The sequence below is a fragment of the Mustelus asterias genome, chromosome 18 (genome assembly GCF_964213995.1).
Source record: "Mustelus asterias chromosome 18, sMusAst1.hap1.1, whole genome shotgun sequence".
NCBI lineage: Eukaryota > Metazoa > Chordata > Chondrichthyes > Carcharhiniformes > Triakidae > Mustelus > Mustelus asterias.
Genome location: NC_135818.1, coordinates 37,363,364 through 37,435,452, shown reverse-complemented (window position 1 = coordinate 37,435,452; position 72,089 = coordinate 37,363,364). Strand labels below are relative to the sequence as shown.

Here is a 72,089-nt window from a genome sequence, read left to right as displayed (position 1 = left end):
TCCACCTCTAACTCCGTCCCCATTGGTCTTATCCCACACTGCCCTGCCCATCTTGGCCTTTACCGGGGAATGAAAATTCCATAGGATTAAGACATGGGCTTCCCTCAGCTCACGTAATTTATGCCAAAACTCTACCTTTCCACTATTTTCTTTAGGGCAGGGTGTTCACTAAGTAACATTTGTCTCTTATCAGTGGTGAAGGCAAGCACCATGGTGTCAGTATGGTCTCCACCATTACCTGCCGCCCTGGTTTGGTCATTGTCTGATATGGTGCCATGGGTGCGGGATCATAGGGCACCAGCTTTTTACAAACTTTATAAGGGAATGGATCTTCCCCATGTTCCCAGCTACTTCAGACCTTTGTGGCCTCATTGTCTAAATCCCAGTAATCACCTCGCTTCTTCTGAATTGTCTCCATGGCAGCCACGGGGTCAGAGGCCATGGAGTTTAGGGATTGTTTGTATTGCAAAAAGTATATCCGTTGCAAATAAAGGTTCAAAATTATGACAATGGCTTTGTCTACCTTGCTACTTTGAGCTTCCCACTATTTCTCACTGCGCTGTGAAGGTCGGTAGGATCCCTTCCTTGTTTTTGCATTTTCTCAATTAGCTTGTGATATTTTGGGACGATGTGGAGGGACATAATCCCTTCACCACCCCATTCTATTATGAACCTGAGTTCTACTCTTTTGGCATTTGATGCATGGCTCCGGATTCTCTGACCACATTCATGGCTGTGGTACTTCAACCTTTTTAAGGGCGTGGAATGCCCTGCCTGCAGCAGTAGTGGACTCACCAACATTAAGGGCATTTAAATGGTCATTGGATAAACATTTGGATGATATTGGAATAGTGTAGGTTAGATGAGCTTTAGATTGGTTTCATTGGTCGGCGCAACATCGAGGGCCGAAGGGCCTGTACTGCGCTGTAATGTTCTATGTTCTATGTTCTGGGCTCGTCCCACAGTTCACGGACCACTTTCGGTTCGAGGGAAACTTCATGACCATATATTTTGTTTCCTCCCACTTTTTCCTTTCTCTGCCCTACGCTTGGCTCAGACCTGCTCTTTTAACTGGCTGCTGATCTACAACAGTACTCAGTCAGGAGTATAATCAAAGATAAAACTAACATAATCCTGCCATCACAACAAACCTGAGCAGATCCCATCCTTGTCGCCAAAGCCTGATGCGGAATTCTGCCGCTATCCAGCAAATGTGTACTTCGCACCCTCGATAGACCAGACACAGCTTTCAGAGTTTTAAAAACAGCCTTTTATTTTATTCAAGCTATGGTGAGGAAGTCTGCCTTCCACAAGGTGAGGTACAGACTTCCCGAGTGGTACATGGCATGGGCAGATATGCTTTTGCTTATCTTACAGGTGATTTGCACATACCAATCACAAGTGTATATTTGTTCTGAAGTCACTGATATCAAATTACAACTAATAGTCTGATTAATTTATGAATATAGTTCACCAGTTACAGCCATTATATGCTTGTCTAATTATAATGATTAATCACAAAATGAAACACGCCTACGTGATTATATCATCCAAATATGACACCTGCTATTATGGCTGCCACTCTGTGGCTATCAGAGTTCTCATCCCTCCTGTCTTTTGATCAGCTTGTTTGTGCAGTCCACCTGTAAGAGTGAGAAAATATTCACAGCAGCTTCCCAGAGAACTCTGTGCTGAACTTAATTCACAGGGGAACTCTGCTGCATTCAATGATTTAGCCCTTTCACTGCCCACCAAGGCACAAGTCAGGAATATGCTGGAATATTCTTCACTTGTCTGGATGAGTGCAGCCACAACAATACACAAGAAGCTCATCACCATTCAAGACAAAGCAGCTCATTTGATTGGCACTGCATCCACCAACAAAAACATTAATTCTCTCCACCGCCAACGCACAGTGGCAGCAGTGTGCACCATCTACAAGATGCACCACAGCAACTCACCAAGGCTCCTTTGATAGCACCTTCCAAACCCATAACCTCTATAACCTGGAAGGACAAGAACAGCAAATGTGTGGAGACACCACCACCTGCAAGTCCCCCTCCAAGTCACTCACCATCCTGATGAAGAACTATATTGTCATTCCTTCACTGTTGCTGGGTGAGAATCCAAGAATGCCCTTCCTAACAGCACTGGGGTGTACCTACACCACATGTACCACACAGGTTCAAGAAGATGGCTCACCACCACCTTCAGAAGGACACTTAGGGATGGACAACAAATGCTGGCCTAGCCAGCAATGTCTACACTTATCCAGGCTGATTCCTGGGATGGCAGGTATGTCATATCAGGAGAGATTAAGTTGGTTCAGATTATATTCACTGGAGTTTAGAAGAGTGAGAGGGGATCACATAGAAACTAATAAAATTCTAACAGGGTTGACCGGGTACATTCAGAAAGAATATTCCCAATGGTGGGGGAATCCAGAATTAGGGGTCATAGTTTGAGGATAAGGGGTAAACCTTTTAGGACTGAGGCGAGGAGAAATTTCTTCACCCAGACGGTGATGAATGTGTGGAATTCACTACCACAGAAAGTAGTTGAGGCCAAAACGTTGTGTGATTTCAAGAAGAAAATAGATATAGCTCTTGGGGCTAAAGGGATCAAGGGATATGGCGGGAACGGGGGAATCAGGATATTGAATTTGATGAAAAGCCATGATCAAAATAAATGGTGCAGCAGGCTCGAAAGGCTGAATGGCCTACTCCTGCACTTAGTTTCTATGTTTTGATGTTTCACTGTCATTCAGACCGGGCCATTAAACTTACGATATGGCAGCTAGTGCCATAAAAAGGATATGTGTCCTCTCTTCCCTGACTTCATTCTGACAGATTTCCACAAGGAATGCTGTGTTGTGCATTTCTCTGAAAGCTGTGATCAGAGGACTCTGGAAGGAATATGTGGCTGTGTTGAGTCAGGAGAATTTTCAACACGGTGGCAATCTGCTCATCACTGTCGCTGCTGGAAGATCCGGACCAATATGTTCAATATGTTATATAAGCAACCTAGTTATATTCAAACCCTCAATCTCACCGCCTTCCATTCCCTCGCTACTCCTGTCATCTTGATCACTGACAAAGCAATTTCTTATAACTTTTCTTGTATCCCTCTTTGCCCACACTTCACTATTCCTTCAAATCCACTCCTTCCAAATCCAACCCATGAAAACCTATCCATTGCTTGTATTGTATTATTTTGCAAAGATCGGTGACCACCAAGTACATTAATGAATGAACCATTTATTAGGGTAAATAACTATGTACAGAAAGTGATATAACAGCTACCGCACTCCACAATTCCAGACTCCTAACTCAACCCAGGATTTGCGTGCATCGTCCCGATTGGCTGAACAGGTCACATGACCCTCCAAGAGCTTGCCTTTTAAAGGAGCACGCCACCACATCACTCCCCCTTTAAGTTCCCGATTAACACATTTCAATAACAATTGAAATGTTTACAATATTATACAACAAATGCATCTCAAACATAGTCCTTTACAAGGTAACTCAGTCTGGGAACTTCCTGACCCTTTGGGAGCATTGTAATTCATTAGCCGGTGCCCTGGCAGCAGAGGTAACTTCGGTTTGAACCTCAATGGGTTGACTCTTGATTTGTGAAGGTGCGTCAATGCAGATAACCTCTCCAATTCTCACTGGGAAAATACTTGGCTCTTCCTTAGGGTAGCTTGCTGCTGCATTAGGTCCATCCGGAGCAATCTCACTGACTAGGAACGGACTGCCCCACTGGATCTGAGTGCGATTCTCTCCTTCTCAAATGGTCCAGGTGTTTCTTTACCCTTTTGCCTTGGGGAACTATTTCATATGACACTGGACCTGTTCTGGCCACCACCGTTCCAGGGAACTAATTTGGACCAGCACCAAAATTCTTTACATGTACCAAGTCGCTCCCTCAAATGCCCTCTCCGTTTTTCTCGAGTCGTGATGCTTCTTCCGTGCATTCTGTTTTACCTCCACACCCCCTGCCAAATTCAGAAATACGTGATCCAACCTTGTTCTAATATGTCTGCCCAGTAGTAACTCAGCCGGTGTAACCCCTGTGGTGACATGCGCTGTTGTTCTGTAGGCGATCAGGAAACGGGTCAGTTAGGTTTGTAGAGAGGCTGATGAATGTTACTTCATGGCGGTTTGGAATGTTTGGATGGCTCTCTCAGCCAGTCCATTTGAAGCAGGGTGGTAGGATGCAGTTCAAATATGATGAGCCGTTGGTTCTCATGAAACACTGGAACTCATTACTAGCGAAAGCAGTCTCATTATCAGATGCTAGCACCTTGGGCAACCCTTGGGTGGCAAACATCTGTCGCAATCTCTTGACTGTTGTTGTTGAGGTTGTGGACAGTGCAGAAGGATCCAACCCATTGAGTCTGCACCAACTCTCTGAAAGAGCATCCAACCCAGGTCCACTCCACCCAATCCCCGTAAACCCATGCATTTACCATGGCCAATCCACCTAACCTGCACACCTTTGGAGTGTGGGAGGAAACCGGAGCATCTGAGGAAACCCACGCAGAAACGGTGTCCCTGGCACTGCAAGACAGCAATGCTGACCACTGTACCACGGCACTGCCCTTAATTTCATGTATGTTCAGCCATTTGGAGTGCGCATCTATTATGAGCAAAACATGGTGCCCATGAATGGGTCAGTGAGATTGACATGTAGTCACACCCATGGTTGATCTGATCATTCCCAAGGTTGCATTAGGGCCTCAGATGGCAACTTTTGCTGCATTTGAATCTCAATGTCAGTATCTATCCCAGGCCACCACTCACAACTATGTGAGCGCATTTTCATCTTTGTCAAGCCAGGGTGGTCACAAGTAACTCTTGTAACAATAACTTTCTAGTGGGAGTGGGAACGACCACCCTGGCTCCCTATAATAATATGCCGTCCTCACAACTGAACTTGTCTTTTTTTACCAGCGCTTAACTTGAGATATTTCTGTGATCAAAACTTGACCTGTCATGCCGCCAACACAGGCAATGTATCGAGAAAATGTAAGGCAAGAATAATTTCCTGTGACACTGGCTGTGGCGGTATACTTTTGGGTAGGGGAGAAAGGATTAAAGCGTCCACATTTTAAATGTGTGCACCTGGCTTATGTTGAAAAGTATACTCATAGGCTGCTAGCAATACAGCCCAGTGTTGGATCCACGCTGAAGCTATGGAAGGGATGGGCTTATCCTCCTTAAATAGGCCCAATAGGGGTTTGTGGTCAGTAACTATGATGAAATGCCCTCCATATACATGCTGATGGAACTTCTTCACTCCAAGGATACCCCTTTTTCTTGATTTGGCGTGGCCTCAGAATCCATGTAGATATTTGCTTTTAGGCCCTGTATCTTGCCTAACTCATCTTGAACACATCTTGATTATTTTTAAGACATTATGGAAATTTCAATTGCTGATTTTGAAGATTTCCAGCCAATTTAATCTAATTTGGCGGAGTCATTCTCAGCTGATCAAACTTGGCCCTTGACCCCTACTACTATTAGAGGCAGGTGAGCTGACTGACGCTGGTAGCTTTGTTCTTCCTAGAATCCTTACAGCTTCCCCTGTATATGTTGCTAGCCTGGTCGTCTTGCTCCTTAACTTTAGGGGCTGAACCCTGTTTTGTAAATAATGATAGGTTGTTCTCCTACAACTGTAGCAGAGGCACCTGTGTCCACCTCCATTCTGAATGGCTGACTGTTTACCTTCAACACAATTGTAAATGCAGCCATGTTGTCCACCTTAATGTTGTTTAACCTATATATTTCAGAATTGTTTTCGGGGTTATTCTCAACACTGTGTATTGAAGTCAGAATTTATTTTTTTGCTGGCCCCCAGTAGGCATTTGCTCCTAATGTGCTTCCTCTTATGGCAGGAATAATATGTAGCTTCCCTGAATTTACATCTCTCTTGGCGGTGGTCTCCCCAACACTGATAGCATTCTTCATAGCTCCTGGTCTGTGGACCAAATTCCCTTTATCTCTGCACTCTCTTTTTTTCTGAGCCTCTTTGCTCATTATTTTCTGCACCCTCATCCTTGTTGCCTCGACTACCAGCGGCTTCCCACCAAACTTGGTGGACCACACCTGCTTGCATGCTCTGCAGCTCTATTGCACCCCCCCCCCCCCCCCCACCCTGCTTCAGCATTTTCTATAACCTCGATAACCTCTAATATCTTCTTTAATGTAATCTCTATCTCTGCTAATAATTACTTTTGAATAATAATGTTGTTAACACCACAGACAAGTCTTTCTCTCAACAAGTCATTGAGTGTAGACCCGAACTAGCACTGTTCAGTCAGTTGTTTTAGGTATGCCACGAATGCAGCTAACAACTCCCCTGGGGCTCATTTCATCGAATTACATTTGTATTGCTGCATTATCATCAAGAGCTTTTGGGGGATAATGTCTCTTGACTAATTCCACAAGCTTCTTGAAGTTTTGACATTGGGGGTGTCTGGGGAAGTCAGACTCCTTCTCAAGCTATAGTTTGGGGCCTCACAGGTTATTAATAGGATTACACGCTGCTTCTCTTCCCTCCCTGATAAAAAAAAGTAGAGACATTCAACATTTTGCACCCACTGCTCCATGATAGGGGTGAATGGGTCTAGTTTCCCAGAAAGGGGCATTTTGATAGTCACAGATTGCTGAATGAGTTTGCTTCAGAAAGGCTTCCACATGAGGTCTGCTCTCCCCATTTCTGCATCAGTAGAAAGGTACTCTGATTGGTCATTGTTGTCAGATATAGTGGGCGAAATTTTCCCAAAAAAGTACTAAGAGTGGAACTTTCCCATCCCACCCGTCGCAGGAATTGTAGCGAGTGGGATGGAATATTCGGCGGACCAGTGAAAGATCTGTTGACCTAAGGCGGAAGTTTCTGGTCTTGGGGCACACAGCCAGAAAATCCTGCCGAATGTGTCATTTCGGGCGAGATACCGGAGTGATTCACATGGGACATACAGGCTCGAATCAGGTCGCAATTTTGCACACTTCATCATTTTGTGGGAGGGGATTCGTTTTGCACCAGTTCAGAGAGGGGCAGGGCCTAAACACACCAGCAAGCCCAGCTTCCCAGACATCGGGCGCTGTTTGTAAAGGGTGTCCTGATCTCACAGAGAAATGAAAGACCCCCTCCTGCCCCCCTAATGCAAGGATGTTTCCCCAGTCCCTCCGCAGCAAAGATCGCCAGCATCAGGGCATTGGGGCCCTCCCAATGGGTCCCCCTTCATGACCCCCTACACACCCTCCTCCAAACCCCCCTTTCCAGATCCCCCTTCATGACTGCCACACAGGCCCCACCCCATTCAGTCCCTATCCCCTTGGCATTGGCTCCAGCACCCTGGTGCTGCTACCTGGCACATTGGCAGTGACCACTTGACTGTCACAGTGGTCACTGCCAGGTTGGCACTGCCAAATGGGCAATTCACAGCCATGTCCCTGGCCACCCAGGGGTTTCAATGGTTTCCAAGCACCCCCTAGCCCCCCCACCCCGGTGTGCCCATCATGCTTGGTGGGGACCAGCGGTGATTCTCACTGGGTTCTTGCTGCACACGAGAGTCGAGAATCGCGGGAGCTGGGAGAATCCGGCCTCAAATGGACTAAGCATATCTAAATGCTAATTAAATATGCTAATCTGGCTCCTGACTTTACTGTGTGAGAACCAGATTATGTTGGGCACAGAGGACGGGAAGATTGCGAGGGGGTTTCGCACTGGCGCTGAACGCACAAAAACCCTCCTTCACGATTGTCCGGCCTACTCTGCTCGAACACGATCCTCGTCGGGCATGACATGGCTGGAAAATCACGGTCAGTATCTTGCAAAGATGGGCGACCACCAAGTAGATCAATGAATGAACAGTGTACAGAGTGATATAAAGGCTAATGTACTCCAAGACTCCAGACTCCTAACTGATAAGGAAAACCTATGCTCAGCTCTAGAATTAGCACTCTCCGGCCCGATTGGCTGAACGGGTCACGTGACTCTCCAAGGCCACATGTACTCTCTAACTACCAGCTGTTGGGATTTTCACAGTAACTTCATTGCAGTGTTAATTTAAGCCTACTTGTGACAATAATAAATAAACTTTAGCCTTTGGACCTATTGTCAAGGATATAGAGTTTGGCAATCTTGGCACACAGCCAGCCTAGTCCAAGGGAGCCAATCTCATCATACCTGGCATATAACTGACTTACCTTCATTTCAGACAAGCACTCAAATTGTCTGACGAATTTAATGGTGGCCTAAATTCCTTCCTGAATTGGTGCCTGCAGTCGCTCAACTTAATTGTCATTATTACACCCATTTTGTGCCTTAAAACAGATGCAACAATGTTAAATTTATACTCCAGAGTTACCTTAAAATAACTATCGGGGACAAACATTGGGCAACAGTAACTGTCCATGCACAAAACATTTCTACAATATTCTAAAAGCCTTATTATAAAAACATAGGAACAGGAGTAGGCAATTTAGCACCTCAAGCCTTTTAAACCAATCCGTCAGATCATGGATCATCTGCACCTCAAATCCATTTCTCGCCCTTCGATCCGTGCCCTATTATACACTTGATAAGTTCATCCTTTCCACCAGCCATCCTGATATTTAATTAATTTTCTAATTCCTCATTCCCAGTGTTGTCACCTTCATTAAGCTCTGCATGTTATGTAAATTATCTCAGCAATCAGTAAGCATTGCTCATCCTTTCCTATCACTTATCTCATCAGTAATGACAAAACAAGAATTTCATACAATTAGAAATCTGTCTTATTCCTGGGGATTTCATGCTATCATTCTGACATGTTGGCTGTTTATATTCATATCTGTGCTGTCTGCAAACTTAAACATGGAACAGTAGGCAAGCATTTAATCCCTAGAATAGTGGGAGCATATGTTCAGGGATGAGGTCTGGCAACCTTAATGTAAGAGTTTTGTCTCTTTGGGAACTGTTAACACATAATTATAGTTCACGGCTTCAAATTCAGAAAGAAGCAGCGAAATAAGTAGCATCAAGTGCAATTTCATATCACATCTCTGATAAGATTGGTAGTTTGTCACTAACAGTTTAATGGTTTTGAACCAATTATTTTGAGCTGCCAATGAAATTCTGACTCAATGCTGATGAAATAGGTAAAAGCGCCCTCGGATGAATCATCCAGTGATTAAATGGAGTTAATCATATGCATGAAGGAGCCTAAGTCTGTATATAAGTTTATCTTTTATTTCACATTGCCTGGAAACAGGCCACATGTTCAGATAGATTTGCAGTCTCAGTTAGAAAAGATCTTTAAAAATTAGATTAGAAAATTTTAAAGAAACTTTCCAGACTGTTCAAACCTCAGAACCCCGTCATGTTGGCAATAATCAGGTCATCCTAGTCCACCTTCTGTTAGCCAGAGTGTAACAGCAGTTTTAAACCAGGAAACCCCCCTTCACTATGTCATTGACTTTTGTGCTTTCAGTTCCACTTGGCAGGTGATCACAGAAAGATCTTAAAACAAAGGATCCCCGAGGGAAGAATTTTAAAGAAAGCAGTGGAACTTCCTCAGCTTATATGCTGAAATCGTGAAGAAGTTCACACTCATTATCAGCATGCCTAAATTCATTAAATAAGCACTTTCATAAAATAAATGCACATTTTTGGTTTACTTTGATGTTGTTCCTTTTTTCCCCTTTGTTTTCTGACAAGCTGCCCCAACATCATCTGGCTAAAAATGCTAAAGACAAGAAGAAATCCCAGAAGGGACTTGAAACAAACCCTCAAATGTATTTTGCAATTTGATATAATGTGAGGGAAAGTCTGATATCCAGAGGATGTCCCAGGCGTTTTGTGATGATTTTTAACAATATAAATGTTTAGTAAGCAATAAAATAAACTAGAAGTACCATTAACTAAGACAATAGCTACACTAACTTCACCCTGTTCCAAACAACCTTACATTCACTATCTTTAAAGATAATTCTCCATAACGTTCCACACCATCTTATAAATTTTAAAAGCTATTTAAAAATCCAGTAACAATTGCCTCTCTGGGTAGCTAAATCTCTTTGGGGTTTGCTTCTGAGGTAAAATCAACAACTGGCTTTTCAAGACAGGCTTTCTTCATAGACACTGCTTGCTGGGAGTTAAACAACTATTCCTGCTCTGACTGATGTCTAAAGCAGCCACCTACACAGGTTTGATCATCTCCTGATATACAGATTTTCCTTTTTGATTTCCCTTATCTGAACTAATCTAATCAGAAGTCAAAATTAATTACTTTCATTTCATGAGTTTAGTTTTTAATAGTGGAAACACAAAGTTCACACCTTGTCTTCCCCTTTGAATTTCTAACTTCTTATTCAAAACCCTTTATGTTCTGTTCCCCTTTATTGCCAGCTTGCCTTTGGTAAGCATCTGTTTACAGTGTTGCTAGGCTCATCGACCTATCAAAAGCACGAGTTCCATTCGCATAGTCAAACGGTCCCTACCTTACGCAGCTTATATTTTCCCACAGTTTTAAAACATACAACCAGCAAAAAAATTCTAATTCATTGGACTTCCCTGATATTTTCATGTTGTCACTATTTTCCCAGAAAATTTAGATCAAAGTTAAGGTTGGTTCTTCATTGCGTGGTCCAGAGCAAAACTGGTGAAACTGCTCCACTGTAGCAGGCAAGCCTTGGGCCTAAAGCCTTGGTCATTCAGAAGAGAACAGGTATGCATGAATACTACAATGACCCAGTTTGGAAAGGATCAGAGCCAATGCAGAGCAACTATTTCAGCCAGAGAGGGGGTTGTGTATCTAAAACTGTCATCATGATTTCAGGGCAAAAATCAACTGTGAATCCTGTTCTTGATTACTGTTAATGAACCATGCTGGAAGGCATGTTTATGAATGTTAAAGACATATCCCATTATTAACCTGTGTTGATTTTGAATCTACAGTATTCCCACACCACAGAACTAAACATGAGAGCATTGGTGAATTAATGAAATGTCTCATATTCTGCTGTTGCATTGCTATATTATATAGTTATATCATAATCATGTCATTTTCATGCATTACCATACTTCTGAGTTGACAAGAAAAACAACAAAATTCTGCCAAGAAAATAAAGTACAGTATATGGACAAAGTGTCAGATATAAAACCTTGCAGTATTGATTTGGTGCATTGGATAGCAAGCAAGAGAAAAGGAAAAAATAATAAAACTGAATAGAAGGCTTTCCATTTTAATAACATAAAATAAAATAATGGATCTAGTCACTTTAGTGAGTATTGTGAATGTCAGCAATACAAGTTAATAGATCATGTAGCTTTAACTGAATGGCTATGACCTGGAATCATAGAATCATAGAATCCCTACAGTGCAGAAGGAACCATTCAGCCCATCGAATCTGCACCAACAACAATCCCACCTAGGTCCTATCCCCGTAGCCCCACATATTTACCCCGTTAATCCCTCTAACCTATGCATCCCGGGACATTAAGGGGCAATTTAGAATGGTCAATGCACCTAACCCGCACATCTTTGGAGTGTGGGAGGAAACCGGAGCACCCGGAGGAAATCCACACAGACGCAGGGGGAATATGCAAACTCCACACAAGACAGTGGCCCAAGCTGGAAATCGAACCCAGGTCCCTGGAGCTGTGAGGCAACAGTGCTAACCACTGTGCCACCATGCCGCCCTGTACAATATATGAGGTTTATCTAAATTGGCTAACATAGCGGCATTATTTATACCAACTTGCAATTCTATCATAAACTAATTAACAGACACATCAGAAATGTATACTTTCTATAGGATAAAAGAAAATGAGCATGTCCAGAATCCTAAATCCTGTCCATTTCCTTCCTACTTTTAGTCCCAATTAACAATTAACCCTGATTCTAAACTTTAATCGGCAAGATACCATAAATTTAACCCCCAATACACAACATATTCCTGTCACAAAACCCAGCTCCTCAGATTACAATCATGATTAATCCATTAATATTGTCACAGTATCCTATCTCACTCTGTTACCCCTCTTAATCATAGAATCATAGAATCGCTACAGTAAAGAAAAGGCCATTCGGCCCATCGAGTCTGCATCAAATCTCTGACAAAGTATCTTACCCAGGCCCACTCCCCTGCCCTATCCCCATAACACCACACATTCACCATGGCTAATCCAGATAACCTAGACATCTTGGGATACTAAGGGGCAATTTAGCATGGTCAATCCACCTAACCTACACATCTTTGGAATGTGAGAGGAAACCGGAGCACCTGGAGGAAACCCACGCAGACATGGAGAGAACGTGCAAACTCCACACAGTCACCCAAGGCCAGAATCGAACCCGGCAGCAGAATCTGAAAACGGATGTAGAATTAAGATCTACAGTGGCTTTAAACTGAACTATGCTTCAACTTGAATTCAGTGCTGACTATACTGCTACAATGGGCTCAGTTTTCACCTTTACCATCTGGGTCAGACCTTTCCCATGTAACCGTGCCTAAAGAGTGTCCATCTCTTCACATCCAGAGAATACAAAACTTAACTTTCCATCTTTTGTGATATTTAACATGAGAGACATGACAAATTGCGGAATTCTCATTAAGTAGGGTTTGTAGTCCCTTGCCAAGAATAACCATGGACTAGTCATAGAATCATAGGAATCATAGAAAACCTACAGTGCAGAAGGAGGCCATGCAGCCCCTCGAGTCTGCACTGACATTGTTTTGTTTTGTTTCTTAAAGACTGGATTAGTTGTAAGTATTCGCATTCCAACCATTATTCATGTAAATTGAGTCTGTGTCTTTATAAATTCTGTTTGTGAACAGAATTCCCACTCACCTGGAGAAGGGGCTTAGAGCCTCGAAAGCTTGTGTGGCTTTTGCTACCAAATAAACCTGTTGGACTTTAACCTGGTGTTGTTAAACTTCTTACTGTGTTTACCCCAGTCCAACGCCGGCATCTCCACATCCTGACATTTCCACCCAGGCCCTATCCCCGCAACCCCACATATTTACCCCGCTAATCCTTCTAACCTACACATCCAGGAACACTAAGGGGTAATTTAGCATGGCCAATGCACCGAACCCACACATCTTTGGATTTGGACTTTGGAAGTTCATGGCTGCCAATGCCCTGTTAGGGCATGAAGAGAGAGTGGGGGATCCAGAGATGGTGGTGATGGTGGAGGGGGTGCCGTGAGCCTGGTTTGAGTGGGAATAATTGGCTATGGTTGAGGAAAGAAGGAGAGAGAAGGAGAGAAAGGAGGGATGAATAACTGTGTTGGGGGTGAAGAGGAAGAAAGAGAGGGAAGGGCTAAATGGAGCAAGAGAGGATGGAGTGAGGAAAAACAGAAGGGGGGATGGTGAGGAGAGAGAGCAGAGGTGAAGTTGAAGGAGGGAAGAGAGTTAGAAGGAAGCAGCAGGGGGACATGCTGAAAGTGGAAGGTGGAAGAAGGAAATAGATTCAGAGGAAAACAACATATTGGGGGTGCTTCTCCCAGTCCACTGTGCTGCTCGAGCAGCGCAACAGGCCGGGAGATATCAGCGGGGGCCGTTTGGCGGGATTCTCGCTGGACGCCGCAGCCTCTGCGCATCTCCGTGGCTAAGATCAACAGAGTAATCAGTTACATGCCGGAAATCAGCGCCGAGCTGATTACCATGTGGAAATCACCATTTAGCTCTCAGTAGCAGGCCCAGGACTGAGGTCTCCAGGCCCGCTAGCATCCTCCATCACTGCCCCCACCCCACCATCAGTGGTTGACTCCAGCGGGATTTATTTCTGCTCCCCACTAATAGGGAACAGGCAGCCGGCACCACTGGAGGGAAGAGAGGTCATTGAGGCCCCCCTGGAGATCAGGGGTAAGGGAGCCCTTGGGCAGTGCCAGCCTGTCACTCTGGCACTGCCCAAGGGACAAACTGTACTGCTCAGGGTCACCTTGGCACTGCCCACTGGGCATCGGCCTGTGCCAAGGTGGCAGGGCCAGATGGGACGGAGTCTATTGGGGGGCGATCGGTGGGCCTGGGGAGTCCCGGTGCCACTCTGCGCTGGGATCTGTGGCAGAGGGAGGGAGGATGGTGATCGGGACTGGCCATCCGGGTCGGGGGGAGGAGTCCGGGACTGGTGATCAGGGGTAGGAGGTGTTGGGGCTGCCAGCGGGGGACATTGGGGCTTGCTTGGGAAGGTCCGTGGGGGACCAGCAATCGGGGGGTGTGCTGGGGGCATTGCACGGCCAGTGATGGGGGAGTTGCGGGGTTGGCCTGTGATCGGGAAGGCCAACAATCGGGAGGCCGGCAATGCGGGATCACTGCGCTGCTCTCGGCACTGACAGATCGGCACATGCGCAGTGGCCTGCTCAGTGCTATGCTGCTGGCCTCTCCAGCGGGAATAGGCCCCACTCACAAATTTTTAGAGGGAATCCTGCTGAGACACTCTGATGTAGAGTGTTGGAGATTCGTTCTGGAAATCGCGCTGAAAAACCAGTGAGATTTACTCCCATTTTCCTGCAAATTGGGGACTTAGAATTTTTTTGGGAGAATCCCGGCCATTGTCCTCAAATTGTTGCTCATTGCATGAAGGTGCTTCAAACGCAGCATTGATAAGGGACTTTGCTGGGCATTTCACACTGTCAGTGCTAACCCAATGGCGCAGATCATGCAGGTGGATTTTCATATTTTTCAAACAGCCTTTGCCATGGAGAGAGCCCAGAATAAGTTTTCAAAGCATCTTGTAACCCCCTCCAATGTATTATAGATATTCTCAATGGTTCTGGAGAATGTCCAAAACACAAAACTGGATTAAAAAATAAAATAATGTCACCTTGTGCAAAGCCACTGAAGTTACCGAGCACATATTCGCTAGGAAAAGGGGGGGGGGGGGGGGGGGGGGGGGGGAGGAGGGGAGGTGGGGGGGGGGGGCGGGGGTGCAGGGGGGAAGAGAGAGAGAGAGTGATGGAGAGAGTGTTTGAACGCTGAGAGTGGCAAAGAACGTCATAGAGTTATAGAGTCATAGAAGTTTACAGCATGGAAACAGGCCCTTTGGCCCAACTTGTCCATGCTGCCCTTTTTTTTTAAACCCCTAAACTAATCCCAATTGCCCATATCCCTCTATACCCATCGTACCCATGTAACTATCAAAATGTTTTTTAAAAGGCAAAATTGTACCCACCTCTATTACTACCTCTGGCAGCTTGTTCCAGACACTCAACACCCTCTGTGTGAAAAAATTGCCCCTCTGGACACTTTTGTATCTCTCCCCTCTCACCTTAAACCTATGCCCTCTAGTTTTAGACTCCCCTACCTTTGGGAAAAGATATTGACTATCTAGCTGATCTGTGCCCCTCATTATTTTATAGACCTCGATAAGGTCACCCCTCAGCCTCCTACACTCCAGAGAAAAACGTCCCAGTCTATCCAGCCTCTCCTTATAACTCAATCCATCAAGTCCCAGTAGCATCCTAGTAAAGCTGTTAATGCTCATAACTACGCTTGCCTACTTCAAAGTTATTAATGTTTAATGTTAAATTATTTCCAATTACCTCACCTTAGTGTGAGGGGGAGAGAGCGGATGTGAGGGGGGAGAGGAAGAAGGCCAAGGGAGAGAGGGAGAGGGAGAGGGGGAGAGGGAGAGCTTGTGAAGGGGAGAGGGAGAGGGTGTAGGTGGAGAGGGTGTGAGGGGGAGAGGGTGAGGGTGAGGGGGAGAGGGTGTGTGGGGGAGAGGGAGAGGGTGAGGGGGAGAGGATGTGTGGGGGAGAGGGTGTGTGGGGGAGAGGGTGAGGGTGAGGGGGAGAGGGTGAGAAGGAAAGGGTTTGAGGGTGAGGGGGAGAGGGGGAGGATGTGAGGGGGATAGGGTTTGAGGGCGATGGGGAGAGGGCGAGAGTGTGAGGGGGAGAGGGTGAGGGGGAGAGGGAGAGGGAGAGAGAGTGTGACTGGGAGAGGGAGAGGATGTGAGGGGGATAGGGTTTGAGGATGATGGGGAGAGGGAGACAGTGTGAGGGGGTGAGGGGGAGAGGGTTTGAGGGTGAGGAGGGGAGGGAGAGGGAGAGAGGGTGTGACTGGGAGAGGGAGAGGATGTGAGGGGGATAGGGTTTGATGGGGAGGGGGAGAGAGTGGGGGGGAGAGGATGTGATTGGGGAGTGAGTGTGTGGGGGGTTGGGCAGGGTGTGTCCATAACACTTGCTCACTCCTAGACTTGGTTCTCACTCACCCTCAGTTGCCATTATCTACTTTCAAATGGGCTGAGTGAGTGAGTGAGTGAGTGAGTGAGTGAGTGAGTGAGTGAGTGAGTGAGACAATTACATTCTAACACGCATCTTTATTTATTTCTTGTTTTTTGCTCAGAAAGTTGTTTCTTTTCATATCTCATTTTTTCATTATTATGTAATGCTTCTCTGAACTCTATCTTTCTGAAATTTGCTCATTGGCCCCCGAGTGAAGGAAACATTGGAATGTAGCTCACTCACATGGAAAGATTGGACAACCCTGATCCAGTAAGAATGTTCCCTGTCTGCTCCTCCCAGCCGGACATAAAGCAGCAAAACCTCATACACATCCTGTGTAAGCTTTGCCACACTAATAATTCCTTTTAGCTTTGACAAAGGGTCATCTGGACTCAAAACATCAGCTCTTTTCTCTCCTTACAGATGCTGCCAGAGCTGCTGAGATCTTTTGGTTGCTAATCATTCTTTATGTTTTCGGTGCAGCCATTGGAGCTCCAGGCATCAGAAGAGAAGACTCTGTGCGCAGGTCCTGCTCTAGCTCACAGGAGGAAGAGTCAGGACCCTCAGAGGATGCACCATCAAGATGTTCCTCCACCAGCACAGTGGCTGATCTATCTAGAATAGGCTCAGGGTCACAATCTGGAAATGGTGTTGGTGCCACAGCCCACAGTTGGCGAGAGCAGTGATAGCCGAGGTCTCTGATACTCGAGGCATTGCTGGAGACCAGGCCCTTAGGACGGCACGGTAGCACAGTGGTTAGCACTGCTGCTTCACAGCTCCAGGGACCTGGGTTCGATTCCCGGCTTGGGTCACTGTCGGTGTGGAGTTTGCACATTCTCCTCGTGTCTGCGTGGGTTTCCTCCAGGTTTCCTCCCACAGTCCAAAGATGTGCGGGTTAGGTTGATTGGCCATGCTAAAAATTGCCCCTTAGTGTCCTGAGATGTGTAGGTTAGAGGGATTAGTGGGTAAATATGTAGGGATATGGGGGTAGGGCCTGGGTGGGACTGTGGTCGGTGCAGACTCGATGGGCCGAATGGCCTCTTTCTGTACTGTAGGGTTTCTATGATTCTATGATTCTATAGAGATCCTGCAGGTAATGAACCTCTAGACTCAGCCACAGAGAACTGTTGGAGCAGAGACTGGTATGGGAGCGTCAGGCAGAGATGCACAGACTGGAGCGAAGACTGGAATAATATCTCCATTTCCTGTCTGATGTCATGTCTCCGGCTTGTCTGTCTCCATGGAAAAGGTGTCAGCTGCTTTGGAGATCCAGATCCAGCACAACACAGAGTAGCTGCTAGATATACACTGGGAACATCACTCCATGGGTGCAACACATCAATGGCTAACTGAGAGGGGAGTAGGGCATCTTGACCTCCTGCCAGACGCCCCTGCTCCTGAAAGAGTCAGAGAAGTGCCATCAGGCACCCACAGGGAGGATGAGAAGCCAGACACCTGGGAGCTTCATCCTAGGATTCTCCAAGTGTGCCCTGCCACTCCCCCGCCCTCTGCCATTACCTCCAGTAGTCAGGCCCAGGAAAGTGTTCCTGCACTCGAGCAGAAAGCCTCCAGCAGGCCAGGGCCCTCTAGGCTTTGGGCCACCAGAGGATGCCCACTAAAGTTATCACAGTCAACAGGGCATAGCAGTCAGCGGGCTGCCTCCACCTCAACGGAGGATATCAGTGCTGCACCAAGGTGTAGCATAAAAAATATATAAATAAATGTTGATGGCAAATAGATGGCACAGGTGGCCAATCAGAGCAAATCTGATATCTGTTTGACTGCACTGTGTTCAGGTTTGCTGTATCCTATGATGCTGCAACGGTCGCAGGGATTTAATTGCACTTTGTTCCCAATCAGATTGCAATGATATGATTCTCCTGATACACCACTTACTGTATCACATCATCAGTAGTGCCATCACTGAGTGTTTTGACATGACATGTTACAGCCTTTGCGAATGTGCAGCCTAGGCACAATATCAGGCGACCCAGCGTGTATTGCTCAGCTGGAATGCCCTCCAGGAATGGTGTCTGTGCAACGTTTGCTGTCAGGTCACTGCCAGTCCTGCTGGTGTCCTGACGTGAGGTGTGAGGGGGATGCAAAGAGGCCTCAAGGGGAGTTAGGCAGGCTTAGTGGGTAACCGGGAACAAAAGCCTGAGGCTGTGCTCTGAGGAATAGCAAATCAATGTCTTTCCTAAATGCTGAGATCATGACAAGTGTGGACAGCCAAATCGACCTGGCCAACCTTGTTCAAAAGTAACTGAGAACTAACATGCAGGTGCAACTAGCAAGCAAGGAGGCAACTGGCAAGTTGCATGAGAGATAGAGTGTAAGATTCAAGAAGGGCGGCACGGTAGCACAGTGGTTAGCACTGCTGCTTCACAGCTCCAGTGACCTGAGTTCGATTCCTGGCTCGGGTCACTGTCTGTGTGGAGTTTGCACATTCTCCTTGTGTCTGCGTGGGTTACCTCCGGGTGCTCCGGTTTCCTCCCACAATCCAAAGATGTGCGGGTTAGGTTGATTGGCCATGCTAAAATTGCCCCTTAGTGTCCTGAGATGTGTAGGTTACGGGGATTAGTGGGTAAATATGTAGGGATATGGGGGTAGGGCCTGGGTGGGATTGTGGTCGGTGCAGACTCGATGGGCCGAATGGCCTCTTCCTGCACTGTAGGGTTTCTATGATTTCTATGATTCTAAGTCTAGCAGCCTTGTTGAGATCTCACCTGGAGCACCATGTGTCCTGTTTGTCTCAATACCCAGGGAAGGATTCACCTTGTGTAAAGGGATTGCAACCAAGCTTCACCAGACTTAGTCTAGGGACTTGGAGATCATCCCATGAGATGAGATTACTGCAGCTCCCAAAACCCTTACTGATTCCAGAATGGCAGGACTGACAAATGAAGAGAGACTGGATCGACAGGACTTGTACTGACTGGAATTTAGAAGAATGAGAGAGGATCTCATAGAAACATATAAAATCCTGATGGATCTGGACAGGCTAAATGCGGGAAGAATGTTCCCAATGTTAGAGAATTCCAGAACTAGGAGTTACAGTCTAAGAATAAGGGGTAAGCCATTCAGGACTGAGATGAGGAAGAACTTCTTCACTCAGAGAGTTGTGAACCTGTGGAATTCTCTACCACAGAAAGCTGTTGGGGCCAGTTTCTTAAGTAGGTTCCAAGAGGGAGCTGAACATGGTCCTTGTGGCTAAAGGGATCGAGGGGCATGGAAAGAAAGCGGGAGTGGGATACTGAAAGTGCATGATCAGCCATGATCATATTGAATGGTGGTGCAGGCTTGAAGGGCCGAATGGCCTACTCCTGCATCTATTTTCTAAGTTTCTATGTTTAACCTTGCTGGGATCTTGATGTGATGAGACTCATGAGTCAGGGAGCAAACCGTGTGGGCTTCACTATTGAGAGGAGCACACAACTGAGCATGGTTCCAATCCAGTTGCCTCATGATTATTAGAGTGTCCCTTCAGTTGGCCAATTGTGCTGACTTTGAGCTCCACACAGCTAAAAGGGACCTCCTCCCAATTAAAAGGATCACAGATTGAAAGCGTTTTTCAGGAGACCTTTTAAAAATGGAAAGCTGCACATTTCAATCTCACTCCACCACCTTCAACCCTTCCCTGCCACATATATAACTATTCTTCTCCCTCTCCCCTCTGTTACCCTTGAACCTTTCCCAGTACCTTTGAACCTACACCAATCACCCTCCACATGTCTTCTCTCCTCTCTGAAATACACCCATATGCACCCTGACCCTAACCCTTCCCATTATCCAACCTGTTTTGTCTGTTTCCTTAACCACCATTCCCCCACCCCATAAAACCATCAGCTACCCACCTATTACCCTGGAGCTACCACCCTATTGCATTCCAATCCACCCCTCTCACCATGACTATTCCTTCCATTGCCCAGGACTCTCAGTTCAACCCCCAGGACCCCAAGGTAGGTAGCATCAAACCCAGCAGTAGGACTATCTCTATCCCACAATCCCTACACAAAAACTGCCTCCCTCCACACAGCCACAAGGTTCCCAGACCCAACAAACCATGCTCTTCCCTCAGTTCCATGCCCTGCACCTTTGCAGTCACTTGCTGCTGCCCTCCCCGCATTGGACGGTCAGACTCCCTTCCATGGATGCTCTCCCATCCTGCCCAACTGACCCATGCACCTTTCCCCCAGCTCCTGTTCCAATTTTCCCTGTTGACCTTGCATTCCCCATCCAAGATCTTTAACCCTTGCCCAGTCAACTCCATCTTTCCTCCTTTGGTCACCCTCCATGAACCTTGGACAGCCAACACATAAGCTCAATCGTGGGCTGCCGTAGAACATTCCTGAATGAGGACAAGGTAGAGGCTCCTCACTCCAAAGTGCACAAAGTCTACATGCTTCAGAACCTCTTACATGTGGTCAGGTTTCAGAAGGCTTATTTTTCTTGCTCATTACTGGTAAGATTTGATTGGATTTGATTTGATTTGATTTATTATTGTCACATGTATTAACATACAGTGAAAAGTATTGCTTCTTGTGCGCTATACAGACAAAACATACCATCTGTAGAGAAGGAAACGAGTGCAGAATGTAGTGTTACAGTCATAGCTAGGGTGTACAGATTGTGACCATTAACATAATACCAGCTGGCTGGGCTTTCAATGAGTATGCATGAGATGCTAATAAATGAAAAAGAGCTTCCTGACCATCAAGGTTGGGAAGACTGAGGTGCCTAAAGTGTTCTTCTATCTTGACATCAAATGTTTAACCCACCATCAGGAATCGGATTTTTGGCCTTTGACCTTTCTTCCTGCTCCAGGCGAGCCCGGGAGATTCAGTCCTTGTCTGTAGGCATCAACTTTCGGCTCCACTCACTTCAATCTCTCCAGACTGTGTACCTTCAGTTCAGTCACAGAGGCAGTAATCCAGAATTTCTGTATGCAGACTGTGTCCCAGCCATCCACGACAAGGAAAACATCCAGACTATGACAAACAAATTCTCACATGCTGCCAAAAACTTTGGTCTCCAAATCAGTGTCCCCAAGACTGAGATTATGTTGCAGCCAGCGCCAGGCACACACGAGGATGGACCAGATATGATAGCACCTGCCTCAAAGCGATAGAAAAAATTCTCATCCTTGGTAAAATGCTCTCTCGGGAATCCTCTTTTGGAGAAGATATCTATGCACACATTAAGAAAGCAAGTTCTGTCTGTAGCCATTGCTATGATCAGGCCTGGAAGCAACACGGCATTAGAGTTTGACTAAAATCAAACTGTATCAGACCATTGCCCTTTGCTATGGTCATAATTCTGGGCCTGATAAAGGCACCACATCAAAGCTCTGGAACATTTCCACCAAAGGTCCTGAGGTGCACTCTGAAAATTTGATGGCAGGACAAAATCACAAACACGGGGGCCCTCCATCAGGCTGAACTCAACAACATGGAGAACATCCCCCAGAAAATGCACCTTAAAGGGCAAATCATGTCTCCCACATGGATGGCGACAGAATCTCCAAGCAGATCTTCTTTGGGAAACTGTCTCAAGGCAAATTACATCAAGGTGCTCAGTAAAATGATATAAGGGCACCCTTAAAAAGCCTCACAAACCTCTGCATTGCAGACCACCTCTCTTGGCCCGCATAGAAACAAGCACTGAAATTTAGTTCAGCATGTTTCAAGTATCATGTCCGACATATTCAGAGGAAGATCAGAAATGATGCAGCAATGGAAGTTCCCCCGAGCATCAACAAGGACAATGTGCTTGTTCTGTAGGCTCCAAGCCACTCCCACATCCATAGAAGATCCATAGAAAATGACAAAATCACTAACAAATAGCGCACATACTCAAACAACAAGAAATCCACCAAGACAGTTCACACTGTCTATTAGACTAGAGTTTGCTATTATAATGATGCACAAATATCCAACTCATTAACAGCAGCAAGTTCTTTTCATCATATTGTCCAAACTAAACTCCTGAGGATATTACACTCTTTTCAGACATTACAGTCTTTTCAGACATTGTATATCTTTCTTCTTAATGACCTTATTCAAGGCATTTCTTTTGATCATGATAATGCAGCATGTTTACAATATTTCAACAAAGGTTGATCGTGATTCTTGTGATATTGAATCATCATTCACTGCTGTGATTGTATCTTTTGCTGCTAAAATTAAAGACAAACTAAAGCTTTAGATAATCATTACAATGCATATTTTAGAAATCCAAAATAGTATTTTACAGTGCATTTGTCATTTAAACATTTGTAAATTTACAATGAATACTGATGGGAACAAATAATGTTAGATATAGAATATTATAATTTTCACAGAGGCAGGAAATAAATCAAAAAGCAAAAAGATGCTGGAAATCTGAAATAAAGACAGAAAATGCTGGAAACACTCAGCAAGTCTGAATGCATCTATCAAGGGAGGAAGGTAGGGTAAACATTCTGAGTTAATGACCCTTTGTCAGAACCTTACCATATTCAGAATACTAAGTATTTTGAACCGTGTGCTGTGCCAACCTGTACAAGTTGCAGTCTTCATATTTCAACCTCAACTGAACATGAAAAAGAATCTGCTGAATTTTCTGAATATAATTTTCAATCTGTGTACATATATATATATATATAGACACCAATTAGGAGCAGGAGTAGACTACTCAGTCCCTTAAACCTGTTCTGCCATTCAATAAGATCCTGGCTGATCTGATTGTAACTTTGACCCCACATTCCTGCCTAGCCCTGATAACCTTTCACCCCCTTGTTAATCAAGAATCTAACCAACTCTGCCCTAAAAACATTCAAAAACTCTGTCTTTTGAGGAAGAGAGTTCCAGAGGCTCATGAAGAGAAAATATTTCTCCTCATCTCAGTCTTAAATGAGTGATCCCTTATTTTTAAACAGTGATCCCTACTTCTAGACCTGTACCATTGGGACGGTCTACACTTGACATGCTGGAGCTGATGTTCTGGTGAGCCGCATAATGAGGGAATGAGGAAGAGTTTTAAACCGAATAGTGGAGGGCAAAGATGTGGTAAATCAATGCGTGCAGATAAGGCAAGAGAGTAAGGTACTGATAGGACAGGAAGGGACAGAGAGTACAAATCAAAGATTAAATCAGCAGGTAAGGAAGTGGCCAATGAGTTAGTTTCAATTTTCCAGAATTCCTTACATTCGGGGAAGGTTTCATTAGATTGGAAAACAGCAAACTCCAACACTTTTGTTCAAAAGTAGGGAGACAGAAAGCAGGAATGACAGCCTGTTAACCGAACATCTGTCATGAGAAAAATGTTAGAAGCTATGATTAAAGTTGCCGTAGCAGGCACTTGGAAAAATTCAAGACAATCAGGCAAAGTCAACATGGTTTTGTGAAAGGGATATCTATATGCTTTAATGAAAAGGAGAATGCTTTAGACAATGTAAGTGGTGCTTGAATTTATTGGGTTTAAATATTAGGGTGGATTCATAGAATCATAGAAACCCTACAGTGCAGAGGGAGGCCATTCAGCCCATTGAGTCTGCACTGTCCCACATTTCTTACCAGACTCAGGTCCGTAACCACACTAATCCCCTAACCTACACATCTTGGGACACTAAGGAGCAATTTAGCATGGCCAATCCACCCAACATGCACATCTTTGGACTGTGGGAAGAAACCAGAGCACCCAGAGGAAACCCACACAGACACGGGGAGAATGTGCAAAGACCACACAGTGACCTGAGGCCAGAATTGAACCCGGGTCCCTGGCACTGAGGCAGCAGTGCCAACCACTGTGCCACCTTGTCGCCCATATGTGGCTCTATGTTATTGTCAGCAACACAACACATGAAACTGAAGTATAGAGACTTGACCTTGCAGCATTTTGCAATGTCAGTTTTTATTAAAAATCAGTCTTGCGACTTAAGCTTAATTCAGCCTGAAATGCCCATGCATGTGCCAAAGGAATGCTGCACTGTTGGAGGTATAGTCTTTTGGATGAGATGTTAAAATGAGTTCCTGTCTATTCTACTCTCTCAGCCATGTACAGAAGGTCTCATGGCACGATTTCAATGAAAAGCAGGAGGGGATTCTCCCCATTGTCCTCTTCAATATATTCCCTCAACAAAAACAACTCAAAATGGGATTGTCTGTTTATCACCATCTGCTTCTCGTAGGACCTTGCTGCATGCAAATTGGCTGCTGTGTCTCCTAAATTACAACTATTTTATATCATTCTTTTTCTGTCAGGCACTTTGGGATGGCCTGATGTCAGGAAAGGTGCTATGTAAATGCAGGGCTTTCTCTCCTTTCACAGAAAGATCAGCCTATGGTCCACGACACCAGCTAGTATCCATGGCAATGAAATCTCTGGATGCTGCTTGAAACATGTAGCATGGTTAAGAATTTGTGATCGTTAATGGAATATTGTAATAGAACTGAGAAGTAATTTCTGTTTTGCAAAGTCTTATCACATCAAGTAAACAAAAGAAGTAAATACATTTACTCCCCAAAGCTTTGCAATCAAATTTAATTTGCCAACATTAGTGCCCATGGAAATACTTAGGGATTGACTGCAGTTGGTGAATCAGCTCTGATCTTTAGTCCTCATTCCAACCTATTTTATACAAAATCTGTTATTTCTTGTTGCAGAATAAAGAATGATCCACTCTCGCGTTCACAATTCAGTTATGCAATTAGAGGCTGTCCTAGAAGTACCTATTAAAATTCTGTCAGAAGTTATCCTTCAAGCTTGCTATTGTAGAATCCCTACAGTGCAGAAGGTGGCTATTAGGTCAATCAAGTCTGCACCGATTCTCTGACAGAGCATCCCACCCAGGCCCACCCCACCATCCTCCCCCCATGCATCCCCCTAACCTACACATCTTTGGGAACTAAGGGGCAAATTAGCATGGCCGGTCCACTGCACCTGCACATCTTTGGACTGTGGGAGGAAACCGGAGCACCCGGAGGAAACCCACACAGACACGGGGAGAATGTGCAAGCTCGACACAGACAGTCACCTGAGGCCGGAATTGTCCTTGGCGCTGTGAGGCAGCAGTGCTAACCACTGTACCACCATGCCAGCTAAATCTTCTCTGCTACTTCTCCCTCCCTGTTATTTTCTCACCACAGCAATTCACACAGATGTAGGGATATAAAACTCCACATTTGACAAGCATTTCAGAATCACCAGGATTGGAACACTAATTGGGTCCTTTATCTACACTGTGAAATGGAATAATATTTTGCCAGTGGAACACTGTTTAATGGCTTGTATAATATCTTATTTCTGTCATGTCTTTATTGACTAGTGGGTGAACTAATACCTTATTTAGAAGATCGATTCTGAAACTTCCTTCTGCCATTTTGAAATGCACTAATTTTTACAATATTAAAATTTGCTTTCCATAATATTATACAATATCACCTAAGGAGTACATCCACTTAGATTATTATTACCTCCATCACTGCAGATGGGCAAAGATGATGTTTTCACCTGTTTGTCCGTAAACAATTCACCTCAAAAGCTAATGGATGGATTTTAACAAAACTCTTGGGTGTGGCCCAAGGATGAACTGGTTAGGTTTTGACAAAGATGCAGACCCAGATTTGGATCTTGGAATGCTTTAAAGGATCTGTGAATACTGAGAGAGAGAGTGAATTGATTTTTTTAAGAGTGTTGTGGGTTGTTTTATTTGGAATGCTGCTGACTATTTTAGAATCTTGCAGATTGCCTCAGCTGCTGTGGTGCAATTTCTCACGGCTGTCAAAATGTGAGCAGAGTTTTCAGAACAGGTTATTGGATGTGGATTGGCCTGAAGTGAGATGGAAGCTCTTGATAAAATTATTTATTTTTTCAGTTTTGCGGTTGCAGAGGATCAACCAGGCCAGGAAAAGTCTCAAGTAAGGGCCGGATAATTGTAACACCATTGAGTTAACAGAGTGTGGCGAAGTCCATTCTTCACTCACATTTCATTGTATCCATTAAAATATTGAGTCACACGCATTAACATAATGACTCCTAGATAATTTGTTCTCAATTTAGACACTGGTATGTGATTTCAGGAAGAAAAGGTATATCACAGGGAAATATTTCCTCAGGCTGATTTTTCGGTAAAGTTGTATATGTATTTATCATATAACACTCACATGAAGTATTAGACCATGTCCTGGAGATTTGAAGATACAAATGCCAAATTGCAGCTGAATGGCCTCCTCCTGCTTCTATATTCTATGTTTCTATGAGGTGCTGTTCCCACGGTTTGCAGAAAATGCTGAAGAGTCTCTGCAGGTCTAACAGCATTCATGGAGAGAGAATAAGGATCATCCTGACTCGAAACGTTGGCTCTATTCTCTCCTCGCAGATGCTGTCAGACCAGCTGCGATCCTCCAACATATTTTGTTTTTGTTTCAGATTCCAGCATCCGCAGCATTTTGTTTTTATTTTGTCCTACAGTTTGCATTGGGCTTTGCAGCAGTCCAAGGACGGAAATGCAAGCATGAGAGCAAGATGCTGAGTTGAAATGGCCAGCGTCAGAAATGTCGGGGTCATGCTTGTGGACTGAGCGAATGTGTTCCATCATGTGATCACCCAATCGAAGTGCAGAGGAGGCTGCATTGTAACTCGCGAATACAGTAGACTATGTTGAAAGAAGTCCAAGTAAATTACTGCTTCACCTGAAAGGAATGCTTGGGGCCCTGGATGATGAGGAGGAAGGAGGCAAAGGGGCAGGTGTTACACCTTCAGCAAGTTCAAGGAAAGGTGCCACGAGCACAAATGTACAGTTTCCAAAAGATTATTACTTGAATGTGGAGCAGGAGTCCAGCACATGCAGTATGGCAATGCCAGATTGCTGCTGGCTCCTTTCATCCCTCTCCTGTTCACCCATCCCTCCCAACGTTGTCATCCCCTTTGCTCCTTTCACTTCTCCCCTCCAACCCTGAACATATCTGAAGGCTGGTGATGCAGCCACCCAAAATTTAAAGCCTCTTCAAGTTGCTTTGGGTTCCATATATATGAGGCTTGAGGCCCAATATTGGGAGGCTCTCAGGCCTAAACAAAGTTTCTAGGCTCGTGTATTTAATAATAATTGCAGACGAAAATGAAGTAAAATACCTGAGATGTTTCTAAAGAGGAGGTTTCCCCATGAGTACTGGAAATAAATGTCATATTTCAGCTTATTTAATGTCGGATGCAAGTTTCTGAAAACTTGGATTGGATGAATGTATACTTGATCCAGCTTTCGTTGGAAAATAGCCTGAGCAAAGTAAAGTCTGAATAGAATCAATTTGTAATTATATGTCCCAAGCAATCCAGGTTGAAGACCATTCAGGTTGCAACTATTTGCTCCTGTTGTCTAGTTTTACTGATTCAAAAGTAAGTCAGTGTTGAAATAGAATTAGATCGTCAAACTACCATTATCTATAAATTTATAGAATATTGCTGTAAAGAAAGACATGGGGTGGAATTTTATGAGAATGATTTTAAGTGCCCAGCTAGCATGAAAATGGGAGAGTTCCTGATCCATTTTTGGGCAAGTTTCCACACCCAATCTTACGGACTCAGACATTGAAAAAATGGTCTAGACCATTTCTAGATACTGCAGGCAGTGAGCTGGGCTTAATTCACCAACCAACCTGCAGAGGTATCTATTGCACATGTGCAGACCTCTGTGTCGCCACATGTGCAATAGCAACTGCAGAGGGAGCTATTGCGCATGTGCAGACCTCTGATTCTGCACATGTGCAATTCTAACATCAAGGGTCTGATATACAGACAGAGAGCTGTCAGGCCCCTGCTGCTGCAGACAGCCAAAACAAACTGCCCGCCCCCCCCCCCCCCCCCCCCACAATTGCTGTGCCCACAGCCAATTATGAGCCCCACACCGAATGGACATCTGACCTCCACCGCCATCCTGGCGCCCAGACCGATCGCACCCCCCGATCTGATCGCGCTGCAGAGCAGCAGTGGGCCCCCCTGCTCCCCATCCAATCACAGGCAGAGTGCACAGCGCCCCCCACTCTCCCTGATAGGACTGCCCCCTCAGGCCCCATCCCCTTAAAGCCCCATGCACTTCAGGCCCCGCCCTCTTCAGGCCCTGCCACTATAAGCCCCCCTCCCCTCCCATAGCCTCCCACAGGGCCCACCCCCATAGGCACTGCTTCTTGGTCCCACCCCCATAGACCCATCCCCTGCCTCCATAGTCCCCACCCCCTGCCACTGGCTGGTACGCAGTGCCTAAGTGCCCAGTGGGCATTACCAAGATGCCAGGCTGGCAGTGCCAAGGTGCCAGGGTGACACTGCCAGGGTGGCACTGCCCAAGGAGCACCCACCTTGTCTTCGGCCTCCCTAAGGCAGCTTCAATGGCCTCCGGTTGCACTGGTGAGGCCAACATGACTATTCCCTGTTCATGGGGTGCAGGTGCTTTCCTCGCTGGAGAGACCCTCTCCCGGCAAGGCCACAAAGGCAAGCGAACCCAGACGATTGAGCGCTGGGCTCACTGGAGACATGTAAATTAATATTAACATACATCACCTTAATTTATACAGCCTCTCACCCATTTCTGGCGAGAGGCTGATTGTGCTGGAGATCTGGCTCTCATAAGATCGCGGGAGGTGATCCTGATTTCTCAGCTCTCGTGTAATTTTACGGGCTCGCTCTGCCTGGAAAAAGCCGGTAAAATTCCACCCATGTTGCTAAAACCTTTCATCTTGCACAACAGGACAAATGCAAGAATTTCAATTTATATTACAGGAGAAAGGATGCTGATTTGTTGGCAAGTTGACTTTGATTGGTCAAGGGGTTGCCATGGAGAAAATAACACGGAATTTATAGACTTCTCTAGCTCCCGGGTAATTGAATAAAAAGTCAAGGCTTGGACATAATCCTTTTGTTTGTGGAGAATAGGCTCCTGTCTATGAATGCATGTTGCTTCAGGCAAGCATAAAGGAGCCACATTATGAGCTCAACTGATCAACTTAAATTGGATGTTAGTATAGCTATTGGTGCATTCAGGATTGTTCAGCAAGTGCCAAGTACCTGGGTTCGATTCCAGCTTCAGGTGACTGTGTGGAGTTTGCACAGTCTCCCTGTGTCTGCGTGGGTTTCCTCTGAGTGCTCCGATTTCCTCCCAGTCTAAAGGTGCGTAAGTTAGGTGCATTAGCCACGGCACGGTGGCACAGTGGTTAGCACTGCTGCCTCAAAGCACCAAGGACCCGGGTTAAGTTCCCGGCTTGGATCACTGTTTGTGCGGAGTCTGCACATTCTCCCCAGGTGGAATTTTATGAGATTTTTTTCTAAGTGTCCAACTTTCTCCTCGTGTCTGCATGGGTTTCCTCCGGGTGCTCCGGTTTCCTCCCACAGTCCAAAGATGTGCGGGTTAGGTTGATTGGCTATGCTAAAAATTGCCCTGAGTGTCCTGAGATGCGTAGGTTAGAGGGATTAGTGGGCAATATGTAGGGATATGGGGGTAGGGCCTGGGTGCGATTGTGGTCGGTGCAGACTCGATGGGCCGAATGGCCTCTTTCTGTACTGTAGGGTTTCTATGATTTCTATGAAATGTGAGCTAATGCATTTTGGAAGGTCTAATACAGATGGGAAATATACAGTAAATGGCAGAACCCTTAAGAGTATTGATAGGCAGAGGGATCTGAGTGTACAGGTACACAGGTCACTGAAAGTGGCAACACAGGTGGAGAAGGTTGTCAAGAAGGCATGCGGCATGCTTACCTTCATTGGCTGGCGCATTGAGTTTAAAAATTGGCAAGTCATGTTGCAACTTTATAGAACATTGGTTGGGCCACACTTGGAATATGGTGTTTAATTCTGGTCGCTGCACTACCAGGAGGATGTGGAGGCTTTGGTGAGGGTACAGAAAAGATTTACCAGGATGTTGACTGATATGGAGAGCATTAGCTATGAGGAGAGGTTGGAGAAACTTAGTTTGTTCTCACTGGAATGACAGAGGTTGAGGGGCGACCTGATAGAAGTCTACAAGATTATGAGAAGCATGGACAGAGTGGATAGTCAGAAGATTCTTCCCAGTGTGGAAGAGTCAATTACGAGGGGGCGTAGGTTTAAGGTGTGAGGGGCAAGGTTTAAAGAAGATGTACGTGGCAGGTGTTTTACACAGAGGGAGGTGGGTGCCTGGAACTGGCTGCCGGGGGAGGTAGTGGAAGCAGATACGATAGTGACTTTTAAGGGGCATCTGTATAAGTACATGAATAGGATGGGAATAGAGGGATATGGTCCTCCTGAAGGACAGGGGTTTTTAGTTCAGATGGGCAGCATGGTCGGTGCAGGCTTGGAGGGCTGAAGGACCTGTACCTGTGCTGTAACTTTCTTTGTTCTTCGTCTTTGTTCCTTGACAAAGAGAGAGCTGACAGGCCCCTGCAATTGCAGGTAGCTCCCCCGCCCCCCCACGCAATTGTGGGGGCCGCGCTGAGATGCAACCCCCACCACCCAGACCGATTGTGGTCCCCTCCCTCCCCCCCCACCGATTGCAGGCAGCGTGGCAGCAGACCCCCCTCCTCCATTGACCCACCCCCAAAGTCCCCAATCCCCCATTGGTCCCGCCCCCTGGCCCACCTCCATTGGCCCAGCTCCCTGGCCCACCCAATTGGCTCCTGCCCCCATTGACCCCGTCCCCAACACTGCCCAGTGGGCATTGCCCAGGTGCCTGGGTGGCACTGCCAGTGTGGCACTACCTAAGGGGCACCCTCGCCTTGCACACGGCCTCCCGGGGGGGTGGGGGGGGGCCTCAATGGCCTCCAGTTCCACCGGCAAGGCCAACACGACTATTCAGGTGTTTTCCTCGCCAGAGAGAACATCTCCCAGTGAAGCTATAAAGGCAAGCGAGCCCGGACGATTGCGTTCCCGGCTCACTAAACATATGGAAATCAATATTTACATAAATTTAAATAACTTAATCAGGCTCTCGCCCATTTCCGGCGAGAGGCTGACCATGCTGGAAATCCGGGTGTGGTAAAATCATGGGAGCCAAGACGTCGGGTGTGATCCTGATTTCTTGGCTCTCACACAATTTTACTGCCTCGCTCCGCCCATCGATGGGTGGGGCAAGCTGGTAAAGTTCCACCCCTTGTTGTGCATTGGTTTGCTCCGGTGCTCCGGTTTCCTCCCACAGTGCGAAAGATGTGCTGGTTAGGTGCATTGGCCATGTTAAATTCTCCTTCAGTGTACCCGAACAGACGCCGGAGTGTGGCAACTAGGGGATATTCACCGTAACTTCATTGTAGTTTTAATGTAAATCCACTTGTTACACTAATAAATAAACTTAAATGCGTGGGATTATAGGGATTGGGGGGGGGGGTGTTTGGGCCTAGATCAGATGCTCTTTCAGAGAGGCAATGCAGACACAATGGGCTGAATGGCCTCCTTCTGCACTGTCAGGATCCTATGGATTCTATGAAACACCAGACATTTTATTTTGGGTTTTGCAAGTGTGGGTTGGTGGAGAATGGTCTGTACTTAAACTGCTACAATCAAAGAAACATGTTTATTAATTTGATCAGCCAATCACTGGGACATACAACCTACATACTGACATCACATCAGCACTGAATTTTACCACTGATATGCCTTAATTGTATGGTAGGCAAAAAAGTATTTTGGGGGTGATGGCAGTAGTCCTTGGTGTCAGTGGAAAATACCACTGGCATAGTCATTGCATGGTAGCAACATGAGGTGGTTTGCTGAACCCGTTCAAATGTTTGAGATTTTTTTTACTTTCCAGGGTGATTTGAGGCAGACCGCCACTTTTCAGATCCAAAAGTGGTGTTCGTTGGCTCATTTGTGAATATGCACTCTACCCAGTGATCTGCTCAGGATAGCTATTATTCTGCAGGATAGCTTTGATCTGCTCTATTTCTGGTCAAGCTTGCAAGCTGAGCAGAATAGGAATTTAAGTGGGACATAGTATGACATTGGCACTAATAATTAGCACTAAGGATCAAAACGTTTATTCTAATTTATGTCCATATATGCTTTAAATAAAGAGAAAGTTGAAGAGGAAGAATAAAGGTAAATATGCAATATAGCGAGAAGTATAAACACCTTCAATGCACTAATAATGTGGGAATCATAAAGGACTAACATTGTTTTAGATTGAAGTGGCCATATGCTACATGCATTTGTTTGACATGTTTTAATTTCCTATTCTAACGCAGGCTGGAATTGCTCTGTTTAGTGAGTTCACGGGTTCACCTGAGATAACAGATTGGCAAATGTCCCGCGAATGAATTGTGTTCGTTATCATCTACCACAATCATTTCTAAGGTTTGATCTTCCGAATACTTCAAACAACCTGAAAATTCCCAGCATTTTAATAGTTTGAAAGAATCGCAAAACCCCCAGATGTTGCTCAAAAGAAAGTTCTGATGAGGAAAAGTGATAATGGAATAAACTAAAATACATGAATACAAGTGAGAAGCCGTGTTGGTGGAAAATAGCACATTTTAATCCGCAAAAAGATGCAAAACGTCTTGAGGGAAAAGGCAATTCTGGTCAAACAAAGACGAGCAGTTTAATTGATGAGTTAAATTGTCAGTCGACTGACAAATCAAAGCGTTTATAACAGCACAGCAAATACAGAGAGAATACAATCAATAGAGATATTACAAGCAGACTGAAGCTTTTGAACAGGAGGTTAAATTAGCCATAATGTAACCCGAAGAGGCGCCGTGTACTGTATTCACAAAATGAAACCCACAATAGACAGGAATAGCTGCCGCTATTTGATTTGAGACGGACTCCCGCCGAGATCCCTGCTCCCAGTCTCATTTTCAGCAGGAAGATGATAAAATGATCGCAAATGTCCTCGTTCAACAGGCCTGTTAGCACTGAGGGGATGCGGTGACAGAGGGTGAGGTTAGCACCAGGAAACCAGAACTTGTACTGGAAGAATCTGTGCATTCGTATCCCGGTGGACACTGAGAGGGGGAAATACAAGACGGAGAACCGTATTCGGTAATAGCCGCCTCGAGGCATACGAGACATTGAGAAATAAAGCTGTATTTTTATAGTGTGTTAATAATGACTCATTCTAATAGTGCGTTTCATTTCCTTTAATTGTGTCTGCAGATTTCTGTCAGCCTGCCACACTTGGATTAAACTTTTACACGGTGTACAGATTTTTCATGCACAATGCTTCGTTGCCATGTATTCTGTATACACGTGATTCTGAATTTGCACCAATACCTGAGGGAGTCGGAAAGATGTCCTTGGTGATTGAGAATCTGTACTAAGCTGCTCATTCTGAAAGGTGTGCAGTACATCTATTTCAGAGGGCTCTCATTCCCAGCTGCCTGGGTGCAGGGTGTGTGTGTGCGTGGCTCGGAGAGATGGGCTGTGTTTTATTCACACACATCAGTGATCCAGGCGGCTGTGTTCTGGAGATCCGCAATCTGAGTCGCCACTTTAACCGCTGACGTTTGGCTGCTAATCATTCGGGGTTTTAAAAAGACAGCACTCAATGTCTCTGCAGCTTGTGTGTTGTGTGTGAGAGAGAGAAGCCGGCGATGGAGAGATTGCTGCCTCCTCACTTCCCCCCACATTCAGTCAGCAGTTGATGCCCTGAGTGAAAATGTGCTGGAAGAAAGAGGCAAACCCCGGGACAGGCAGCTGGCATTGGCAACGAGCTACCAGCAAGGGGTGATCTGAGACGGCGATACTCAGAAGATGTTGCCCAATGACTCTGCCAAGCACCTGGCCATTCTGGATGGTGCCATGGACACTGCCAATGTTACTCGGAACGGGACTTCAATCGGCACCCAGTGCAGTGCCATCCTCATCTCCTTCATCTATTCAGTGGTGTGCTTCGTTGGATTGTGTGGCAACTCTTTAGTCATTTATGTGATCCTCAGATATGCCAAGATGAAGACAGCCACTAACATCTATATCCTGAATCTGGCCATCGCCGATGAGCTGCTGATGTTAAGCGTACCCTTCCTGGTGACCTCCACCTTGCTGGGCCATTGGCCTTTCGGTTCTTTGCTCTGTCGCCTTGTACTCAGTGTGGATGCCATCAACATGTTCACCAGCATCTACTGCCTCACCGTCCTCAGCGTGGACAGATACATCGCTGTAGTGCACCCCATCAAAGCTGCCAGTTACAGAAGACCCACCATTGCTAAGATGGTCAACCTAGCGGTGTGGCTCATGTCCATAATGGTTATCCTGCCCATCATTATCTTTGCAGACACGGCCACTAACTCGGATGGCTCGGTTGCCTGCAATATGCAGATGCCGAAACCCACCAAAAAGTGGCTGGCGGGCTTCGTGGTCTACGCGTTTCTAATGGGCTTTCTCATTCCTGTGGCTGCCATCTGCCTGTGTTACATCCTCATCATTGTGAAGATGAGAGTGGTAGCTCTGAAAGCAGGATGGCAGCAACGCAAGAAGTCGGAGAGAAAGATCACCCTGATGGTCATGATGGTGGTGACGGTGTTTGTGATGTGCTGGATGCCATTCTACATCGTTCAGCTGGTCAATGTCTTTGTGGGCCAACAAGATGCGACTGTCAGCCAGCTGGCCGTCATCCTGGGATATGCCAACAGCTGTGCCAACCCCATCCTGTACGGCTTCCTCTCGGACAACTTTAAGAGATCTTTCCAGAGAATCTTGTGCCTACGGTGGATGGACAATGTTGCAGAGGAGCCCATAGATTACTATGCCACGGCTCTCAAAAGCAGGGCTTACAGCGTTGAAGACTTCCAACAGGACCCGCTGGAGTCCAATAGTGTGTATCGCAACGGTACTTGTACATCTAGGACCACTACCCTGTGAGTTAGCACACAGCAGCTGGACATGGGGGAATGTCAGAGAAGATCACTGTGTCCTTCTCTATTCGGAGGACAGATTTCTGCCGGCTTTTCCTCATTTTGCTCTTCTTCTGTTGCCTTTGGTTGTGGGAGTGTTAGCATTTGCACATGAATGTTTATTAAGGCCCGATTCTTGCTGTTTGAACTTTGGTTTTGAACCTTGGTTTTAATCTGTGTCGGGTTTTCTTTTGCGAAACTTCTTCTCAGTTGAAGGTAAAATGTTGCCGCGCCCGAAGTTTCATTTAAATGTTTATGTGTGGACTTCAAGGCCTTTTTAAAAAAATCTAGATACTCGGACATTTAAAACTATTTTGAGTTTCCGTTGTTTCATATCGAGGGCCCGTGACAATTTTAAAAAGTGACCGGATGGTGAAAGTCAGCGGATTTTCTCCACAGATACAGAGAAAGGGCAGAATATAACTTCTGAACTTTGCCTCAGATTGGAAATGAAGGATTGTTATTACAAGTCCCCCTGAAATAGATCCCCCCTTAGACAATCAAAACGCTTCTTTCAATGAACACTGATTGAGGGAAAAATCCCTAGTCTCAGCATGAATTTCACAAAGAATTAACGGTAGCATTACTGGAGGATGATTTATTCACTATTCTGCATTTAATAGAATAAGAAGTGATTAATAAGTTGAAACTTCAATCCGCCAGTACAGTCTGTGCCCTGTTACTTTTCACTTGAAAATATCTTTTTTAAGTTGTAGTGTTAACAATTGCCGAGACGAGGGGGATATTTTTCAAATGTCAGATGTAAATCTGTACAAATGCCACGCAAGGACCCAGCGGAACTAAAAACAACTCTTCTAAGTTCAATATTAAGAGCTCGTGTGCATTTGGATCTGAATCCAGGCGTTTCTATTTATAGTAATTATATATCACTGTATTACTCCATAGTTGGCCAGGGAAACAAAACGAGCGAGACACATTTTAAAATGTATGTTCGCGTTGTCGGGGCTGTTGGTTCATTCCAACCTGAACAGAGTTGGCGGAAGAGGCAATCCTGTTTTATTATTTGGACGCAAATCAGTAGATATCCCAGCCTCATCTCTTCTAACAGTGAAGACGGCAGCACCACTGTCAGCCGTGTAACGTTGCATTTGTTGTTTCGCATACCCATTGACACCCTTCGGTCAGTTTAGCTGCCTACATTTTACAGGGAATCTATTAATACATTTCATCTCAGCTTACCTTGGTGGCACTAACTACGTTATTGAATCAAATCAAAGCTGCAAGTCCCAGCTGATGTCTACACTGGCTTTTATTCACACATTGATGTATATTGACTGCCAGGAAAGGGAAAACACGCGATGTAAACAGATGAATTTAATATGTTTGCTTTGTAAATGACTACAATGTGTTGAGAATGTTGTCCATCGCCATATCATCTCTGCTGTTTCTATTGTTTAATATGGCAGTTCATGTAGGGACTGGACAGACCTGTGTCATTATTTGAACCAAGTATTATTTAACAGTCCAACACATTAAAGATCAAGTCTGTGCTAAGCGTGCCTAGTGTTTTTAAGATTGAAATGAAAGATATTTTAAGCAAAGCCATGGTACATTTCTCGGTGCATTTGCTCTCGGATGAAGCGGCAGTGTTTTAATGGCAGCCCTCCAAACTTGTGTATCCGGGAAACGACATTTACTCATCCGATCAATGTCAATACAACCACCCACTTGATATGGTTGAAGTAAGACTAACTGCACTTCCTATTGGATTGCTTGCGTTGTTGTCATATTTGCAAAGTTAATGACTATTTGACCACGTGTCTTCTGCAACATGTCACTGCAACATGTTTCCTTGTACAGATTGCTAATATATACCTCTAGCATATCATACAGTCACAAAGTCGCAGCAACAAACCGGCAAGCAGGAACAAAATTCCCATTCCCCCTGAACAGTAAGATAATTAAATATACAATTGAGAATAATAAAATCTCTCAGCGTTGCACCTGATCGGAGTGTCCAACATGATCCCTGTTTCCCTTGTTGGCCAAACATCACCGAGTATTTGCTGTTAGGAAGTCCACTCTTCCTGATCTGTAACCAGAAAGGTCAGTGTTCATCACCATTATATTTTCCCATTAGAAATCTCCATTGAAGTGAACACACACTAATGTGGGCACTGGGGTAACGCATTTGTAGAGTGACCGCCTCCCAGTGGTTCCTCAATGTGCTGCAGACTGGCTAATTTCACCATTATCCACGGGGATGTTAACATCGCCTTCACTCGCTGAAGGAGTTTCAACGTAATGATTCTCATTTGGAGCATTTCCTCTTTCCTCCGGGGCTTTCTCGTTCACTTGCAAAAGAGAATCTGTGTTTGTAGGCACTACGCGACTGGGCGCTGTTTCCTGAGAGCCTGTTTTGCCCCTTCCTCTGAAAATTATCACCGCAATTGCAATGAGCAACATCAGAACCAAGACCCCTATAACCACCTGATACACCAGGAAGGGCGCGTTTGAATGAGCTTCCCGCTTTCCTTGTCCTGGAGCCCGGAATCCTGGTGAAAATGTAACAGTTGCATTTTCAGTGGGTTGAAGGGAGTGTGTTGTTAGAGCTTTGGTGGCTGCGGTAGATACAAGGAAAGGAGTGGTGTTGGCAGCTAGACTCTGGGTGTCTTTGAGACGGGTCCTGGAGAACTCATTGAAGCCATTTTCCAAAACTCCCCCAGGAATGCATTTACTCTGCCGATAGTCCACTAAAAACCCCTCATCACAATAACAGAAGAAGCCCTGGGGGATCTCAAAGCAGCCATTTTCACAAGGGCCATCACTGGTCTGATTCCAGCACTTGTTGCAGAGAGATTCAAGCTTTTCAGAAGACCACACGATTCGTCCATTCTGAAGCTCACACCTCAGAGCAATAGAGTTGCCACTGGCGCAGCTAATGATAGCTACTGAACCTCGGGGTACTCCAGGGAAAGGCTGACTTTCACTCTGGGGGGCTTTCTGATAAACCACCTTTCCAACATTAGTATTTAAAGCCTCACACATTTCGTACTTGCAGATGAAACCATCATTCACTTTGGCACACAAGGAAGTTACCCAATAAAATTGGCCTTGGTTACTGAAGTTCACCTGAAGTTGCACACACCTCTCGTGTGTACAGGTCCGTGAAGGTTCCCGAATCCAGGGACTGTAAGTGGACTGGTCAGTCCCACTGACCCAGGAGAATCCGCGTAAGGGTTTATCAGGGATGTAACATTGCTTGGCGTTTCTGCGGAGTCCTATCCATAGGTGATAAGGCTGTGTCCTGCCTTTCACCATCTTTGCCAGGAGCTGCTTAACGTTCTCTGCTTCGGCCTCGCTTTCCATAGTGGTCAGTGTTCCTTTCCTCCCCTCGCATAGTTTCTTTGCATGTGCAAAGGAAACTCCATTCCAGTGCAAACTATAACACATGCCAGCATTGCAAAACTCTTGTGTTGATGAGTGGGCCCGAGCTCCGAACATTTGCCAATCATTTTGTAAGCAGAGCAAGATGAACACTAAACGGAGCATGGTAAGCTCTTACTGCAGTCTTCTCACGCCGAGAGGCTCTGAAGTAAGTTAGCTTTGTCTAAACTTGACTCCTACTTCCCGACTGGAGAAGAACAAACTCAAATACGCCCCAGCGACAGGGGAAGTCTGATAACTATATTTATGGCTTGTGTATCCTGTGGCGTGTTGGTAGGAAGTAGGAAAGCTACACTTTAAAGAGACAGTATACTTCAGCAGAAAGTGTTTACTAACATGAAGGGGGGTTTGTCCAATCTGGGACATTGCAGAGTTTCAGGCCACATTGTTTAAACAGGCTTACAACATAATGGGACTTTATCGTTTAAAAGGACAAAAGGTTGTATCTCCGAAAAGCACAAATAGATTCAGAGAGGACAGAGTTTATAGAGTTACATACATGACTAGGAGAATGATTAAGTCACATCAAGGTCAGGTATAAATAAGAATCTGGATTATTGGCAATTTCTTTCTATACATTTACGGGATGTGGGCGTTGCTAGGCCAGCGTTTATTGCTCAACACTAATCCAGGCAAGTAGGGAGTGTTCGTCACACTCCTGACTCGTGCTTTGTAGGTGGTGGACAGGCTTTGGAGAGTCAGAAGTGACTGGTCACAGTATTTATATGGCTGGTCCATTTATTAACAAAGAATCAATATAAGTAGATATGTTCTAAGAAAATATATAACTATGGTATAAATCTCTTAGTTAAACAAACACAGCATTAGGAACAGACTGGACTGTAATGTTCTTCAGTATTAATATTCCAAGGGTGAATGCAGAGACCTTTGAATTGCTTATATCAATTATGTCTATTGTCGAATAAAATCCATCAAGTTGAGCCGACTCCTGGGCTTCAGTCCTTTTCTCAGACTGTACTGTCGTCTGTCATTAGCCATCTCTCTTTATTCCACAGAGAGACAAGTGGTTATAGCTTCAGGGGCACTACCCTGTATCAAGCATGGCTAACCAGACAATCTCTGCCACTCTTACTGATTGCCATGGGCTTGTTGGCAGGATTAGAGGGTTGATTATCAATTTGTGGAGAGCAAAACATTTCAGTTCAAGGACCTTTCTTCAGAACTGAAGAAACATTTACATGTAATAGGATTTGAACAAGTTGAAAAAGGGAAAGGGACAGGAAGTATATTGCACATAAACATGGACATCTTTATGATTGCGCGAGAGAGACGATAGGGCCCTATATGCTCATCACATGCCAAGTTGCAGATAGTTAGGGGTAAGTCTGTGTTGCAGCCAGGCTATTTATTACCTGCAAATGCAATTAGCCCAACAAACATTTTTTTAAATCATCTTTACCAGTGGCCTCCTTACAGGTAACATGACAATCATTTGTACAGTCACTCCTTTCCAGGTAACCCAGAGAGCAGATGTTGGGAACCTTCCCTTGCAGTGCACCATCAGCACTGGAGCACTCTCAGTCAAGGGAGGAGAGGGAGGGGGTGTTCTACCTCCATCATTCTGGCGGTATTCTCCATCACCTTTGTCGAAGCAATATCTATTTATTTGCTGTGCTGGAACCATCATTGCTACATTAAGGCACATCAGTTTCCCTTTGTCTCATGTGCTGCACCTAATATCTCTCTCCTGTGGCTTGCACACTCAGCCGAATCTGTATCTGAAGTCACAAATAATTAATTTTATAAGTGGAGTTCACCAAATCTCCCAACATCCACAATGTATATCCAATGTGAGAATTCCAGGTGAATCACTGTCATGCACTGTGCAGAAAACCGATCCTGCACAGGGGTCCATCTCATTAATTCACATTGCTCTAATGTGGAAATGATGTGGAGATGCCGGCGTTGGACTGGGGTAAACACAGTAAGAAGTTTAACAAACCTGGTGTTGTTAAACTTCTTACTAATGTGGAAAGGCAGGAAAAAACAAATGGCAAATAGTGGAACTAGAGGCACCTTTAACAGAATGCAAGATGAATGAAATCATTCATAGAGAGGGAGGTACTGGAAAATGCAGCTCTGCAGAGTGTACAGGGGTTGGTGATCAATGTGGCACAACTGAACAAGAACATCCACCAAGGTGCTAAGAGCTATCTCCCTTGAATCAATCTGCGTGTTACAAATAAAAATACATTAGCTGTGATGTTCCTCCTACTGGGTTTATTTGACCTGGTTCCTGCACATCTGGCTCACCTCTGACTCTGGTGAATTTCCCAGGTCAACTTAATTTAAATCTTTTGGAGATTGATATCACTGTAAAATGTGAAAAGAAAGCCAAATTGAATCCTGGCTCTCCTCATGTCTATGCTTAACAATGTGGGTCGGGTGCCAATTGCATCATCAGCACCCAAGGTGCATATTTAAAGAAAAACCCACTGTACTGGGGAATGTGTCCTTGGGTCAAGGTGAGAAAGGCTGGGGCAAGGCCAGCCTCCACCAACTATTTGCATCAGGTGAGAATGGTCATATTAAGCTATTATTTTTCATAAGGTCTGGGAATGGCTTTGATCGTGTAGATTAATTCAGAACAATGAGCACAGGAAGACTATGACACGTTAATGGTAGGAGAGTGGGAAGATTTACAGAGGAACATTAGTTCAGATGTCATTGTCAGGAGAAAATCTCCTGCAGCAGTTTGCCTGAATATGCCTAGCAACCTGTAAATGTCTGCCTTCCACAACCTTTTCAGATTGTTGCTGCTCCTGCAATTAATGCAGGTTGGTATGTTCTCTAACTGTCCTCAGGCATAGGGTACTTACTGGGAAGATTATCTTCTACCTGTGTTCACAGGTGTGAGGTACCAACAGGTAGAGTATGCTATATCTGTGTTCTCAGATATTGTGCACCAACAGGTAGAGAGAATATCCTACATCTGCGTCCTCAGATATTGAGTATCTGCAGATAGGGTTTCCTATATCTGTGTTCTCAGATATTGTGCACCAACAGGTAGAGAGAATATCCTACATCTGCGTCCTCAGATATTGAGTATCTGCAGATAGGGTTTCCTATATCTGTGTTCTCAGATATTGCATACCAGCAAATAGAGAGTGTTCTATATCTGCATCCTCAGATATTGGGTACCAGCTGATAGAGTGCCCTATGTTCTCAGATATTGTGTACTAACAGATAGTTTCCTACATCTGTGTTCTCAGATATTGTGTATCAACAGATAGAGTGCTCTATATCTGCATCCTCAGATATTGGGTACCAGCAGATAGAGTATCCTATATCTGCATCCTTAGATATTGAGTACCAGCAGATAGAGTGACTTGTATCTGCATCCTCAGATATTGGATACCAGTAGAAAGAGTGTCCCATATATGCATTATCAGGCACTGAGTATACTAATAACTCCAAAATCACAGTTTTAAAGTTTCTATCATTTTGTAGTTTGAATTAGTACATTCTTAACCATTTTGTGCTAAAATCACAGGAAGCTGTTTTGATAAAAACTAAATGAGTATTATTGGAAAGTAGTCAGATTAGTTAAATAGACCACCTTAATTGTGAGACAATTAAATAATAGGTAATTTGATTAATAGATATGTTAGAAATACTGGAAATGTAATTTGGAACAGAGGTATATAACTTTTATAATTATAAACATATTATTAACATTTAATTATTAAGAGAGATTCTTCAAATAGCTTGGGAATAAGAAGCTTATATACTTTCAAGCCTAGAATAAAAAAAAGATAACATGACTTGTTAACCTTGACTAGAAGAAATGAATAGGCCCTTGTTTAAGAGACCTCAACTTTAAATGAAAAACAGCTAATATTAACCAATTATTGGTCAATGTTCAACCTACCTCAAATTAAGAGATATAGGCCAGAATTCTCCAGCTGTCAGAGAGGACGGAGAATTTGGTGCTCAGCCAAATCTCTGTTCACTGTAGCGGGATGGGAGAATCCTGTTGGCGTGAATGGCTGGAGAATCCCACCCGTAGTTTGAGATGAAACATTATCTTAAAGCTGAAATATTGGGTGGGATTTTCCGCGTGCACCTCAAGACCAGAAACTCCCGCCCGAGCTCAATGGACCTTTAAATGGTCCGCCAAATCTTCTGCCTCGCCTGCTACAATTCCCACAGTGGACAGGATGGGAAATTATTGATCACTGTGCGTAATTAGCTAAAAACCAATGGGCTACTTCTTATAGATACCAGCAAGAAAAATTGTCCTAAGTCTGTGTTCCCAGGCATTGGGTACCAGCAGATAAAAATGCCCGATATGTGTGTTATCAGGCATTGAATACCAGCAGGTAGACTGTCCTATATCTGCATCCTCTGTGAGTACCAATTGGTAGAAGTATTCTAGATCTGTGTTATTAGGTACTGGGTACCACCAGGTTACCTGTCTTGTATCTGTGCCCTCAGATATTGAGTATCAGCAGAGTGTGCTATATCTGTGTTATCAGGTACTGGGTATAGGAGATAGGGTGTCCTATATTTGCATCCTCAGATACTCGTTTCAGCAGGCAGAAAATGTCTTACATCTGTGTTTTCAGATATTGGGTACCAGTAGATAGAAGTGTATGCCTGTGTTAACTGGTATTGAGTACAGATAGAAGTGTGTCTACTTTATTCTCGGTGCTCAGTTACTTTGGGAAACAGTCGGATACCTATGATCAAACTGTACTGTAACATCTCCAGCCTACACTTTCTCCATCTGCTCCTAAAAAGTGCTACAACAGCTCTTTTGACTATCTGAAGGATCCTACTCATCTAAATGTGTCCTGAAATTTCTCCTTAATGGTGACAAACTGCTGTGAATTTTATTATTTTGCACCATTTGACTATCGTCTTTTATTTTCTTTTGTGTATTTTCCAGTTTCCTCCTCATTTTCTTAATTAATTTCAAGTATTCTGTTTTATCTTTACTTTTATACTAACCTCCCCATTTAACTATTATGGTTACATTTTAATTTTACCGCCCCATTTTATGAAGGTCATTTTCACTTCCCTACTGTATGCATGTTCAATGAGATTTGATGTTTTTTTTGTATAGCACTCAAGCTCCAACTCTCAAATAAATCACTTCTTGCTCTTGCTTCATTATCTTGAAATCTCCTATCCAAAAAACATTCACTCTCATTCCACTGGAGCATAGGATCCAGTATGCAAACATTTTTGTTGTGTCCAGAATTATGACATAGGGCGGTAAATTTGACTCAATCTTCAAATCTCACCATACTCAATATAACTTTCAAGGTCTTATACCAATTTTGTTTTTACCTCAATCAGTGATGAACCAGACGTTCATTCTTGTTAAAAACAGAGCAGCTTTCCCTGCCCCTATCCCATACCCACTGATGATAAAAAGAGTGTACACCAATAATTCATGCTGAATACCAAACAGTGTGACTGGGCTGTAAAATCGTGTGTTTCCTATTGTAAACCATTGCATAAATATTGTTTTGTCCTTAATTAATGCCATACACATTTGAACCAATGAGATCATGACTAGGACTATAGTTTATGATGTCTACGTACATCCAATTTCTTTCATATTAACAAACAACCATGTCGACCCTGCAAAGTCCTCCTTACTAACATCTGGGGACTAGTGCCAAAATCAGGCGAGCTCTGTCACATACTAGTCAAGCAACAGCCTGGCATAACCATTCTCACGGAATCATACCTTACAGATAACACCTCAGACACCACCATTACCATCCCTGGATATGTCATGTCCCACTGGCAGGACAGACCCAGCAGAGGTGGCAGCACAGTGGTGCTCTGGGAGTCCTCAACATCAACTCTGGACCCCATAAAGTCTCATGGCCTAATGTTAAACATGGGCAAGGAAACCTCTTACTGGTTACCATGTAACGTCCACCTTCAGCTGATCAATCAGTACTCCTCCATGTTGAACAATGCTTGGAGGAGGCACTGAGGGTGGCAAGAGCACAAAATGTACTCTGGGTGGGAGATTTCAATGTCCACCACCAAGAGTGGCTCGGCAGCAGCACTACTGATCGAGCTGGTCAGGTCCTAAAGGATATAACTGCTGGACTGGGTCTGCAGCAGGTGGTGAGGGTACCAACAAGAGGGAAAATCATACTTGACCTCATCCTTATCAATCTGCTGGCTGCAGATGCATCTGTTGATAACAGTATCAGTAAGAGTGAGCACCGCACAGCTCTTTTGGAGACGAAGTCCTGCCTTCACATTGAGAATAACCTCCATCGTGTTGTGTGACACTATCACCGTGCTAAATGGGACAGACTTTGAACAGATCTAGCGGCTCAAGACTGGGCATCCATGAGGTGCTGTGGGCCAACAGCAGCCGTACTGTACTCCAGCACAACCTCATGGCCCAGCATATCCTCCACTCAACCATTACCATCAAGCCAGGGGATCAACCCTGGTTCAATGGAGAGTGCAGGAGGGCATGCCAGGAGCAGCACCAGGCATACCTAAAAATGAGGTGTCAGCCTGGTGAAGCTACCAAACAGTACTCCGTGAATGCCAAACAACATAAACAGCAAGTGATAGACAGAGCTAAGCGATCCCACAACCAACGGATCAGATCCAAGCTCTTCAGTCTTGCCACATCCATTGTGAATGGTGGTGGACAATTAAACAACTCACTGGAGGAGGAGGCACCACAAATATCCCCATCCTCAATGATAGGGCAGCCAACACATCCGTGCGAAAGATAAGCATTTGCAGCAATCTTCAGCCAGAAGTGCCAAGTTGATCTAGGCCTGCTCCAGTGGTCCCCAGCATCTCAGGTGTCAGGCACTGGATACTGCAAAGACAATGGGCCCCAACAACATTCCGGCAATAGTACTGAAGACATATGCTCCAGAACTTGCTGCTCCCCTAACCAAGCTCTTCCAGTACAATTACAACGCTGGCATCTACCCGACAATGTGGAAACTTGCCCAGGTATGGCCTGTACACAAAAAGAGTTTTAACAACACCAGGTTAAAGTCCAACAGGTTTATTTGGTAGCAAATACCATTAGCTTTCGGAGCACTGCTCCTTCGTCAGATGGAGTGGAAATCTGCTCTCAAACAGGGCACAGAGACATAAAATCAAGTTACAGAATGCTGATTAGAATGCGAATCCCTACAGCCAGCCAGATCTTAAAGGTACAGTCAATGTGGGTGGAGGGAGCATTAAGCACAGGTTAAAGAGATGTGTATTGTCTCACCTGTACACAAAAAGCAGGACTAATCCAACCTGGCCAATTACCACCCCATCAGTCTACTTTCGATCATCAGTAAAGTGATGGAAGGGTTCATCAACAATGCTATCAAGGAGCACCGGTGGCACAGTGGTTAGCACTGCTGCCTCACAGCGCCAGGGACCCGGGTTCGATTCCGGCCTCGGGTCACTGTCGGTGTGGAGTTTGCATGTTCTCCCCATGTCTACGTGGGTTTCCTCCAAAGATGTGCAAGTTAGGTGGATTGCCCATGCTAATTTGCCCCTTAGTGTCCAAAGATGTGAGGTGAGGTGGATTGGCCATGCTAAAATTGCATGGGCGGCATGGTAGCACAGTGGTTAGCACTGCTGCCTCACAGCTCCAGGGACCTGGGTTCGAATCCCGACTCGCGTCGCTGTCTGTGTGGAGTTTGCACATTCTCCCTGTGTCTGCGTGGGTTTCATCTGGGTGCTCTGGTTTCCTCCCACAGTCCAAAGATGTGCGGGATAGGTTGATTGGCCATTCTAAATTGCCCCTTAGTGTCCCGGGATGCATAGGTTAGAGGGGTTAGTGGGTAAATATGTAGGGATATGTTGATAGGGCCTGGGTGGGATTGTGGTTGGTGCAGACTCGATGGGCCAAATGGCCTCTTTCTGCACTGTAGGATTCTACTTGCTCAGCAATAATCTGCTCAGTAACACCTAGTTTGGGTTTTGCCAGGGTCACTCAGCTCCTGACTTCATTCCAACCTTGGTTCAAACATGGACAAAAGAGCTGAATCCCAGAGGTGAGGTGAGAGTGACAGCCCTTGACATTAAGGCCGTATTCGACTGTTATCCAGGAGCCCTAGCAAAACTGGAATCAATGGGTATCAGGGGGCAAACTCTCCACTGGTTGGAGTCATTATGCGTACATTGGAAGATGGTTGTGGGGGGGGTCAGTCATCGGAGCACCTGGATATCTCTGCAGAAGTCCCTCAGGGTAGTGTCCTAGGCCCAACCATCTTTAGCTGCTTCATCAATGACCTTCCCTCCGTCATAAGTCCAGAAGTGGGGATGTTCGCCGGTGATTGCACAATGTTCTGAACTATTCGCAACTCCTCAGATACTGAAGCAGTCCATGTTCAAATGCAACAAGTTCTGGACAAAATCTAGGCTTGGGCCGACAAGTGACAAGTAACATTTGCACCACACAAGTGCCAGGCAAAGACCATCTCCAACAAGAGACAATCTAACCACTGCCCCTTGACATTCAATGATGTTACCATCACTGAATCCCCTACTGTCAACATCCTTGGGGTTATCATTGACCAGAAACTCAACTGGACTCACCACATAAAAACACAGTGGCTGCAAGAGAATGTCAAAGGTGAGTAAATCACCTCTTGACTCCCCAAAACATGTTCACCATCTACAAGGCACAAGTCAGGGGTGATGGAATACTCCCCACTTGCCTGGATGGGTGCAGCTCCAACAACACTCAAGGAGAGTGCTGCTCAGTACAGCAGTGTGTACTATCTACAAGATACTCTACAGAAATTCAACAAAGATCCTTAGGCAGCACCTTCCAAACATATGACCACTTCCATTTAGAAGGATAAGGGCAGCAGATACATGGGAACACCACCCCCTGCAAGTTCCCCTCTAAGGCACTCATCATCCTGACTAAGAAATATATCACCATTCCTTCGCAGTCACTGGGTCAAAATCCTGGAATTCCTTCCCTATTGGCATTGTGGGTCAATCCATATCACATGGGCTGCAGTGGTTCAAGAAGGCAGCTCACCACCACCTTCTCAAGAGCAACTATAGATGGGCAATAAATGCTGGCCAGCCAACGACACCTATGTCCCATGGCTGAATAAAGAAAAACAGATTTGGAAATTTATTTTTGCGTTTTGGGGATTAGATTATATTCCATACTTCTATTAGTTTATAATTAAGGCTTTTGCTTTAAAGTTGTCGGAAGAAGTCAAATTCAGTTTCTGAGAGTTTCAGATCCTGATTTGAGACTGTCCATTCTATATAAATGTCACAATAGGTAGCATCTGTTATTCTTCAAAATTCTCTGTATCTGAAGAATTCATCAAAAACCTTCATATCTGATAAATCCTCGAGCGTAACCAAAAAATGTATGGCCTCTTTTACATCCTGTGTCAGACAGCAGTCTAGCACAGGCATCATGAAAAGACCCTTTAATATAAGATCCCTTGCAATATCACAATGAATTTTGGAACAATTAAAATTGCCTACAATAATTAGCCTCACTTTTTCCAGTACTTTAATTGTTGGAAAGTTTGCACGATTTTCTTTTTCCTCTGTGATCCACATCAATTATACCAAGTAACTTATTGTCCTAGATATTATAGTCTTCCACGCAGTCCTACGTCGATCTGAGGCCAATTACCTTTGATTAGAAACAGATTTATGTCATGTCCAGCTTTAGACTTGAACTTGCTCTCACTGAATGGATTGTGCCCACTTCTTCCTTATCTAACCTTCAAGCTCCAGTGCTTTCCTTCTCACTAGGGAGACATTTTCAACACAGGTGATTGCTTTCGTTCAAGATATAATTGAAAAAGATATTTTGGGACAATGATGATGCACATCTGAAATCATATATTCTGTAGTGACATTCAGAGCTTCTAATTGAAGATTCTGATGCCAAGTGCGTGATAAAATGACAGCATCTGCCACAGAAGATTCAGAAAGTAGGACAGTGCTCAATATATGGAGCTTCCTTGGCATCTACTGCAAATAAGTTTCCAAAAAATGGGATGACCATGTGCTAAGAAAAGCCTGTATTTTCTTTTTTGCAATGTCCCTTTAAGACCAAAGTGGGTTGGGAGTACTCACAAAGAGGGTCAATTGGTTTCCTGATTACAACATCATTAGGTTCCAAGAAATGCTCTGTGACCTGATGTTGCCACGGGGTTGAACAGCTAAGAGTCAAAGGGCAAATCGAAAGCAAATTGCAGCTATCGAAAACACACTGAGAATTTGTGTGAAGAGGAAACAAGAAAGGTTCTCTCCAAATGGAATAGTTTTTTGTTTGGCAGTCTTCAAACAGATCCTGGTGTCGAAGCAGGTGTCTAAGGATAGAGTAGAAACTGTGGTGCTGTGTGTTATATAGTGTGTGTGCTATTTAGTTGCAAACAGCAGAGGACCGAAACAGGAAAGGCAACATTATAGATTGGACATGTGCCATTGCTGCTGTCTCAGTGTTGCCAGAGCCTTTCAGACCATCCATCCAAAGTGTCCAGAGACAGGAGGCTCTTGGGATTCTGTACCATCAGGCCTGTCATGACCAAAGTGGGAGTGAGTTCACAGGTGTGCATCTTGTCAGTGGTAACTGGATCTGAGGCTCAGGCATGCTGTATACGGGGACTAGGGGAGCGTGCTGTGGCCCTGGTGCTGTATGGACAACGTTGGGGGTTGGGGTGTGGGTTGTGGGTCATAGTGGTCCCTGGGGCACCTGCGGGTGCCAGGTCTCGAATAGAGACCGCGTCCTCCCGCATGTCGGGGTACGCCACATAGGCGTATTGGGGGTTGGCATGGAGGAGTTGGACCCTTTCGACCAGGGGGTCCGACTTATGGGTCTTCACGTGCTTCCGGAGCAGGACAGGGCCTGGGGATGTCAGCCACGATGGTAGTGAGGTCCCCGAGGAGGACTTTCTGGGGAAAACAAACATTCTTTCATGAGGGGTAGCATTGGTAGCTGTGCAAAGGAGTGATCTAATCGAGTGTAGTGCATTAGGGAGGACCTCTTGCCAGCGGGTGACTGGAAGACTTTTAGATCTCAGAGCTAGTAAAACGGCCTTCCAGACTGTCGCGTTCTCCCTCTCTATCTGTCCGTTCCTCCTGGGGTTGTAGCTGGTGGTCCTACTTGAGGCTATGCCTTTGGAGAGCAGGTACTGTTGCAGCTTATCACTCATAAAGGAGGATCCCCGGTCGCTATGGTTATAGCTAGGGAAACCGAACAGGGTGAAGAGGCTGTGCAGGACCCTGACGACCGTGGCCGAGGTCATATCCGGGCAGGGAATAGCGAAGGGGAAATGTGGATATTCGTCAATGACGTTAAGGAAGTATATGCTGCGGTCAGAAGAGGGGAGGGGGCCTTTGAAGTCGACGCTTAGGCGTTCGAAAGGGCGGGTGGCTTTTATGAGGTGTGCTCTGTCTGGCCGATAGAAGTGTGGCTTGCACTCTGCGCAGACCTGGCAGTGTCTGGTTATAGACCTGACTTCCTCAATGGAGTAGGGCAGGTTACGGACTTTAATGAAGTGAAAAAACCTGGTGACCCCCGGGTGGCAGAGGTAGTTGTGGAGAGTCTGTAATTGGTCTATTTGTGCGCTGGCACATATTCCCCGGGACAGGGTGTCTGGGGGCTCATTGAGTTTCCCGGGCCGGTATAAGATGTCGTAATTGTAGGCGGAGAGCTCGATTCTCCACCTCAATATTTTATCCTTTTTGATCTTGCCGCGCTGCGTGTTATTAAACATGAATGCAACTGACCGTTGGTCCGTGAGTAGGGTGAATCGTTTACCAGCTAAGTAGTGGCGCCAGTGCCGTACAGCTTCCACTATGGCTTGGGCCTCCTTTTCGACAGAGGAGTGTCGAATTTCAGGGCCTTGGAGGATTCGTGAGAAGAAGGCCACGGGTCTGCCCGCCTGGTTAAGGGTGGCGGCTAGGGCGAAGTCAGACGCATCGCTCTCCACCTGGAACGGGATGGATTCGTCTACAGCGTGCATCGTGGCCTTCGCGATGTCTGCTTTGATGCGGTCGAAGGCCAGGCGGGCCTCTGCCGTCAGGGGAAAAGAGATGGATTTGATGAGCGGACGGGCTTTATCCGCATAATTGGGTACCCACTGGGCGTAATACGAGAAGAAGCCCAGGCATCTCCTCAGTGCTTTGAGGCTGGTGGGGAGGGTAAGTTCCAGGAGGGGATGCATGCGGTCGGGACCGATGACCCCGTTTTCCACAACACAACCATGGATGACGTGGCGGTGTGTGCGGAACACGCACTTCTCCTTATTATAGGTCAGATTTAGGAGTGTGGCAGTGTGGAGGAATTTGTGGAGGTTGGCGTCGTGGTCCTGCTGATCATAGCCGCAGATGGTGACGTTATCCAGGTATGGGAAGGTGGCCCACAGCCCGTTCTGGTCTACCATTCGGTCCATCTCACGCTGGAAAACCGACACCCCGTTGGTGACGCTGAAGGGGACCCCAAGGAAGTGATAGAGGCGAGCATCCGCCTCGAAGGCAGTATATTGGCGGTCCTCCGGGCGGATAGGGAGCTGGTGCTATGCAGATTTTAAGTCGATGGTGGAGAACACCTGATATTGCGCAATCTGATTAACCATGTCAGATATGTGGGGAAGGGGGTACGCGTCCAGCTGCGTGCATCGGTTAATGGTCTGACTGTAGTCAATGACCATGCGATGTTTCTCCCCAGTTTTAACTACTACTTGGGCTCTCCAGGGGCTGGTACTGGCCTCAATGATCCTCTCCCCTAGGAGCTGTTGCACTTCGGACCTGATAAAAGCTCTGTCTCCAGCACTGTACCGTCTGCTCTTGGTGGCGATGGGCTTGCAATCGGGGGTGAGATTTTCAAACAGTGAGGGAGGGGCGACTTTAAGGATCGAGAGGCTGCAGGTGGTGTGCGGTGGGTGATCTAAGAACTGCTGATTGCAAACGGAGAGCGGGGGAAAAGGCCCATTATACTCCATGGTGACGCTATTAAGGTGACTCAGGAAATCTAGCCCCAGGAGTACGGCAGCGCAGAGTTGTGGCAGCACGAGGAGCCTGAAATTTTTGTACACTGTGCCCCGTACAGTCAGGGTCGCCACGCAGTACCCGAGGACATCCACCGAGTGGGACTTTGAAGCCATGGAGATCGTTTGCTTCACTGGCAGTATTGAAAGGGCATAGGGTGAATAAAGCTCTCCGTACTCCCACAGTCAAACAAACAGTTTGTAATGCGACCGTTTACCTCAATGTCCATCATGGACCTGGCGAGTTGGTGAGGCCTGGATTGGTCCAGCGTAATCGAAGCCACCATTGGATTTTGCGAGTAGTTGCACGCGGCTGACGGCGTCCAAGATGCGGCCCGCACGGACCACACGCGGCTGATGGCGTCCAAGATGGCAGCCCACATGGCCCACACGTGGCTGATGGCGTCCAAGATGGCGGCCCACAAGGCTCACACGCGGCTACCGGCGCCCAAGATGGCGGCCCCCGCGGGTCGCACGCGGCGCTACTGGGCTTGGAGGTCATTTTCGCTCTGCATATCTTCACGTAATGGCCCTTCATTCCACACCCAGAGCAGATCGCATCCTTCGCCGGGCAGCATTGTCGGGGGTGCTTCCCCAGGCCACAGAAGTAGCACTTCGGGCCTCCGGAGACTGCTGCAGCGGTCGGGTCATTGGTGGGACGTGGCGTGGCGTAGGCCTGCGGCCCTCCCGAGTACAGAGGTGGCGGTGGCCGCGCTGTCCACGATGCGCCCCCGTGGTCAGGGGTGTAGGCCTCGAGATTGAGGAAGGCCACCTCTAACGAGTTGGCAAGTGCCACAGTCTTTTGTAGGTCCAGCCCACCCTGTTCCAACAGTCGTTGTCGGATATAGTTTGACCTGATACCCATGACATAGGCATCTCTGATTAAATCCTCAGTGTTTTGGGCGGCTGTTATGGTCTTGCAGTTGCAGGCCCTGCCAAGTGCTCGCAACGCACGCAAGAATTGATCACCCGATTCTCCTGGCTGTTGTCTGCAAGTAGCCAGAAGATGTCTGGTGTAGATTTCATTGGACTGTTTGTTGTACTGGCCTTTTAAAAGTTCGATCGCATCCTTGTAAGTTTCAGCGTCTCTAATCATCGAGAATACTTGATTGCTTACCCGGGCGTGGAGCACGTGTAGCTTGTCGGTTTCAGTCCGGATGACGGAGGAGGAGGCGGTGAGGAAAGTTTCGAAACAGCGCAGCCAGTGATCAAAGCTGTTAGAGGCTCCTACAGCTTGAGGGTCCAGTTCGAGTTTGTCAGATTTTAGTATCTGCTCCATCCCAAAACTTTTGCTAATAAAATTGATGCATCATCAATTGAGCAAAGACTAGTTTGTATGCAAGAACAAATAGGCTTTTATTAGCAAAAGACTTGGAGCACATTCATGCCGATGAACTGGTCCAGACTGAGGCAGAGGGGTGGGGAGCACTCGCCTTTATACCTGGACCGGGGGTGGGGGGGAAGAGTCTCGGGTAGGGCCGGCAGGGATGTGTCCAGGCATGTCACATATACAGGTAATAAGCTAACTGTGGTTTACCACACTATGCTCAGTGGAATCAATAGATCTGTCCCACTCAGATCTTTCTGGAGAGTACAAATTTATCTCTTGGTGCCCTGGAACATTTAACAAAGGGGAGCGTAAAGGCTGTGGCAGAAGAATGAAGGGTTGACTTGACATCTTGAGGAAAGCAGAGGTTGTGGCTCAGAATTTGAAGCTTAAAGAAGGAAAGGCTGGCTTTACAAACATTCAAGTCACATTAGCAAAAGGTGAATTAGAAAGAGAGAATGAAATTTGAAAGTGAGAGAGAACTGTAAAAACATGAATTTGAGAAAGAGAAATGAAAAAGGGGATATGATCATTCATCTTCTTCTAGCACTGGAGAGTGGCGCAGGTGCTGAGTTTCCTGGCAACCTACTGCCAATACAACTTCTGTGAAGTTCTGTTCAATTCCCCCCAAGATATTGTCACACTGAGCCGACTGGTCTCACTGAAACACATTCATACAAGAGTCTCCAAACTCTGCTCTCGAAGACCACGCCTTGGAATATTCTCCCAAACAATGCTCCCTCTCAAATACCTTCACCAAAGATCCCATTGAGAGTTTCAACCTTTCCATTCAGCATTGTTCTGCTCTGGATTGCCACGTGTACTCAAGTTTCCACTCAACCTCTCAGGTACTCAAACACCCCAACAAAACACCATTGCTTCACAGGCTTTATAAAGGTGTCACCAACCTTTTGATCACCTCAGATATCTGGCTTCTCTCAAGCCCACATCTCCAGGTCTGCACCTTGCAGCCCTGTCTTTAACTTGGAGCCTCTCTCTTTGCTCTTGACTCAATTGAACAAAACAGTTTTCCAGATTCTTTGTCCCTTTGACTTCACAATCTTTCTTGGATTCTCTTCTGTCCCATTCCCTGGTTCCTCGGACTTCACTCTCTAGCTTCTGGGACTTGCTTTTGGCTCCTCGGTGTTGTCCTGCCTGTTCTGGCAGTTTCTGGGAAAGCTGCTTACTCCTGGGTAACCTTCTTTCAAGCTGCACCAACTGCTTCTGCTTTCCTGTCTGGGCTCTTGGTTGCTAAGCAACAGCTTAGTTTTTTTTAAAACACTATTTGCTTTAACACTGTAAAACCTAATTACAAGGTAGGCATATAATTTGACCTACAGTCTTGCGGCTACCTTTTTTTTAACATGAAACTAAAACTGAAACTATAACCTCTCTTAACACAGCAATGCAAAAATACAAATTAAACGCCAACTTAAAGCTATACCTTCTTTCTAATACCCACAAAAACAAATATAAATTACTTAAACTATCTCTATTTTCTAACAAGTGAAATGTTCCTTTTTATTTAAAATATCCTGCATCTGTTAATTAATATTTGAATTATATTGATTTTAGCTGTTTTTTGCAGTTAAAGAGTTTAAAAAGTGAAATCTTGTCTGGTAGTTTTATTTCTGTTGGCATAGTGGAGATTACTTTGTTTTAAAAAGAGTTATTAGTCCACAGGAATTGTAACAAAAGCTTAAATGAACTTGCCACAGACGGACATATTTCTGGAGTATTATATAAAGTAGGTGACTCTGGAACAGTCTTGAAGTGACATGAAGCCCCAGCACTTTCACAAAATACCAATTATAACATTTCAATAATGCAAGATGATGCCGATTTAAATTAGACTATCTTGATAGTATGCTGCCTAGAGTGCATTATTCTAATATATACAAGTCCATATTATGCTACATAACATGTTTAAGGGTGAGGGCGTCATAAGGGGAACTAACTGGACCTTGAGAACTTGGGGGGAAAAGTCAACAATTCATGCCAACACTACTGGAGATTGCAGTGCTGTTGTGTAAGTCAGTATGCATCTTCATTGACTACATCGAAACCAATAAAGAGTACTGCAGAAATGGGAGGTTCTCTGGCTATTTAAGCCAGCAATAGAAACATCTACAGCTTGACCTAGAAAGGCAGGCTATATAAATAAAGTTAAATGCAAGTCCTCTTGTTTGGAAAGTGGTTGAATATTTCTAGGAACCTCTCTCAGTGGAAAATTAATATGTAATGGGAAAGTAAAGGAAATAATAACCTCATCCTGTCTGCAAAGATTAAGAGCTGAATTCAAACTGCAGAATCTGTTGACAGCAATAAAAGATATTAGACATTAAAGGGACAGTCATCATTCAGAGTAAGAATAATTTACTGAGAGAAAGCCAACAAGAATGGCTCTGGGTCAGATATATTGGAATCAAAGGTTGGCAGCAAAACAGTAACTGAAGAATATCTAAAGAGCAGAGAGGGCATAGTCAAGGAAGAGAAAGGGTAGGGAAACATATTCAGAGCTCCCTCAATCATGAAAGAGATAGAGATTAACATAAAGAAGAAAAAAGTGTGCTTATGACAGTTATCAATTGAGAGCCAGACTGAATATAGAAAGCTCAGAGGAGAAATGTAAAAGTAAATAAGAACAGCAAAGAGGGAGTATGAAAAGAGACTGACAGCTGACATAAAAGAGAATCCAATTATTTCTATGGGCTAATGAAAGGGTAGTAAAAGGAGGAATGGGGCTGATTAGGGACCAAAAAGGAGATTGACACATGGAGGCAGGAGGCATATCTGAGGTATTAAATAAATCTTTTGCAACTGCCTTTACCGAGGAAGAAGATGCTGCTCGGTTCTCGCCGAAAGAAGAGTTAGTTCAAATAGCTGCAGTGTTTTAAATTGAAAGGGAGGATGTATTGGATAGCATCTCTGCACTTAAAGTTGCAAAAGCAGCAGGACCGGATGAGATACATCAAATGAAATTGAGGGAAGTGAGTGTGGAAATTGCAGAGGCACTGGTCACCACTTTTGAGTCTTCCTTAAACTCCAGGGTGGTGCCGTAGGGCTGGAGAACTGCAAACATTACATCCTTGTTCAAAAAATGAATGCAAACTTAAGCCCGGAAAATATAGGCTGATCAGTTTATCCTTGGTTGGGAGGCTTTTAGCTTGGGCAAATGCGGATTAAAGAAATCTAGCATGGCTTTGTCAAGGCCAAAATATGTCTAACTCTCCTGAGTAACAGAGAGGTTGATGAAGTTAATTCTGTTGATGTGGACTTCTAAAAGACAACAGATAAAGTGCCATGAAACAGACTTGTGAGAAAATCTATAGCCCATGGAGTAAAAGGGACAATAGCAACATGGATATGAAACTGGCTGAATGACAGGAGTAAGAAGAACTTCTTACTGTGTTTACCCCAGTCCAACGCTGGCATCTCCACATGAATGACAGGAAACAGAGAGTAGTGGTAAATATTTGTTTTTTGGGCTGGAGGACGGTTTATATGGGAGCCCCTCAGGGGTCAGTGTTTGGAACTTTACTCTTCCTGATATATATGAATGACTTAGATTGACACTACAGGACACAATACCAAAATTTGCAGATACTACAAAACTTGGAGGTATAGTCAACAGGCTAGTGTGGAACTTCAAAAGGACATGAACGGTTTGGTGGAACGTGCAGACGGGTGACAGATGAAAGTGAATACAGATGTGTGAGGTGATTCATGTTGGTAGAATGAATCCAGAGACAAAAGAAAATAAAGAGTTTAATTCTACAGCGGTCACAGGAGCAGATGTCAGACTCCTATTGATACTACAGCTCAGCCTTCAACACTATTATTCCCAGGAAACTCATCTCCAAACTCCGTGGCCTGGGCCTCGGCACTTCCCTCTGCCACTGGATCCCTAACTTCCTAACTCACAGACCACAATCAGTAAGGATAGGCAACAACACCTCCTCCACGATCATCCTCAACACCGGTGCCCCACAAGGTTGTGTTCTCAGCCCCCTACTATACTCCTTATACACCTATGACTGTGCAGCCAAATTCCCCTCCACTTCGATTTTCAAGTTTGCTGACAGCACCACCGTAGTGGGTCGGATCTCAAACAATGACAAGACAGAGTACAGGAATGAGATAGAGAATCTGGTGAACTGGTGCGGCAACAATAATCTCTCTCTCAATGTCAACAAAACGAAGGAGATTGTCATCGACTTCAAAAAGCGTAAAGGAGAACATGCCCCTGTCTACATCAATGGGGACGAAGTAGGAAGGATCGAGAGCTTCAAGTTTTTAGGTGTCCAGATCACCAACAACCTGTCCTGGTCCCTCCATGCTGACACTATAGTTAAGAAAGCCCACCAACACCTCTACTTTCTCAGATTAAGGAAATTTGGCATGTCAGCTACGACTTTCACCAACTTTTACAGATGCACCATAGAAGGCATTCTTTCTGGATGTTTCACAGCTTGGTATGGCTCCTGCTCTGCCCAAGACCACAAGGAACTACAAAATGTCGTGAATGTAGCCCAATCCATCACTCAAACCAGCCTCCCATCCATTGACTATGTCTGTACTTCCCGCTGCCTCAGCAAAGCAGCCAGCATAATTAAGGACCCCGGACATTCTCTCTTCCACCTTCTTCCTTCGGGAAAAAGATACAAAAGTCTGAGGTCACGTACCAACCGACTCAAGAACAGCTTCTTCCCTGCTGCTGTCAGACTTTTGAATGGACTTACCTTGCATTAAGTTGATCTTTCCCTACACTCTAGCTATGACTGTAACACTACATTCTGCACTCTGTTGTTTCCTTCGCTCTGAATGGTATGTTTTGTCTGTATAGCGTGCAAGAAACAATACTTTTGACTGTATGTTAATACATGTGACAATAATAAATCAAATCAAATCAAAAGGAACCTGGATGTATATGAGCATAAATCATTGAAGGCATCAGGACAGGTTGAGGACACAGTGAATAAGACATAAAGCACCCTGGGCTTTATCATCAGGGGAATAGAGGACAAAAGCAAGGAAGTTATGTTAAAGTTAAAAGTTTATTTATTAGTGTCACAAGTAGGCTTACATTAACACTGCAGTGAAGTTACTGTGAAAATCCCCTAGTCGTCACACTCCGGCGTCTGTTCGCGTACACTGAGGGAGAATTTAGCATGGCCAATACACCTAACCAGCGCGTCTTTCAAACTGTGGGAGGAAACTGGAACACCCGGAGGAAACTCATGCAGACATCGGGAGAACGTTCAGACTCCGCACAGACAGTGACCCAATCCTGGAATTGAACCTGGTTCCCTGGTGCTGTGAGGCAGCAGTGCTAACCACTGTGCCACCATGCCACCCATGCTGCCCACCCTGCCACCCAGTATAAAACACTGGTTTGGCTTCAACTGGAGTATTGCGCCCAGTTCTGAACACCACACTTTAGGCATTAATGCAGGTGTAGATAAGATTCATGAGAATGGTTCCAGGGATGAGGAGCTTCAGTTAAGTAAATAAACTGGTGAAATTGTGACTGTTCTCCTTGGAAATAAAAAGGGTGAGAGGAGATTTGCAATAGATATTCCAATTCAGGGGATTCTGGAGAATGGCGATAAGGAGTAATATTTCCATGAGAGGTCTGGGCAGGGTGGATAGGGCAAAATTGTTCCCATTGATAAAAGGATCAAGAATCAGAGAGCACAGATTTAAGGTATTTGGCAAAAGCAGCACGCAAACATATGTACAAACATATGAACATACGAAATAGGAGCAGATATAGGCCATTCAGCTCCCCAAGCCTGCTCTGCCATTTGGTAAGATCATGGCTGATCTGTTTGTGTTTCAAGTTCCACATTCCCATCTAGCTTTGATTCCTTTGCCTAACAAGAATCTACCTACCTCCACCTTAAAAGTATTCAATGACGTCGCCTCCATCACTTTCTGAGGCAGTGTTCCAAAGTCACACAACTCAGAGAAAAAAAGAAATCTCCTTGTCTCTGTTGTAAAACGATGACCTCTAATTTTAAAATTGTTCTGGACTCACCCACAAGAGAAAAATCCTTCGCACACCCACCTTGTCAAGACCATTCGGGACCTTATATACTTCAAGTAAGTTACCGCTCACTCTTCTAAACTCAAGTGGAAACAAGCCCAATTGCCCAGCCTTTTCTCATAAGACAACCTGCTCATTCCAGGTATCAATCCAGTAAGCCATCTATGAACAACCTCTCATACATTTACACCCTTTCTTAAGTAAGGAGACCAAAACTGCACACAATATTCCAAATGTGGTCTCGCCAATGCCCTGTATAATCATATTATAACATCCTTACTTTTATGTTCAATTCCTCTCATAATAAAGGAAAGCCTTCCATTAGCCTTCTTAATTATTTGCTGTACCTGCATACTAACTTTTTGTGACTCATGCACTAGATCACCCAGATCCTTCTGCACCTTGGAATTCTGCAGCTGTTCTCCGTATAAGTAATACTCAGCTTTTTTATTCTTTCTGCCAAAGTGAACAACTTCACATTTACCCACGTTATACTCCATCTGCCAGATTTTTGCCCACTCAACTTTTTCGCATCCATCTACAAATCTCTTGCTACCTCTCCACCTTTACCACACTTCCTATTCTTCTTGACTATCACATAACCTGCAATATTCAGGACCAAATCATTATCATGCTGCAGCTATGCCTCTGTAATGGCTATCAGATTCTTCAGTGTCCTTCTTTGTTACAAATGCCACACGTATTCAGGTACAGAGCCTTCAGTTTTGTCTTTTTGTTATCTTTGTAACATCTGGTCTTGACTGTTGGTATATTCTTAACTTTTGTTCTCTCTGTCCCTTCCTGCCATTCTCTGACACTTATTTCCCATGTTACTATTTTGTTCTCCTGCCTTGAATCTAACCCTGGATTTGCTGTTGGCAACTAAGAGGCAATGATAACGAAGGAAAACCTTCTCACACAGTGGGCGAGATTCTCTGACCTCCCCATGGCGTGTTTCTCACGGCGGGAGGCAGCATGCCATTCACTGGCAGCGGGATCTTCTGGTCCCACCTCTGTCAATGGGAATTGCCATTGAAGCCACCACACACAGCTGGGAAACCCACAGTAGGGGGTATGCCACTGGTGGGACCAGAGAATCCGCTGCCAGCTTCAGCATGGGAATGTTCTGTGTCTATCGCTTTTCATAGGCTCAGAGGCAGAGTTTCCTGGGGAAAGCTATTTGAAAATGGCAGGAAACGAGAGTCAAGCATGTTGCAAGTTGACTGCTGTTGGCAATTTGCCTCTGCCTAGCTCAAAGAAACAAAGAATTTTTTGGGTGGTTAAATTAGCACAGGAAAGCCAACTAACTCTCTGGAGATTTTAACTATTTTCACCAGAAAAGCAATTAAGGTCAATGTTATTTCATTAAAGATCCCAATGACAGGCATGCAACTTGTAAATAGGTAGTTTTAAACACTGAGATAATGTAGGAAAGTCGTGTGTGGGTTTTCAGAGAGGAGCACAATTGTTTAAAAAAATCTAAGGGGGGATTTCTGGCCATTCCCACTGTCGGGAGCTCCCAGTCCCAGTGACAGCGACTCCTGCAGCGGGTTCCCCGGTGGCAGGATGGACAAGCCACACAAAATATAGTGGACGTCAGCGGGACCGGAAGATCCTGTCAATGGTGAGCTGCCTCCGCTACCAGAAAACATGCCACAAGGGGCTGGAAAATCCCACCCCGAATGCACGAAACAGCGGAATGCTGACAATCCAGCACGCTTCCAGAGGGCTCCAGCTGCTGTTTTGGTGGGAGTTGTAAGTGAGACTGGGTTGTACCGCAGTATCAACAGGAGATTTTTGAACGTCCCACAGCTTCCTGCATTTCTGGCCTCACTCGCCCCAAAACCGGAAAATCCTGCCTGAGGTCAAAGGACCTTCCCACGGTCGGCCCCTCAACCACTCAGATTCCCATGGCGGGCGGGACAGTAAAATTCACCCCATTTGTGTTGAAATCAAGACTTCAGGCAGTTTCCTGCACCTCAAAACTAGAATTCCATACCTCTGTCATTTCAATGCAACGATGATACTCTCTGGCTTACTGCATGTTGAGTCTGGTCCCTTCACCCTGATCTCCAACTTATCCCCCCCCCCCAATGCTCCAACAACCCTTATTCAGCAAGTCATGGTCCGCATGATCAGCACCCCATCCACTACCTTCAACACTCACTCCCTCCACCAGTAGCAACAGTGTGTACCACCTACAAGATTCACCAGAGCAAATCACCAAGGCTCCTTCGATAGTACACTCCAAACCCTTGACCTCTACCACCCAGAAGGACAAGAGCAACAGATGAATGAGAGCACCATCTGGCATGTCCCCCTCCAAAGACACTCACCATCCTGACTTGGAATGATATCACCATTGCTTCACTGTGACTGGGTCAAAATTTTGGAACCCTCCTTCCTAACAGCACTGTGGGTGTAACTGCACCACTTAGACTGAAGAGGTTCAAACAGGCAGCTCACCACGACCTTTGCAAGGACAATGAGATTGGGCAACAAATGCTGGCCTAGCCAGCAATATTTACATCCTGTAAAAGTGAATTAAAAACAAACTTTCTTGTCCACCCATTTGCACGAATTTCCGTTGCAGCAATCATTTTGTGCAGTTTCCCCAATTAAAAGGCAGAGATTAGCACTGATGATGCACCAACATGTGAAACATACCACGGGGAATGGGGATAATCCCACTCAATGTTTAAAACCAACACACCTTCCAGGCAGAACCCCATTAGTTACAGCCTGCTCATTCAAAAATGTCCTGCTTATTCTTTCTTTGTTTTTTGTCCATTAACCAGTCCTCAATCCATGTGAATGCATTATTCCCAATCCCATGAAACCTAATTTTGTGTAATAACCTCTTGCACGGTACCTTATCAAATGTTTTTTGAAAATCCATCTCTGGTAGCACAAGGTTACATAACAAGGAAGCCTTGAATCACAACCATGATTTATTGAAGGAAAGTTAAATCTATATACAAACAAGCTCAGTACAGATGCAGATCTAGTCCCACCAGCTCCTAAGGTTCACACTGAAGTTTCCCTCCATCCAGGCGGTGCACAGGGTGGTACGGGGCAGTGCGCAGGGTGGTCTGGGGCAGTGCGCAGGGTGGTCTGGCGTAGTGCGCAGGGTGGTCTGGCGTAGTGCGCAGGGTGGTCTGGCGTAGTGCGCAGGGTGGTATGGGGCAGCGCGCAGGATGGTATGGGGCAGCGCACAGGGTGGTCTGGGGCAGTGCGCAGGGTGGTATGGGGCAGCGCGCAGGGTGGTATGGGGCAGTGCGCAGGGTGGTATGGGGTAGCGTGCAGGGTGGTATGGGGCAGTGCGCAGGGTGGTATGGGGCAGCGCGCAGGGTGGTCTGGCGTAGTGCGCAGGGTGGTATGGGGCAGTGCGCAGGGTGGTCTGGGGCAGCGCGCAGGGTGGTCTGGGGCGGTGCGTAAGATGCTCCCTGTGCAGCAGGGTGGTATGGGGCAAGTGCGCAGGGTGGTCTGGGGCGCTGCGTTAGGTGGTCTGAGGCGGTGCGCAGGGTGGTCTGGGGCAGCGTGCAGGGTGGTCTGGGGCAGGGTGGTCTGGGGCAGCGTGCAGGGTGGTCTGGGGCAGCGTGCAGGGTGGTCTGGGGCAGTGCGCAGGGTGGTCTGGCGCAGTGCGCAGGGTGGTCTGGGGCAGCGTGCAGGGTGGCCTGGGGCAGCGTGCAGGGTGGTCTGGGGCAGCGTGCAGGGTGGTCTGGGGCAGCGTGCAGGATGGTCTGGGGCAGTGCGCAGGGTGGTCTGGGGCAGTGCGCAGGGTGGTCTGGGGCAGTGCGCAGGGTGGTCTGGGGCAGTACGCAGGGTGGTCTGGGGTGATGCGCAGGATGGTCCCTGCGCAGGGTGGTCTGGGGCAGCGTGCAGGGTGGTCTGGGGTGATGCGCAGGATGGTCCCTGCGCAGGGTGGTCTGGGGCAGCGTGCAGGGTGGTCTGGGGCAGTGCGCAGGGTGGTCTGGGGTGATGCGCAGGATGGTCCCTGCGCAGGGTGGTCTGGGGCAGTACGCAGGGTGGTCTGGGGTGATGCGCAGGATGGTCCCTGCGCAGGGTGGTCTGGGGCAGCGTGCAGGGTGGTCTGGGGCAGTACGCAGGGTGGTCTGGGGTGATGCGCAGGATGGTCCCTGCGCAGGATGGTCTGGGGCAGCGTGCAGGGTGGTCTGGGGCAGTGCGCAGGGTGGTCTGGGGCAGCGTGCAGGGTGGTCTGGGGCAGCGTGCAGGGTGGTCTGGGGCAGTGCGCAGGATGGTCTGGGGCAGTGCGTAGGGTGGTCTGGGGCAGCGTGCAGGGTGGTCTGGGGCAGTACGCAGGATGGTCTGGGGCAGTGCGCAGGATGGTCTGGGGCAGTGCGCAGGGTGGTCTGGGGCAGTACGCAGGATGGTCTGGGGCAGCGCGCAGGGTGGTCTGGGGCAGTGCGCAAGTGGTCTGGGGTGATGCGCAGGGTGGTCTGAGGTTGTGCGCAGGGTGGTCTGGGGCTGTACGCAGGGTGGTCTGAGGTTGTGCGCAGGATGGTCTGGGGCACTGCGCTAGGTGGTCTCGGGCCGTGCGCAAGGTGATCTCAGGCGGTGTGTAAGTTGGTCCGGGGCGGTGCGCAGGGTGGTCTGGGGCAGTGCGCAGGATGATCTGGGGTAATGTGCAGGGTGTTCTGGGGCGGTGCGCAGGGTGGTCCCTGTGCAGGGTGGTATGGGGCTATGCGCAGGGTGGTATGGGGCTGTGCGCAGGGTGGTATGGGGCTGTGCGCAGGGTGGTATGGGGCGGTGCGCAGAGTGGTCCGGGGCAGTGCGCAGGATGATCTGGGGTAATGTGCAGGGTGTTCTGGGGCGGTGCGCAGGGTGGTCCCTGTGCAGGGTGGTATGGGGCTATGCGCAGGGTGGTATGGGGCTGTGCGCAGGGTGGTATGGGGCTGTGCGCAGGGTGGTATGGGGCTGTGTGCAGGGTGGTCTGAGACGGTGCGCAGGGTGGTCTGGGGCTGTGCGCAGGGTGGTCCATGCGCAGGGTGATCCATGCGCAGGGTGGTCCATGCGCAGGGTGGTCCACACGCATGGTGGTATGGGGCAGTGCGCAGGATGGTACGTGGCCATACGGATGTGTTGGATGCCATTCGTTCTGATAAAGTGCTGGAAATGTTTAGCTGTACAAGTGATGCCATCGTCAGAAATGATTATCTCTGGCATGCGGTGAGTTGTGAAAATGTGTCGCAGTTTGTCTACCGTGTCTGGTGCGGTTGGGAACGCATGATTGACACACCAAGCCACTTCGAGTAGGCATTCACCAGGATCAAAAACATCATCTCCATGAAAGGACCAGTGAAATAAATGTGAAACCTCATCAAAGAGTGGCCAGGCCACTCCCATGGGGGCAGGTTTGCTGCAGGCAGAGGGTCTGCGCATTTGACAATGTTGGCAAGAGTTGACCATATCCTGTATCTCCTTGTCAATTATGGCCACCAAATGTAGCTCCTGGCCAACATCTTCAGCTTGGTTTGCCCAGGATGTGCACTGTACAACTCCTGGAGGAGCAGTTGTCCTCCCGGGGGTGGTACTATCACTCGACTCCCCCAAAAATGTGCCTTCACAGCTGATCCTTACGCTGCAAGCAGGGCCGGACTTGCTCGGATTTGTAAGAATGCCAGCTAGTCAAAACCATTAACTTCTCAAAAGAACTGGGTTCCTCTGGGTCCACGTCTTGATGTGAGCTGACAAAATGGGTTGAAGCAAAGCCTATCTCCTGTGGAACAGGGAGGTGAAGATACCATCTGTGGAGGTGACTTAGAGCATCCACATTAGAGACCTGTGTCACTGGCCTGTGTTGAAATGTGTAGCTGTAAGCAGCTAACCGTCAGATTTGTACTCGGGCCAATGCAATCGGCGGAACTGGTTTATCGTCATGGAATAGCCATAGCAACTGCTTAAACTCTGAGATAATGGTGAAATGGTGGCTGTACTCATGCAGATTAAAGTTCTTGACAGCGAATATAACTGCTAGACTCTCTTTATCAATCTGCCAATATTTCCTTTCGGCATCAGACAAGGGCCTGGAAGTGAAAGCGACAGGCCGCTCCATGCTATCTTCCATCTTATGGGAAAGTCCGGCCCTTAAGCCATAAGGTGATGCATCGCACGTCACTATGAACTGCTTGCCTGTGTCAAAATAGACAAGTAAGGTAGATGATTGTAGGGCCTGTTTTACTTGGTCAAAGGCTATCTCAGCATCTTCCCATTGCCTACGTTGATGGTATATTAGAAGTCAGTGTAATGGTGCCAAAATGGAGGGAAGTTGGGTAAAAAATGGCCATAATAATTGACCATCCTGAGGAAGGACATCCAGGCCATTATGTTCTTCGGTGCAGGCACCTTTTTTATTGCTTTTACTTTTTCTTCTAGTAGATAGCTGAGCAGATTGGTGCTGGTTAGATGCCAGTGTTGACATTGTGCCCAATATCTTCAGTGCCTCCCTCATAAAGGTTGCCAACTTTGCTATGGTATTTCTGAGCCTCATAGGATGTAGACCTTCTTGCAAATACTTGTAGGTTTGTTCATCTATTACCATGGTCAAAGCGCCACATTGATCTCCATAGTTAATGGACGCCCGAGATTTTGATGCTGAGTGTCTTATTTAACTTTACAATGTTGAGCTTATAAATTTCTGACTTCTCTTCTGAATCTTCCTCAGTCTTGTTCACTGGAGTCCTGGTTTTGTTTTCTGGGATCTAGGCACCATCTGTCTGAATCTGCACCTGGCTCGTATGTGACCCTTCTGACTATATCTGAAACAAATGAACTCTTTACATTTGCATCTATCTTGGGGATGGTCTCCCCCACAATGATAACGCTCATCAAACCCTTGTAGCTGATGGTTTCTCTTCTCCTCTCAGGCTCCGCTGGGCCCTCACGACTGGTATTCCGAGCAGCCGCCATTTTCCACCAAATTTTGTTCACCTCGCCCTGCACAACTTGCAGTTCAAAAGCACTTTGTTCAGCATTCTCAGTCACTTGAGCCAATTCAATCGCTTTATCCAGCGTTATTTTAATTTCTGCAAGCAGGCCTTTTTTGGATGTTCAAACTGTTAATATCACATACGAGAATATCATATAACATATCTCTTCAAAAAAGGCCAAACTCAGTGTTCAGCCTGGCAAAAGCCTGGCGACAAAAGCAGAAACTGTCTCCCCTGCGTCCCTAATGGATGAGTGGAATTTATATCGCTGTATAATAGTGGAGGATCAAGGATTGTAGTGGTCCCTTACTAGTGTGAATAGTTGGTTAAAGGATTTTGTATCCGGTGCCTCCAGCGATGTAAGGCTTCTTACGAGGTTATATATTTGAGGGCCTCAAATTGTGAGTAAAATAATTTTCTGCTTTTCTTCAGAAGTTATTTTGTTGGCTGCAAACAAGTATTGAAGTACTGACCCCAACTTTCAACCTCCAGATTCAATGGATCGATTTTCCTGAACAGTGGCATAGCCACCCGACTAAGGTTGGCACAACAGCTTTCTACTTTTGTTGCAGGTTTTTCAGGGACTCATCCCTGCCCCCTCTAGATGTTGACGTTGTAGCCACTGTAGGCTGATTTATTCTTATCGCCGATACTGTAGCACGAATATTCAAGGAAGCCTTGAATCACAACAGTGATTTATTGAAGGATAGTGAAAACTATATACAGACTATCAGTACAGATCCTTGGCTCACAATGGGGGTTCTAATGTAGGGGGGAGTTATACAATAAATGGCAGAGCCATCAAGAGTATAGAAACACAGAGGGACCTAGGTGTGCAAGTCCACAAATCCTTGAAGGTGGCAGCACAGGTGGAGAAGGTGGTGAAGAAGGCATATGGTATGCTTGCTTTTATAGGACGGGGTATAGAGTATAAAAGCTGGAGTCTGATGTTGCAGCTGTATAGAACGCTGGTTAGGCCACATTTGGAGTACTGCGTCCAGTTCTGGGCGCCGCACTACCAGAAGGACGTGGAGGCTTTAGAGAGAGTGCAGAGAAGGTTTACCAGGATGTTGCCTGGTATGGAGGGTCTTAGCTATGAGGAGAGATTGGGTAAACTGGGCTTGTTCTCCCTGGAAAGACGGAGAATGAGGGGAGAACTAATAGAGGTGTACAAAATTATGAAGGGTATAGATAGGGTGAACAGTGGGAAGCTTTTTCCCAGGTCGGAGGCGACGATCACGAGGGGTCACGGGCTCAAGGTGAGAGGGGCGAGGTATAACTCAGATATCAGAGGGATGTTTTTTACACAGAGAGTGGTGGGGGCCTGGAATGCGCTGCCAAGTAGGGTGGTGGAGGCAGACACGCTGGCATCGTTTAAGACTTACCTGGATAGTCACATGAGCAGTCTGGGAATGGAGAGATACAAACGAATGGTCTAGTTGGACCAATGAGCGGCACAGGCTTGGAGGGCCGAAGGGCCTGTTTCCTGTGCTGTACTGTTCTTTGTTCTTTGTTCTTTGTTTGTTCTCTCCTACCAGGACCCGCGCCCTAACACTCGATAAGCGGCTGTTCACCTGCTTCTGCCTGATAGCCCCAGGAGGGTCATGTGACACACAAACAGCCACCCCTTAGAGGTCCCACACTATCCTACTCATTCCATCCTCAATAAACAGTCTTTCCTTTCTTAAATCCTTGGCAAATCTGCTTAATCACGTGCCTTTCTAAGTGCTTTTCTTCAGAAGTTATTTTGTTGGCTGCAAACAAGTATTGAAGTACTGACCCCAACTTTCAACCTCCAGATTAAATGGATCGATTTTCCTGAACAGTGGCATAGCCACCCGACTAAGGTTGGCACAACAGCTTTCTACTTTTGTTGCAGGTTTTTCGGGGACTCATCCCTTCCCCCTCTCGATGTTGACGTTGTAGCCACTGTAGGCTGATTTATCGCTAATAATAGATTCTAACAATTTGCTAACTATTGATCTTAATTTAACTGACCTACAATTACCTATTTTCTCTCTTCCTCCTTTCTTTAAAGTGCATGGTTATGTTTGCTACCCTCCAATCCAAAACAGGCTCTGTATGATCCAAAAAATTCTAGGCCAAAATTTTTAATAAAATGTAGACTTATTGTCACAAACCCTGGGAGAAAACCATAAGATTTACTGATTAACGCCCAAATGAAGAAATTACGAACAAGATTTACTTTTGTAACTGTTACTTTAACATGAACCAGAACCAAAGTAAATTAAACTTGATTTAACAGGCAAATGACACTTCAAATAAAAAAGGTAAAGTTCCCCTGCTATTTCCAAGGAGTTGGACTTGTTTTCACAAGTAAGTTGGAAAGATATTGAAAACATCACACTCTAATGTAATGGTGTACGGTAAGTTTAACGTGTTTTAATACAGTGTTTACTGGTAGAAATACGTTGAATTTAATGAGATTCTGTACTCCGATATGGCATAACTAAGAATTAAATTGTGCTGAGAACTACCTTCAGTAAAAGGTGATCATATACAAGGTGGTCTATGAATTGAGAATGTATGTGTGTATAAATGTAGCTCCCTCTTAATTATGAGCAGTCCAACTTCAATAACCCAGAAGATAAGCTTCAGCCTTAAACAAGATAATGGTTACTTTATTGCAAAAACTACTGCTGAAAGTTATTTAGGTAACAGTGATAAAATTATTAACTTAAATACACATACAAAGATTAAAAGCAAATGATTAAAACTGAGATGAGGAGGAAGTTCTTCTCTCAGAGGGTAGTGAATCTGTGGAATTCTTTGCTGCAGAGCTGTGGAGGTTGGGTCATGAAGTATGCTCAAGGCTGATCAGTAAGGGAATCAATGGTTATAGGGATAAAGTGGGAAAGTGGAGTTGAGGAATATCATATCAGCTCAGCCATGATCTCACTGAATGGCGGAGTAAACTCAATAGGCCAATGGGAAAAAGAGAAGGTTTCTTGTTCCTCACTAGCTCTGCAGTTACGGTGCTTGGAGTTTGCCTGAAATCTTTTGGCAGAAGACCAATTGATTTCTTCATGCCTTCCTCCTTGACCGCCAGTGACGCCATCAGAAAACCTCCCTCATGATCTTTTTCAGAGTTCCTCTTGGGAGTTCCTGGCTGTGTCAACTGTGTGCTACCATTGTCTGTCATACTGCCACAGAATATTGCTCCTTACAACCTCCTTATACAGTTGGAAAAACAAAAAAATGGCTGCTGTGTTAATTTTCAATCAGTCAATGTTTCAGCAGGAAAAGAAGTTAATTGTGTTGTGGTCCTTTGAAGCCCCACCCTGTCTCCTGTTCTTTCAGAAATGATGGGGGTTTTCACAGCTGTTTATCTCTGTTTACAGCATACAATGGACATCCCTGAAAGAGCCTTTTACATTTTCACAACTCTTCATTGCCAATTCTAGACATGAGTCTGACAGGGCTTGAACTAACGCAGAAAGGTGCCAAGTTTGTCTGTCCATACTCCCACTTTGAAAAAAAACTTTTAAATTCAATGTAAAGGTTTAAAAACAGAAATGTGCCTTTAAAACAATTACCCCCAAAATCCGTAATAACATAATTACACAATGGGCACACAGGAAATGGTTACCATGCGAAACTGTTGCAGATTACATTCAAACTCTTCTCTCACTGTGGGTGCAGCACAAACCAAGATATCAACATCATAGATACTTCTGTAGGAAGGCGAGAGAGCACTAAAACTCAGACCAAACTTCTGAGTGAAGGTAATAAACTGATATGGAAGGGGGCTTGCGATGAGGAAATGACAGAAAGAGATAGTTTCAACTTGGAAGGGAGCTCTTTTCCTCAGCTGCTGGAGGAAGTCCACTGGATTTCAGCAGGACCTAAACCACGGCAACCAGGTTCACTGTCTGAGAGTCAGAAATTTAGAGTTACTGTTGCCATGGGAGCCGCAAATTGCCTCAAAAGCCCCCATTTCCATTCAAAGTGCTGTACCTGTGAGAAAGTCAGTCATATCCAGACAGCATGCAGGTGTAGAGCAGAACATCATGTTTGAGACTGCCGGCAAGCTCCATGTCCCAGGAATCACGAGGTCACAGATTGTGTTTGATCTAAAAGTGGTTCACGAGACTAAAATCCTCAAGTGCACAGGTGATAGATATGGGAAGTTGTACTCAGTCAGAGAACAAGGAAATAACACATGGAAGATGAGAGTCACAAGGTTGAAAGTCTAATACCAGTGCCCACAGTGGAAATGGAAGGCCGAAATTCACTTTCGTTGTTGATACAGCTGCGGCTGTGTCTGTTACTTTGAAATGAGAATACAAGAATTCCCTTTGTTACATTCCCTTATTCCAATAACAATATTCCAGTATTAGGTCAAGTTAGTGTTAGAGTGGATTTTTAAAAATTATTCTTTCATGGGATGTGGGCATTGCTAGCTGAGCCAGCATTTCATGCCCATTCCTAATTGTCCTTGAATAAGTAGTGGTGAGCTGCTTTCTTGAACCATTGTAGCCAAAGTGCTGTAGGTGCACCCAGAATGCTGTTAGGGAAGGTGTTCCAGGATTTTGACCCAGTGACAGTAAAGGAACAGCGATATACCTCCAAGACAGGATGCTAAGTGACTTGGAGAGGAACTTAGCAACTGGTGGTGTTCCCATGCATCTGCTGCCCTTGGTGTTCTAGTTGGTAGTTGGTTTGGAATGTGCTGTCGTAAAAGGTTTGATGAGTTGCTGCAGTGCATCTTGTAGATGGCACACATTGCTGCCACTTTGTAGAGGGGGATGGGGTGCCAATCAAGCGGGCTGCTTTGTCCTGAATGGTGTCAAGCTTCTTGAGTGGTGTTGAAGCTGCACCCATCCAGGTAAATAGAGAATATTCCATCACACTCCTGACTTGTGCCTTGTAGATTGTGGACAACAGGCTTTGGGGGGTCAGGAGATGAGATACTTGCATTAGATTTCCTTGCCTTTGACCTGCTGTTTCAGCCACTGTATTTATATGGCGAGTCCAGTTACACTTCTGGTCAATGGTAACCCCCAGGGTGTTGATAGTGGGGTTTCAACAATAGGTAATGCCATTGGATGTCAAGGGGCGATGGTTGGATTCTCTCTTATTGGAGATGGTTACTGCCTGACACTTATGTAGCACAAATGTTACTTTGCACTTTTCAGCCCAAACCTGAATGTTGTCCAGGTCTTGCTGCATATAGACACAGATTGTTTCAGTATCTGGGGAGTTGTGAGTGGTGCTAATTTGTGAAACCATCTGTTTGCATCTCCACTTTTGACACCAGTTGGTTATTGATGAAACAGTTGGAGATCATTGGGTCTCGGACACTATGCTGCAGAGATCCTGCAGCGATGTCCTGGGGCTGAGATGATTGATCCCCAACAATGACAACCATCTTCTTTTGTGCCAGACATGACTCTCCAGTCGAGAGATTTCCCCTGATTCCCGTTGATTTCAGTTTTGCTAGGGCTCCTTGATATCACACTCAGTCGCATGCTGCCTTGATGTCAAGGACAGCCACTGTCACCTAATCTCTTGCGTTCATCTCTTTTGTCCATGTTTGGACCAAGGCTGTGATGAGATCAGGAGCTGAGAGGCTGTGGTGGAGTAAAGTACCACTTGTTAGCATTGTCGATGGAACCTTCCAGTACATTGTTTATGGACAACAGTAGACTAATAGTTATTAACCAGGTTGGATTTGACCTGCTTTTTGTGGACAGGGCATATCAGGGCATTTCTCCACATTACTGGGGCATTGTCAGTGTTGTAGCTGTATAGGAACATCTTGGAAAGGGTGTGACTGCTTCTAGAGCAGAAGTCTTCAGTCATCCTGCCAGAATATTGTCGGGGCCCGTAGTCTTTGCAGTATCCAGTGTCTTCAGCCATGTCTTGATATCACCTGGAATGAATTGAATTGGCTGAAGACTGACACCTGTGGAGTTAGAGACCTCAAGAGGAGATAGTCAATTAGATGGATGTATCCCAATTGTTGGCAGTGCTAGCAGTTGGAGGGAACAAAGTGTCCCTGATGGGATGGAATTAGGTAAAGAGGATACACTTAAACTGGATCGTGTTCTTTACAGCATAGATCAATAAGAGGCATTGAAAAAGTCTAAAAAGACCTTTGAGCAAAGGGGATCAAATCATAAATTTAGGTATCACAAGGCCAAAACCAAGATAAATAAAACGTACAGCTGATATTTTGCAAGGCTAGACTAGTGCCGTGTGAACAGTTAGAAGCAGTAAGTAAAGAACTGGATAGATTAGAAGAACAGCAATTAAGAAGTTAAAAAGTTGTATCTTTGTGT

At 45.7% G+C, this 72,089-nt stretch overlaps 2 protein-coding genes across 2 annotated transcripts; one reads left to right on the top strand and one right to left on the bottom strand.

Annotated features, from left to right (window-relative positions):
• The first annotated feature begins 32,673 nt into the window (after window positions 1-32,673).
• Window positions 32,674-35,405, top strand: sstr1a (somatostatin receptor 1a). The gene has a single exon (XM_078233764.1). The coding sequence runs from the start codon at window positions 33,908-33,910 to the stop codon at window positions 35,012-35,014; it is 1,107 nt and encodes a 368-aa protein (XP_078089890.1). The 5' UTR covers window positions 32,674-33,907; the 3' UTR covers window positions 35,015-35,405.
• A 1,822-nt stretch (window positions 35,406-37,227) lies between these two features.
• On the bottom strand, window positions 37,228-38,596 carry LOC144507075 (complement component C1q receptor-like). The gene has a single exon (XM_078233763.1). It carries the CDS (start codon window positions 38,557-38,559, stop codon window positions 37,228-37,230), a length of 1,332 nt encoding a protein of 443 aa, XP_078089889.1. The 5' UTR covers window positions 38,560-38,596.
• Between the last annotated feature and the right edge of the window lie 33,493 nt (window positions 38,597-72,089).

Bases quoted from the DNA above. Each gene is read 5' to 3' on its own strand.
- sstr1a (XM_078233764.1), top strand. From the start codon at position 33,908: ATGTTGCCCAATGACTCTGCCAAGCACCTGGCCATTCTGGATGGTGCC.
- LOC144507075 (XM_078233763.1), bottom strand. From the start codon at position 38,559: ATGCTCCGTTTAGTGTTCATCTTGCTCTGCTTACAAAATGATTGGCAA.